General features: G+C 44.2%; 1 long non-coding RNA gene and 2 pseudogenes across 1 annotated transcript; 2 read left to right on the forward strand and 1 right to left on the reverse strand.

Annotated features, from left to right (window-relative positions):
- Positions 1-21,805: 21,805 nt before the first annotated feature.
- Positions 21,806-21,958, forward strand: LOC111759613 (U1 spliceosomal RNA; annotated as a pseudogene).
- Positions 21,959-41,454: 19,496 nt separating this feature from the next.
- Positions 41,455-42,495, forward strand: LOC131279269 (nucleophosmin pseudogene; annotated as a pseudogene).
- Positions 42,496-50,436: 7,941 nt separating this feature from the next.
- LOC131279311 (uncharacterized) lies at positions 50,437-52,983 on the reverse strand. The gene is made up of 3 exons (XR_009186698.1): positions 52,836-52,983; positions 52,100-52,210; positions 50,437-50,720 (listed from the first exon to the last, which is right to left on the reverse strand). It is a non-coding gene; the product is annotated as an uncharacterized lncRNA (long non-coding RNA).
- Positions 52,984-72,089: the final 19,106 nt, after the last annotated feature.

Raw genomic sequence — 72,089 nt, forward strand, 5'->3', positions numbered from 1 at the left:
ATTTCATATCAGTAAGAACCTACAATATTTGTCCTTTTGTGTCTAGCTGTTTCACTCAATGAGATGTATTCAAGGTTCATCCATGCTATTGCATGTGTCAGAACTTCATTTTTTAAAAAATTAATTTAATATATTGAACTATATCATTCATACATAAACATAGATAAACAATAAGTATATAATAATAGTTGTGAACTTACAAAACAAATATACATAACATCATACAGGGCTCTCATAACTCATCCTACCACCAATAACTTGCATTGTTGTTAAACCTTTTAAACTAATGATTAAAGAGCATTGTCAAAATATTACTATTAAACAAAGTATTTTCCCCAACCAATCCTATTATTATCTTTATATAATTTATTATGAACATACATAAACAATTAAGTGTATAGTAAAAGTTGTGACCCCACAAAGTAAACATGCATAACACCATACATGGGTTGCATACATCGACCTTCCATCAACACCTTGCATTGTCATGGGACATTTGTTATAAATTATGAAAGAATATTGTCAAAATCTTACTATTAACCATAGTTCTTATCTTACATTTGGTGTATTTTCCCCCCAACCCACCCTATATATTTTTAAAATATATTTTTATGACAGAAGTTGTAAACTTATAAAACAATCATGCACATGTGAATTCCCAAACAACACCCCTCCATCAACACACCACAATGTGGTGTGTCATTTGCCTCAGATGAAATAATATCATCTGATTGTTACCATGTCTATAGGGTACATTTGGCTCACATTTTCCTTACTGCCTCAGTATCAATACAGTACATCTTTCATATAGCTGCAAGAATATTATATTATTACTACTAACCACAGTCCACAGGTCACTCCAGCTGTATTTTTCCCAGACTTCTCCACATTCCCAACACCCTGCAGTAGTGATATACATTTCCTCTAGCTAACACAGGACACTCTTGCATCTGTAACATCAATCACAATTCTAGACTACCATTTTCAGTCACATCCCCATTTATAAACTAGCTGTTACTCATTCTGTGTTACTATCCACTCTATACATTTCCACACTTTTACAGTAAAGCTAATTAAAACTTCTACATACACTAAATATCAGTAGTCTACTCAGTCCTCCTCTTATCTCCTTTAAGAATCTACCACCTACCACCAGGTCTTGAAGATACTTTCCAATAATTTCTTCTAGAAGTTTTATGGTTCTTGCTTTTTAGTTTTTTTATTCATTTTGAGTTAATTTTTGGATAAGGTGTGAGATGGGAGTTCTCTACTTCTTTCAGCTGTGGATAGCCGATTCTTTCAGCATCATTTCTTGAATGGATTGTTCTGCCTGAGCTGTGTAAGTTTGACAGGCTAGTCAAAAATCACTTGACATACCTGTGAAGGTCTGTGTCTGAACCATAAATTTGATTCCTTCAGTCTAATGTGTTTGTCTTTAGGCCAATACCATACAGGTATTATGATTTAAAGTCTGGAGATGAGGTTCACTTTTCCTTTATTTGATGTTTCTGGCTATTCAGGACTCCTTACCCTTCCAAATAAATTTAATGATCATGTTTTCCATTTTTTTTCTTTAATGCTGGTGGAATTTTTATAGGGATTGCATTAAATCTGTGTATCAATTTGAGTAGAATTGACATCTTAATGATATTTTTTCTTCCAATCCATAAGCATGGAATGTTCTTCCAGTTATTTAGACCATTTTGATTTTTTTAACATTGAGTTGCAGTTTTCTGAATACAAATGCTTTACATCATTGGATAAGTTTATTCCTGATTATTTGAGTTTTATCTGTCATATTTTATTTTTACCACTCTTTTGACACTTTTAGTTACTTTTATTGATATAATCTTCATTTCTAGACTCTCTTCCAGGCCCCTCTCTCCTGTCTTTTCTTTTCAGGCTCTAGCACACCCTTTAGTATTTCCTGAAAATCTGGTCTCTTGCTTAGAAATTCTCTCAGTTTCTGTTTATCTGTGAATATTCTAATTTCACCCTCATTTTTAAAAGACAGTCTTGCTGGATATAAGATTCTTGGCTAGAAGTTTTTCTCTTGTAGTATTTTAAATATATCAGACCACTGTCTTATTGCCTCCCTGGCTTCTGGTGAGAAATCAGCACTTAATCTTATTGGATAATCCTTACATGTTATGCATTGCTATTCTCTTGCTGCTCTCAAAATTCTCTCTTTGTCTTTGGCATTTGACATTCTGATGCGTATGTGTCTTGGAGTTGGTCTATTTGGATTTTTTCAGATGGGAGTACATTGTGCTTCTGGACAGGGGTATATATGTCCTTCAGTAGGGTTGGGAAATTTTCTACCATTATTTTTTCAAATATTCCTTCTGCCCATTTTCCCTTCTCTTCACCTTCTGGAACACCCACAACATGTATATTTGCATGCCTTTTGCTGTCATTTAGTTCCCTGAGACCTTGTTCAATTTTTTCCATTCTTTATCTGTCCTTTTGTATGTTCACTTTCAGAGGTCATTTCTTCAAGCTCTCCAGTCTTTTCTTCTGACTCCTCAAATCTGCTATTATATGATTCCAATGTTTTTTATTTTCATTTATTGCACCTTTCATTCCCATAAGATCTGCTATTTTTCTATGTATGCTTTCAAATTCTTCTTTGTGCTCATCCAATGTTTTCTTAATATCCTTAATCTCTTTAGCCATCTCATTGAATTTATTAAGGAGATTTGTTTGAACATCTATGATTAGTTGTCTCAACTCCTTTATGTCACCTGGAGTCTTATCTTGTTCCTTTAATTGGGCCATATCTTCCTGTTTCTTGGTGTGGATTGTAATTTTTTGTTGGTGTCTTTTCATCTGGCTTACTAGAATATTTACTCTGGGTGCTTCTTTTTAGTTTAGGGCTTCCTATCCTTTCTCCCTTCTGGTTGTGCAGTAGGAGCCAAGCATGTAGTTGGTGCTGTAAGCTGTGGAGGCTCAAGCTGCCCTCATTGCTCCAGGGAACTTCACAAAGCTTCTTCCAACAGTCTCCTTTGCCAGGAGTAGGGATAGAGTACAGCTTGGCAGAATAATCCAAATGCAGGCCTAGACTCCAGTTGCCTAGAGAGACTGATGAAGCTTCACATTCCTTTCTTGCCTGCCTCAGGTGGGAATGGAGCTGCAGGTGTGGGCAGCAATCTATGCAGTGCAGGTCCAAGATGACTACAGTTGCCCTGGTTGATTTCTGATTTTCAGTCTATGCCAGCCAAAGTTCCCTGCAGTTACCTGTACAGGCTGGTGCAGGGCTCCTCATCTTCCTCCCCACCAGAGGCGGGGCTGAAGCCTAGGCTAGGGCTGCAGGCCAAGCTGCATGAAAGAAACTGGTTCCTGCTGTCATTGAGAGTTTTAGTCAGCCCGGCCTCCCCTCAGGCTGGGGCAGAGTCATAATGGTGGCTACTGGCCTCTTTCTGACTTGGGCTGGTTCACACCCCCCTGTTCCCAGGGTTATCTCTTAGCCAGTCAAGTCTCCCAAACAGTAGCCAAAATTGACAGCCAACCACCTCTTTCTCCCCTGTTTCTGGGAAATGGAGCCTCCAATTCCCATCGCAGAGCAGCTCCTGGGGCAGCTCGTGCTGCCAGAGTAGGATAGTCACCCACCTCTGCGACTTGGCCAGCAATTTCCCAGAGAGGCTGGTGCAGGTCCCTGCATCGTCCTCCCTGCTGGAGGTGGTGCTGGGATCTAGGCTAGACCTGCAATATCATCTGGATGGGAAGAAACCGGCCCCCCCCCACCCCCAGGATTTTCAGTCTGCCCCACTTCCCCTCGTGCCAGACATGGAGTTAAGATGGTGGCTCCCGGCCTCTTTCTGACTTGGACAGGCTCAAACTTCAGCTGTTCTCAGGATCATACTGTAGCCCACCGAATTTACTCATCATAGCTGAAATTGGTGCCCAACCATCTCTTCCTCTCCCAATTTGGGGAAGTAGAGCTTTTAATTCCAGCCACAGAACAGCTCCCAAGGCAACTTGTGCCACCAGTAGAGGATGGGCACTGGCCTCCAGGGCATGAGATGCTCTACTTCGGAATCTTCTCTGAAGATGGGCAGTCTCCTCATTCTAGTCCTTCAAGGATGTGGTGGGATGCTCTTCTGGTCTGGAGCCCCCAAACAGGTGCTTCAGATAACTCCAGGTGTTGACTCTAGGAGTTCCTTACTCTGCAGCCATCTTGCTAGTTCTCTCAACTTCAATCATTTTTACAACTTAAATCTATTCCATTGTAGGGAAGTGGATGTGGCTCAAGTGATTGGGTTCCCATCTATATATGGGAGGTCCTGGGTTCAGTTCCCAGATCCTCCTGGTGAATGTAAGCTGTGCTGCATGGCGGAACTGGCCTGTGTGGAGAGATGACACAACAAGATGACACAACAAAAACAACAGCAACAAAAAAAGGAGACACAGAGGAAAATACAATGAGAGACACAACAAAACCAGGGAACTGGGGTGGCTCAAGTGATTGGGTGCCTCTCTCCCATGTCAGAGGGTCCAGGGATTGGTACCCAGTGCCTCCAAAAGAGAAGACAACAAGACAGAACAAGAAGAGAAGACAGACACAGTAGAACATGCAGCTAATGTATGCAGAGAGCTGACAGTGAGCAAAAGCAGCAAAGGGCGGCATAAAAAATAATAAATCTTGAAGAAATGATCCATTGTATGTATATATTTTGTTTATGCATATCAGTTGATGTACACTGTTGCTTCCATCTTTTGGCAATTGAGAATAATGCTGCTATGAATAACAGTGTGCAAAAATCTCTTCGAGTCCCTGCTTTCCAATATTTTGGGTATTTCCTTAGTGAGATTGAGGGATTCTATATGTAACTTTATGAGGAACTGTCAAACTATCTCCCGCACTGACTGCACCATTTTATAATCCCATCATCAATGAATGAGTATTCCTATTTCTCTACAACCTCTCAAATTTGTTTTTTTTTAATAGCAGCCATTCTAATAGGTGTGAGATGATGTATCTCACTGTAGTTTTCATTTGCATGTTCCTATATTTAATGATGTTGAGGATCTTTTTATGTGCTTTGTAGCCATTTTTATATGTTCTTTCAAAAGATGTCAATTCTTTTCCCCATTTTATAATTTTGTTGGTGTCTTTTGTTGTTAAGTTGAAGGATTTGTGTATAAATTCTAAATATTAAAACTTAGTCAAATATGTTGTTTCCAAATATTTTTTCCCATTGTTTAAGTTGTAGTCATTTCACTTCCATGATAAAATCCTTTGTGAACTAAAAATTTAAATGTTTATGAGGCCCAATTTATCTATTTTTTTCTTTTGTTGCTTATGCTTTACATGTAAAGTCTAAGAAACCATTGCTTAACACAAGGTGCTTCTCTGCATTTCCTTTCACGAATTTGATATACCTGAGTCTTACATTTAGGTCTTTCAACCATTTTGAGTTGATTTTTGTATAAGGTATGAGGTAGCAGTCATCTTCTTTTTTTTTTTTTTTTGCAAATGGTGATGCAATTTTCCAGCACCATTTGTTGAAGAAACTATAGTTTCATAATTGAGTAATTGAGTGGTCTTTGCCCCCTTGTCAAATAGGTTGGCCATAAATATGAGGGTTTCTTTCTGACATCTCAATTTGATTAATTGATCTGTATGTCTGTCCTTTGGGAATGCCATGCTCTTTTCTGTTTGTTTGTTTGTTTGTTTTAAACAAATCAATTTTATTGACACATATTAATAAAACATATAATTCACCCAAGATGTATAATCAGTGGTATTTGGTATAAGCACATGGTTGTTCATTCATCACCTCAATCATCATTAGAACATTTTCATTATTTCAATAATAATAATAACACACAAAAAACAGACAAGTAAAGAAGAAAATTCTTCACCTCTTGATCTCTCTATGCTTCCTCTGCTGTACATAGCTGCTATTTCTGGCTATTCTTGCACAATTATTTATTAAGCAGTTTTACTGAAATATATTCATATATCATAGGGTCTATTCAAAGTGTATAATCAATGAATTCTAGTATAATTGGTATGTTGTGTACTCATCACCAGAAAAATCTTTAGAAATGTTTCATTACTTCAAAAAAAAAAACTCCCATTTTAAAAAGAAGGTTGTTGGTGCTGATAGGGATTGTATTGATTCTATAAATTACTCTATGACTGACACCCTAACAATATTTTGTCTTCTAATGCATAAACACAGAATGTCTATCAATTTATTTAGTTCTTCTTTGATTTCTTCTTAGCAATGCTTTGTGTTTTTCTGTGTGCAAATCCTTTATTCCCTGGTTAGATTTATTCTTAGATATTTCCTCAGTGAGTAAAAGGTTTTCTGTTGTGTCTGTCCTGAGGAGGGGGCTTTGCCATGTGTTCTCTGAGAAGATGGTTCATAGGCAGCACAAAACATTTCATTTTCTGCAGTTCCCATGGGGTTTAATCTTAACTTTCTCATGAAATGTTTAAGCAAGACTTAAGCAACTTTCCAATCAAGGCATGCTGTAGTATCTTTTCTGATTCAGGGTTGTTTTCATGTAAAATTCTGATAAGTTCAGAGAGAGTGGGAAAGCTATATAATTGTGACGCAAATATACAAAAGGTTGGGATCTTCCAGTTGGGAAAGTTGGGGACAGGCTGGTGCCAGATGAGCCATATTGAAGCCCAAGGAGAAAGGGACCATGGGTGGTCCTGTTTACATGTTTTCATTAATTTTTAATGTGCAATATTCCTTGAACATTAATATAGTGAAAAGTACTTAAAATTGAGAAGTATGTGGAATTTAAAATAAAACAATATTTTAAGTGTAAAATTTTATATTTAACAAATCCAGGATTTATTTTAATACTTATTTCTTGAATTTAGGAAAATGAACATTTCAAAAGTATTTTCTAATTTTGCTATATGTTGTTCATCTCATTTTCAATTGGCATAATTGCTCCATTTAATAATTTCTCATGAACCAGTAATAGTGTTAAATAAGCTTGTTTTTGTTTTTGTTTTTGTTTTTTACTTCTAATACATGTTTATGTATTAAATTTTCATTCATGTTAACTTCTGTGATGGTTAGGCTATTGTGTCAACTCGGCCAGGTAATTGTGCCCAGTTGTTTGGTCAAGCAAGCACTGGGTTGAGTGTAATACAAGGGCATTTATGGACTTTACTCACCATTGACTTTACTGCCGTGGTAAATCATAGATAGCTGGTTATAATTTCATCAATCAGGGAGACTGCCATCAGCAACGAATGATGTTTAACCCAGTCAGCTGAATGCCTTAAAAGGGGAAGTGATTCCAGCATTGAGAGAGAATTTCCCAGCTCATCTTTGGACAGCCAGTGTCTCCCAGAACTTATCAAGAACCTTCACTGGACTTTCATTGGAGCCCCTGGTTGCAGCCTGACTGTAGAACCTGACTTGTGCATCCCATGGCTGCATGGAGAGACTCTTATAGAATCCCATACTATTGACAGATATCTCTTGTTGATTCTGTTTCCCTAGAGAACCCTAATATACACCTTCCTAAAATGTCTTCCCTAGTTCCCCCTTCTTTAATATGTTTCAGCAATGGTTTGTTTTTTCAAGTTACAAATCTTCCACCTCCTTGGTTAAATTTCTTCCCTAAGTATTTTGTTCTTTTTGATGCTGTTGTTAAATAAATTGCTTTTCAAATTTCCTTTTCATATTATTTGTTGTTGTGATATAGAAATACAAGAAATTTTGTGCAACTTTGCTGAAAATACGTATTAGCTCTAACAGTATCTTTGGTGAATTCTAGAGGATTTTTTATATATAAATCATGTCATCTGCAAGTAGCATCCTGTTTGGATGCCTATTCTATTTTCTTGCCTAATTGCTGTGGCTATTATATCCAGGGCAATGATCAATAGCAGTGATGAAAGATAACATCTTTGGTTTGTTTTTTATCCAATTGGGAAAACTTTTAGTCTTTCCCAATGAGTAGAAAGCTAAATATGTATTCCTGATTTTGTTTGCTTATTTGTTTGTTTTTAAGCACAAATTGTTATTGGATTTTGTCAAATAGTTTTTCTGTGGCAATAGACATGACCAGCTTTTTTGTTTTGTTTTCTTTGAATTAATGGTGTATGTTATTTTGTATTTTAATAGACTTTAATTATTTTATAAGAGAAGTTTTTTTTTTACAAATAAATCATGTATAATTACAGAATTCCCATGTACCTACCTCTCACAGACACACAGATTTCCCTATACTTAACATTTTGCATTAATGCGGTAATTTTGTTAAAATTGATGAAACCCTGTCATGAGATTTATGTTTAGTTGTAATTCATAGTTTGTGTTAGGATTCAGTTTTTGTTGTACAATTTTATGATTTTTAATCCTTTTCTTCCAGTAGCATAAATACAACCTAACATGTTCCATTTTAACCACTTTCCAATATACAATTCAATGCCGTTATTTACATTCACAATATTGTCACTACATCTGCCACCCAAATTTCCTCATCACCCCAAATAGAAACTCTACACCAATTTATAATTACCCGCTTGCCTACACTTACTTCTTTGGCAGAAAGCCTGGCGCGCAGGCATCTCGGTTGGGCTCGGCTCAGTCAGGTTCGGCTCAGTCGGGTTCAGTTCAGCTCGGCTGGACTCGGCTGGACAGGTATGGTCTCTTCTCGCTCGGCTGGGCTGGGCCGGGCTCGGCAGGGCTCGGCTCGGCTGATTTCGGCTCGGCTGATTTCGGCTCGGCTCGGCTGATTTCGGCTCGGCTGATTTCGGCTCGGCTCGGCTGATTTCGGCTCGGCTGATTTCGGCTCAGCCAGGCTCGGCTGATTTCGGTTCGGCCGGGCTCGGCCCTGTGGGCTTCGCTCGGTCGGACTTGGCTCCTCCAGGCTCGGCAGGGCTCGGCTGGGCTCGGCAGGGCTCGGCTGGGTTCCACTCGGGCTCCCGCGGGCCTGGCCCCGGGCGCAGTGGGCGGGGCCCTGGAGCTCGGGCGCGGGAGCCGGGACCCTCCTCCTGGCTGCGGGCTCGGCGGGCGGGCGGCAGGCTCCAGCTGGGCCCCCGCAGCCCCGCCCCCTACCACGGGCGCTGTGACCGCGAGCGGACAGCGCCCCCCACGGACCTTCCCATCCCGCCCACGCCACCCCGTCCCCCGTCAACCTCATGTAGGTTCTGAACAATAATCCGATTGAGATTTACAGAGTGCTTTGAACTAAGCTTGGCAAACTGTTGATTTCATTTTTATTACTATTATGTCTTCAGGTCAAGAAGTTCTTTCTGAGTCCAGGATGTGAAATTAATGTTCCTAATATGAGAAGGAGGAAGATTCTTTATTCAGTACATTTTAAAAATCCATATAAAAATTAATCAGGTTTGTATTATTTTAAATAGGATAACATTTTACCAGACACAGATAAGGGCACAATCCAGGAAAGACTGAGAATTGCTGAAAATATTTAAATTTTATGAAGAGTGCCAAAGTTTTGCAAGTTATTTAATACCAGAAAGAATAATCCCAATAAAAGAAAAAGCCTCACAAAATAAATTAAGGAATTGCTAATATTTAATTGATAAATTTCAATCTTCAGAAATCTGAATTTTATTAAAATATTTATAAGATACTTCTCAAAAGAATAGGTGCCCTCATTTAAAATAGATGCTCCACAAAGTGTTATCATGATTTACATTTAAAGAATGAAAATAATTTTGATAAAATATAAAATATACTCAAAATCAATGTAATGCCCCACGAATGAGCATAGAAAAAGAATAGAATATATACTGTTCTCTAGAGAAAATGCCTTCCTGATGAAAACTCCCTGTGATTGGTGTTTGTTAAGTTCTGTTATGAGTGCTATTTGATCTGAGAAAAGAAACCTCTTGGTGCTCTCAGATTTGGCTGTTGTGGTCAGCCTTTCCCTCTCACTGTCCAGGCCTCAGCAATCTTTGCTCAGTGATCTCTGAAATGGTTTGGCTCAGTCAGCCTGGATGGCTATGAGTGCATCGGCTTTGAAACTGACTCATTAAGCCAAACCTGCACCCAAATACTTTTTTTCCCAGCAGTGACCGCTTTATGACTTCTTCAGCACAGAGTGCCCAAAGGGCCCGGGAAGAGATGCCCTCCTCGCCAGTCCCCTGGGGAGGTCCATGCTCAGTTCAGGGCTCTGCACGGCCGCTCCCTGCACGCAGCCTTGCTATGGAGAGGCAGGGCAGTCCAGTGGGGAGCGGGCCCTGCCCCTGAGGAGGAAGCAGGTACCACGCAACCTCTGTGCAGTTCTCACCCTGAGAAGCTGCTGGGGCTTTCCAGGCCCAGTCTGGGTCTCAGGGCCTGCTCAGGTTGCTTCATCAGACCTACTGCCTCCCAGGGTTCTGGAATGGAGACCTGAAGCCTCTGCACACAAAGGAAAGGAGGGGAGGCAAGGCTGAGAAATGCCCCCACCCCAGCACGTCGCTGACTTGCCTGCACAGCTAGAAACGAAAACAGCTGTTTAAGCTCTCCTCCCCTGGAATTAATTAACAGTCTCATTCACCAAATTATAAACACCTTGTTATTTATGGGAAAGAAAATTCTTAAATCAGTGTGTGGCAGTTTGAGATGATTTATAAATCCCCAAAAAGGAAAGACTATGTTTGTAAACTAATCTATTCCTCTGGGTGTGATACACTTTGATTTTCTTAAATTCAGCTGAAATGTACTTAATCAGTTAGATTATTGATTAAAATTAGTTTTTTTTAACAAATCAATTTTTGATACATAATAATAAATCATAAATCCATCCAAAGTTTATGATCAGTGGTAGTTAGGGTAATCACATAGTTTGCTTTTATCACTTCAGTTGTTATAGAGCATTTTCATTACTCCAAGAATAACCCAAAAAATAAACCAACAAACAAAAAACATCTCCCAGTCTCTCTATACTTCCCTGGACATACATAGCTGCTATTCTGTTTATATCTCTGTCTCTAATTATTTATATTTATATTTTGTTAGTTTAAAATATGAAATATCCCCCATATTCATACTTCACATAAAGTTTCACTATGTTATAAAGTCCTGTGTTACATTTTTTAGCTTTCCTACTAGTAATATACATGACCTTGGACTTACCCTTCCAACCACTGTGATACGTGTATAATAGCTCAACTGGTTACAAACACTATGATGTGCTTTCACAATTTCTATTCACTTAATTTACAACCTTACTACCAATTCTGCACTGTTTAACCCTTAACTTTTATATTCTCTACCCTCTTTCTATTTTTTGGTGACCTATATTCTAACTGTTAACTCCAAAACTTTATGTCTAGTTCTTTTGTGTGTGTCTTCTCATTTTTTTTTTATTTTTTAAAAGATACTTAGATTACATAAATGTTACAGAGCATATATAAGGGATTCCCTTATGCCCTGCTCCCCATACCTCCCACATTTTCCCACATTAGCAACATCTTTCATTAGTGTGATACATTCATTGCAAATGAAAACACATTTTGGATCATTGCCACTAAGCATGGGTTACAGTCTGAATTATAGTTTACATTTTCTCCCACTCAATTCTGTAGCTCCTGGCAAGATACATAATGGCCTGTGCCTGTCATTGTAATGTCATTCAGGCTGATTCCCAAGTCCTGAAGATGCCCTCATATTACACCTGTTTTTCCCTCTCCCTACCCTTGGAACCTGCAGTGGCCACTGCCTCCACATCAATATTTCCTCCACTGCTGGAATCACAAGAAGTCTAGAGTAGAATACTAGTAAGTCTACTTTAGTCCATAGTTCATTCCCAGTCCTGAGGATTCTGGGATGGTGATGCCCACTCCACTTTTATTGAGGGGGTGCTTCAATCCCATACAGCCAGTGGATGGAACTCTCTTGCTTGCAGTTATAGACACTCTTGGTTCCTTGGTATGTTGCTTCTCCTTCATCTCCTCCTTGTTACTTGTCCTGGGTCAGTCCAATGAACTGGAGAGGAGGTGTTGCAACTCCATTAAGATTCAGGGTCCAGCTGGCACATAGACAGCCCAGAGATTTATGTCCTTAAAAGTACACTTACCAACTTTAGTACTAATTTTAAGTTCAAACAGGACAGAAGAGCCATTTGCAGGGAAACCACAACTGAGTCCAACTCTGTTGCACTGGGGAGCATAAATTCCAAAGTAGGGCCCACTGGAAGGGCACCAAATTCCTGAGCTATCAGCCCTGACTATAGTGTCTGGATGCCTCCAGAGCACTCAGGAGCCCTGCTGTTTGGGGTAGTATCTACTTTGGCAGTCAATGAGATCCTGCTGAGACATACTCAAAGGTTACTCTGAATTCCCTTCCATCTCACTTTGAAGTCTCTTAGCCATATAAACTCATTTATCTTTACTATTTCCTCCATTTGGTCAAGGCCTTTTTTATTTTTTAATTTCAGTTTTTTTATTGAATTGTCTTTTTTTTAAAGGTACATAGATCACCAAAAAATGTTACATTAAAAAATGTAGGCGGCAGACTTGGCCCAGTGGTTAGGGCGTCCATCTACCACATGGGAGGTCCGCGGTTTAAACCCTGGGCCTCCTTGACCCGTGTGGAGCTGGCCCACAAACAGTGCTGATGTGCACAAGGAGTGCTGTCCCTGCATAGGGGAGCCCCATGCACAAGGAGTGCACCCCATAATGAGAGCCACCCAGCACCAAAGAGGGTGCAGCCTGCCCAGGAATGGTGCCATGCACACAGTGAGCTGACGCAGCAGGATGATGCAACAAAGGGAAACACAGATTCCCATGCCGCTGACAACAACAGAAGCGGACAGGGAAGAAGATGCAGTGGGTGGACACAGAGAGCAGACAACCAGGGGGAAGGGGAGAGAATTAAATAAATAAATCTTTTTTAAAAAATGTAAGAGGTTCCCACATAACCCATACCCCACCCCACCCCCACCCCCCACTCCTCCCACAACAACAGCCTCTTTCATCATTGTGACTCATTCACTGCTTGTTGGGACTTGGTAGCAATCCCTTGATGCCAGGGAGTCTCTTCCCCAGAAGTCATTTCCCTTGGGGGAATTAATTGCATTTATATGCTGAGTTTTGGCTTAGAGAGGGGCTGCACTGGAGCAACAAGGAGGCTCCCAGTAGGTAACTCTTAGGCATCCTACAACACTAGGCCAAATTTCAATTTAGGAGCAAAGGTTCATAATCACAGTCATCAGTATCAGTGGCCCATCAATGGCCCATCCTCCTCCACTAGTCATTGCCCCTATACTTGGGAGATTATTCCTGCTCCATTAGAGAATGTGGCAGAGCTCCCCAGGATGGGCATTTGATATTCTTTTGGTTACTGTGTGAATCTCCACCCACTGGGCAATGCCACATGAACCTTTGAACACATTTATATGCCTTATATTTATGCCCAGTGAAGCTCCTCCCATGTATCCCCCATGACTGACACCCTGCCCCACTGATCCTCCCCTGCCATGGTTGTAACACTTCTGTGATCCAAAACTTCTCTAAAATGAAGCCAGTAAAGTAGCCAAATACAATTAATAAGAAAATGAAATAATAATGATAGTTTTAAACATAAGAAATAAAATATAGACTTTTTTTAAAACTAAAAATAAAATAAAATTTTGGGATTTAACAAATAATGAAAAACATTTAAGAAAAAGATGTTTTTGACATTTTGCCTTTCATCACTTTAAGATGTGTTGTCTATATGTACACTGACATTTTCTTCCATTTGTTCCCCCAGTGTCTTACTTTTTCTCATTTTGTCTTCAAAGAATTTTTAGGCCACAGTAAAGTCACATAAAAAATACAGGGATCTCATTTACCCAACATCCTCCCTGTTTTCCCCTTTCCCATATTTATAACTTTTTAATATGTGGATGATACATTTCTTACAACTGATGAACACAGCTACTAGCCATGGCCAATAGTTTACATTATGGTTTACATTTTTGACCACTTTCATAAATTTTGATGATATTTAACATGGCCTGTATCCATCATTGCACCATCATTTAGAACACTTTCATCACCCCTAAAATACCCCCTGTTCCATCTATTCTATTCTTCCATCCCCCTCCCCTTGAAGGACAAGATTCATAATTGTTTGCAGCAACACCGAGGACTTGACACACTGGTCTGTCCTCCCCTATTAGGCACCACCCATGCTCTCAAGAGACTCCCATCCCTCTATCTGAGAACATAGTGTGACTCCCTAGGATGGGAGTCCAACTCCTTCCTGCTCTTTATGTGAGTGTCCACCCACTGATACAACACAGTATGGCAAAATGATCTCGCACATTCCCTAGAAGCCTACCCCAGGTGCACCCTGACCTGAATGCCTCCCCATCGAAGACCCTAAACCAGTAACCCTTCCTTGTATATCGCCAAAAGAGCTTTCCCAACATTGTAGTCTCAACTATGTACCCACAGATCCCCAGTGTTCACCAGCTCCCTCCCCCAACACTCTCCCCAGTTCCATGGACCATTCAACACACCCTCCCCACCCTACCCCCTGTCAAACTTGCACCACCCAACCCATTAGTGTCACTACACCCCTGTCATATCCCTTCACTGCACAAGTACACACTTCTACCTTATTGTAGATTTTATCCTTATAAACTTCTTCTCTCTTTCTATTTCCTGTAAACCTATTTACCAGACTCTAATTCTGTGAGACTGCTCAATTTGCTTTATTCTTATCAGTGAGGTCCTTCAAATATGTGACTTCCTTCAATCAACATAAGGCAGCCTACCAAATGAGAGAAAATATTTAGTAAACATGTATCTGATAGGAGCCTAATATCCAGCATCTATAAAGAAGTCCTACAACTTGAAAAGAAAAAGACAACCCATTTTAAAAATGGGCAAGTGATTTGCATAGACACTTCTCCAAATAAGAAATACAAATGGCTAAAAACAACATAAAAAGATGCTCAATATCACTAGCTATTAGGGAAATGTAAATCAAAACTGCATTAAGATATCATTTTATACCCATTAGACTGGCAGCTATTAAATAACAGTGGACTACAAGGGGTGGAGAAGGTGTAGAAGAATGGGAAACCTGGTGCACTGCTGATGGGAATGTAGAATGTTGCAGTGATGTGGAGGACAGTTTGGCAGTTGCTCACAAAACTTACTATAGATCTGGCATATGATCCAGCAATTCCATTTAAAAGCAAGGACATTAACAGATAAATTGCACACCAATGTACCTAACAGCATTGCTCATTATTGCCAAAAGTTGGAATCAGCCCAAACGCCCATCAACAGATGAATGGATAAACAAAATGTGGAATATACATACAATGGAATACTACTCAGCTACAGGAAGGAATACAATACTAAGGAATACAGTACTAACACATGGGATAACATGGATGAATCTTGAGGACCTTATATTTCTTAATAGTACAATGATACACTATTTGTCCCTTTGTGTGGGTCTTGCTTCACTCAAAATAATGTCTTTTATGTTCATCCATGTTGTCATGTGCTTCATGACTTCATTTTTTCTTACTGCTGCATAATATTCCATCGTGTATATACACCACAGTTTATCCTTTCATCAGTTAATTGACACCTAAATTGTTTCCAACTTGTGGCAATCATGAATAAAGCCACTAAGAACATCAGCAGGTAGATGTCTCTTGGTGTCTCTGCTCTCAGTCCTTCTGGGTATGTAGCTAGTAATGGTATTGCCAGGTCCCACCACAAGTCTATGTTCAACTTCCTTAGGAACTGTCAGGCAGTCCTCCTCAGTTGTAGTACCATTCTATGTTCCACCAACAGTGAATAAGGTTCCTATCTCTCCACATCCTCTCCAACACTTACAGATTTCTGATTTTTTAATAGAATCCATTCTAATTGGTGTGAAATGATCCCCCACTGTGGTTTTTTTAAACAAATCAATTTTATTGATACATATTACTAAAGCATAAATTGATCCAAAGTATTCAATCAGTAGTACTTGGTGTAAACACATAGTTGTGCATTCACCACTTCAGTCATTTTTAGAGCAGTTTCATCATTTCAATAATAATAAGAAGAATAATAAAAAGAAAACAAAAATCTCAGCACCTCTCAACTCTTTATGCTTCTCCTGCCATGCATAGCTGCTATTCTTTTGCATTTTTTCTAGGTTATTTTTATTTATATTTTGTAAAAAGTTTTATATATACAATATCACCCATATTTGTGTTTTACATGAAGTTTTACTATGTTATACAGTCCCATGTTACAGTTTTTCACTTTCCTTCTAGTAATGTACATGACCTTGGACTTACCCATTCAACGACTGTCAAACCCTATATTATATATAGCTCTGCTAGTTACAAACACTATGATGTGCTCTCACTGTTTCTATTCATTTCCTAAAATTTCCAAACAACCTTTTTACCAATTTGCCACAGATTAACCCTCAGCTTTCCATTCTTTCTCTTCATTCTGTTTTCTGGTAACATGTATTCTCATTATTATTATTATTTTTTTAAAGATTTATTTATTTATTTAATTTCCCCCCCTCCCCTGGTTGTCTGTTCTTGGTGTCTATTTGCTGCATCTTGTTTCTTTGTCCGCTTCTGTTGTCGTCAGCGGCATGGGAAGTGTGGGCGGCGCCATTCCTCAGCAGGCTGCACTTTCTTTCACGCTGGGCAGCTTTCCTCATGGGCGCACTCCTTGCGCGTGGGGCTCCCCTACGCGGGGGACACCCCTGCGTGGCAGGGCACTCCTTGTGCGCATCAGCACTGCGCATGGCCAGCTCCACACGGGTCAAGGAGGCCCGGGGTTTGAACCGCGGGCCTCCCATGTGGTAGACGGATGCCCTAACCACTGGGCCAAAGTCCGTTTCCCTGTATTCTCATTATTAACTCCTTGAGTTTACACAATATATTTAGTTCATAATAGTGTAACCATACAATATTTATCCTTTCATGTCTGGCATGCTTTACTCAAAATAATGTCCTCCACATTCATCCATGTTGTCATATGCTTCATTTCATTTCTTCTTACAGCTGCTTAGCATTCCATCATGTGCACACACTATGATTGTTTGTCCATTCATCAGGTGATGGGTACATGGGTTGTTTCCAGCTTCTGGCAATTGTGCATAGTTCCAGTATGAACCTTGGTGTGCAGACATCTCTGTCTCGGCTCTCAGTCCTTCTGGGTGTACAGCTAGTAATGATATTGTCAGGTCACTTTGCAAATCTATTTACAACTTCCTTAGGAACTGCCAAACAGTCCTCCACAGTAGCCTTACCATTATACATTACCACCAACAGTGAATAAGCATCACTGTCTCTCCACATCCTCTCCAACATTTACAGTTTCTGACATTTTTTTGGCAGCCAATCCAATAGGTGTGAAATGAGATCTCATTGTAGTTTTAACTTGCATTTCCCTAATTGCTAGTGATGTTGAACATGTTTTCATGTGTTTACTTGTCATTTGTATTTCTTCCTCAGACAATTATCTTTTCAAGTCATTTGCCCATTTTTTAATTGTTTAGTTTGTCTTTTTATAGCACATATTGAATAACAGTGGTGTCAGTAGGCCTCCTAGTCTTGTTCTAGAACAAGTAGGAAGGCTTTGTCCTTCCATTGAGTTCAATGGTAGCTGTAGGTTTTTCATATATGCACTTTACCATATTGAGAAAGCTTCCTTCTATTCCTATCTTTGGAGTGCTTTTATCAAGAAAGGGTGCTATATTTTGTGGAATATCTTTTCTGCATCAATCAAGAGGATCATATGATTTTTCTTCTTCAACTTATTAATATGGCTTATTACACCAATTGATTTTATTCTGTTGAAGCACCCTTCCATACCTGGGGTAACACTCACTTGATCATGGTGTATAATTCTTTAATGTGCTTTTGGATTCTCTTTGCAAGTATTTTGTTCAGGATTTTTAAATTTCTATTCTTTAGAGATATTGATCTGGAATTTCTTCATTTTTTTTTAAAGATTTATTTATTTATTTGTTTCTCTCCCCTTCCCCCCCCACCCCCACCCCAGATGTCTGTTCTCTGTGTCCATTTGCTGCATCTTCTTTGTCCGCTTCTATTGTTGTCAGCAGCACGGGAATCTTTGTTTCTTTTTGTTGCATCATCTTGTGTCAGCTCTCCGTGTGTGTGGCACCATTCCTGGGCAGGCTGCACTTTCTTTCATGCTGGGTGGCTCTCCTTACGGGGCGCACTCCTTGCATGTGGGGCTCCCCTATGCGTGGGACACCCCTGTGTGGCAGGGCACTCCTTGCATGCACCAGCACTGTGCATGGGCCAGCTCTACATGGATAAAGGAGGCGGCGGGCCTCCCATGTGGTAAACAGATGCCTTAACCACTGGGCCAAGTCCACGGCCATGGAATTTCTTCACTTTTTTAGCATCTTTATCTAGTTTTGGTATTATGGTGATGGTGGTTTCATGGAATGAGTCTGGTAGTATTCTTTCTTTCTCAAGTTTTTTTTGAAGAGCTTGAGCAAAATTGGTATTAGATCATCTTTGAATGGTTGGTAGAATTCACCCGTTAAGGCATCTGGTCCTGGGCTTTTCATTCTTTGGAGGTTTTTGATGACTGTTTCTATCTCTTACAATATGTTGTGCTCTTCTACTTCTTCCAGTGTCCATGTAGGTGACTTATATGTTTCTAGGAATTTATCCATCTCCTCAACATTGTCTGTTTTTTTCATATACAGTTGTTCATAGTATCCTCTTATGACCTCTCTTATTTCTGCAGGATCAGTAGTAATGTCCCCTCTTTCCATTTCTGGTTATATTTATTTGTGTCTTCTCTCTTATTATTTGTCAGTCTAGCTAAGGGTTTGTTGATTTTGTTGATCTAAAAAAACCAACTTTTGCTTTTGTTATTTCTCTGTATTGTTTCTTTGTTCTTGATTTCATTTATTTCTGCTCTGATCTTTACTATTTCTTTCCTTTGACTTGGTTTGGCATTAGTTTGCTGGGGTTTTTTTTTTTTCCTATTTCTTCTAGACATGCAGTTAGATCTTCAATTTTAGGTCTTCTTTTTTAATCTAACACCATCTTTGCAGTGTCCTATAACCTTTGATATGTTGCGTTCTCATTTCATTCATCTCAAAATGTTTGCTGAATTCTCTTGCAATTTCTTTGAAATTGTTGTTTAATCTCCATATATTTATGAATTTTGCTTTTTCCATCCATTATTGATTTTCACTTCATTCTGTTATGATCATAGAAAGTATATTGTATAATTTCACTCTTTGTAAATGTATTGAGACTTGTCTTGTGACCCAGCAAACGTTCTCTCTTGGAGAAGAATTAACGAGCACTTGAAAAGTAAAGTATACCCTGCTGTTTGGGGATGCAGTGTTCCATGGGTGTTTGTTAAGTCTAGTTCATTTATCATATTATTCTAATTCTCTTTATTTACACTCTGTCCTGATGTTCTATCCAATACTGAGAGGAGTATATTGAAGTCTTCAACTATTATTATAGAGGCATCTATTTCTCCCTTCCCTTTTACCAGTGTGTTCCTCATGTATCTTTGGTCACTCATGTTAGGTGCATAAATATTTAGTATAGCTATTTCTTCTTGGGGAATTACCTCTTTTAAAATATATATAAAAAACAAAATAAATAAAATATAATGACCATCTTCATCCTTAATAGCAGTTTTGCACTTGAAATCTATTTGTCCAATACTAATATGACTACCCCAGTCTCTTTTGGTTACTATTTGCATGAAATATCTTTTTCCAACTTTTTACATTTAACCTGGTTGTGACCTTATATCTGAAGTGAGTCTTTTTAGAAAACATATAGATGGCTCATTTTTTAAAATTCATTCTATCAGTCTCTGTCTTTTGATTGTGGAGTTTAAGCCATTAACATTTAATGTTCTTACTACAATGGCATTACTTACTTCATCCCTTTTGTCCTTCACTTCTCTCATATCATTCTATTTTCTTTTTCCCCTTCAACTTACCCTTCCTAATAATCTTCTCTTCTATATGCTTCTCCAGTTCTCACCCATGTTTTTCCTTGCAGGCTTTAGCACTCCCTTTAGTATCTCCTGTAATTCTGGTCTTTTGGTAACATATTTCATCAATTTTTATTTGTCTGTGAAAACATTGAACTCACCCTCATTTTTGAAGTACAGTTTCGCCAGATATAGAACTCATCTCTCCTCCATGGTTTCTGATGAGGGTTTGGAACTTAAGCTTATTGAGTATTCTTTCTATGTATTGCTTTGTTTTTCTCTTGATACTTTCAGAATCCTCTATCTCTGATATTTGTCATCCTGAATAATAGGTATCTCAAGGTAGGCCTGTTCAGATTTATTGTGTTTGGGGTGCATTGTCCTTCTTGGATATTGAAATTTATGTCTTTCATAAGGGTTGGGTAATTTCCAATCATTATTTCCTCAAATATTCTTTCTCTCCCATTCCCAGTCTCTTCTTCTGGAGCACTGATAGTGTGCATAAACATTACCAATTTTTTTTTTTTATTGTATTTATTTCTCTCCCCTTCCCCCCCCACCCCAGTTGTGTGTTCTCTGTGTCCATTTGCTGTGTGTTCTTGTTTTTGTCCACTTCTGTTGTTGTCAGTGGCATGGGAATCTGTGTTTCTTTTTGTTGCATCATCTTGTTATGTCAGCTCTCCGTGTGTGTGGTGCCATTCTTGGGCAGGCTGCACTTTCTTTCACGCTGGGTGGCTCTCCTTACAGAGCGTACTCCTTGCGCGTGGGGCTCCCCTATGCAGGGACACCACTGCATGGCAGGGCACTCCTTGTGTGCATCAGCACTGCACATGGGCCAGCTCCACACAGGGCAAGGAGGCCCGGGGTTTGAACCATGGACCTCCCGTGTGGTAGACAGAGGCTCTATCCACTGGGCCCAGTCTGCTTCCCATCCAATTTTTATTCATTTTGCTGAGTCTCAGTTTCATTTTTTCCATTCTCTTCCTTTCTGTTCTCCTAACTTTTCCAGTTCAGATGTTGTGACTTTGAAAACATGAATTCTGTCTTAGAGCAATTAAAACCTGCTCATATTTGTCACTAATGTATTTTTTAAAAGATTTGTTTATTTATTTATTTCTCTTCCCTTCACACACACCCCCACCCCAGTTGTCTGTTCTCTGTGTCTATTTGTTGTGTCTTCTTTGTCTGCTTCTGTTGTTGTCAGTGGCACGGGAATCTGTGTTTCTTTTTGTTGCATCACCTTGCTGTGTCAGCTCTCTGTGTGTGTGGTGCCATTCTTGGGCAGGCTGCACTTTCTTTTGTGCTGGGTGGCTCTCCTTACGGGGTACACTCCTTGTGCATGGGGATACCCCTGCGTGGCATGGCACTGCTTGCGCGCATCAGCACTGCACATGGGCCAGCCCCACATGGGTCAAGGAGGCCCGGGGTTTGAACTGTGGACCACCCATGTGGTAGGCAGATGCCCTAACCACTGGGCCAAGTCCGCTGCCTACTATTATATTTTTAATCTCATTCATCATGTCTTTCATTCCCATAAGGTCTGTTACTTTTCTTTGCAGGCTTTCAAATTGTTCTTTATGCTCAGTCAGTATCTTCTTAATATCCTGTATTTCTTTTGTCATATTTTCTTTATATTATTTGGATTGATTTAGGAGAGCAGTGTGATTATCACTTATGAATTGTCTTAAATCCTATATCTCTTTAGGTCATTTCATTTGTTTCTTTGGCTGAGCCATCTCTTCCTGTGTCCTAGTATGACTTTTCATTATTTGCTGATGTCTAGCCATCTGAATATGTTGGTGAATTTACTCTGATGACCAAATTCTCTTTTGCTTTTTATTTTTTTCCACAGCTCTTCTTTGGTATTTGTTTCAACTTGTTCTACATTCTTAAAATTTCTCTCTACTTACCTAGCAGGAGAGAAACAAAGATCCTGAAGGTGGTTTTCCCCAGGGTAAGTCCTATCCATTGCACTCTGGATGTGCAATTTCTCCAAGTATGGGGAAATCTCCTGCCTAATTTGTGGTAGTGGGAGACTACATTTGTGTTCTCCCATTAAAAAAAAAACAAAAACAAATTGCCCATCTTAGGTTATCAAAATCGGACCAGGAACTCACTAGTGGGATACAGATTTTCTCCCAGGGGTTAGGATATATAGGATACAGAGAGAACGAGAAACTTCTTTTCCCATGCAATTTTCAGATGTGTCAGCAGATGGCGCTGAACAGCACACATTTCCATGGAGGTTTCAGTCTTGGCTTTCCTGTGTCTAGGTCTGTTCAGAGTTGAGATTCTTATTGGGCTCTGCTGGCCAAAATCACTGATGAAAAGCCTCCCCACCACCCCTCCATTTTGCCTTGAAAGAGCTGAAAGGAAGGAAGATATCTGTTCCCCTTTTAGTTAGCTGCAGTGAGCCAGGGATTTTATCCGAGCTTAATATCTTTGGGATGAGGGAGGGGACCCAGCCCAGACACTGTAGGCCTTTGGGAACTGACATAGGTTGTTTTGGGTTTTTCCTCCTTCTGTACCTTGCCCTCCTGGGATTTGTGTAACACTGTACTGCTGACCCCCAAAGCAGTTCCCTCAGATAGCTTTTGGCCCCTTCTCCATTGTTTTTGTGAGATATTTGAGTCTTGCCTACCTAGTCTAATACCATCTTTCCACACTTCACCTCTCACTTTAGTTGTTTTTTTAATCTCCCCTCTTGTGACTTTTTTTTTTTTTTGCATGCTGTCTGGTCTCTGTCCATTCATTGTGTCTTCTTCTGTGTCTGTATTTATTTTTATTTATTACCCCTCCCCTTTGTGGCTTGCTTGCTGTCTACTCTCTGTGTCCATTAGCTGCATGTTTTTCATGTTTTTGTTTGTCTCCTTTTTTTTTTTCTTGCATCACCTTACCGAATCAGGTCTCCACAGTGCTTGCAGACTGGGCAGCACTCTGCAGCATTTGCAGGCTGGGTGGCACTCAGTGTTGCTTGCAGGCCAGGTGGCACTTCACAGCAGGTGGGCCAGCCTCCTTTCACAAGGAGGCCCCAGGATGTGAACCCAGGGCCTCCCAAATGTAGACAGGAGCCCAAGTGATTGAGCCAAAGGCGCTTCCCTTTCATTTTAGTTTTGATTTGAATTTCCCTAATTTCTAATTATGTTGAGCAATATTTCATGTGTTTTTTTCTCCATTTGTATTTCCTCTTTGAACAATTGTCTTTTTCAAGTCTTTTGCCCATTTTTTTAAATCCAGTAGTTTGTCTTTTTATTATTGAGCTATATAATCTCTATATATCATGGATATTAAATAGCTATTTGATATGTGATTGTCAAATATTTTCTCCCATTGACTTGTCTGCCTTTTCACCCTTATGACAAAATCCTTTGAGGTACAAAAGTGTTTAGTTGTGAGAGTTCCCATTTATCTATATTTTCCTTTGTTGCTTGTGCTTTGCATGTAAGGTTTTTTTTTTTTTTTTTTTTTGCATGTAAGGTTTAAGAAACCACCACCCACCACAAGATCTTGAAGATGTTTCTCTACATCTTCTAGGATTTTTATGATTGTTGGTTTTATATTTAGACCCTGATACATTTTGAGTTAATTTTTGTGTAAGGTGTGAGGTAGGGGTCATCTTTCTTTCTTTTGGATATGGCTATTGTTTTCCCAGCACCATTTGTTGAATAGACTGTTCTGATCCAGCTGGGGGGACTTGACAGCCTTGTCAAAAATCACTTGACTGTAGCTGTGAGAGTTTATTTCTGGGTTCTTTATTAAGCTCCATTGGTCAATCTGCCTGTCTTTATGCCGACACTTAACTTCTTAATAAATCTTGCAATACTACTTCATGGATGTTTTCTTTCTTAAACGTCACAAAATGCCTGAAGGAAAGAATCTGTAATTCCATCAATACAACTCTTGAGCTGCTCTTTTTCCAAGAACTAGGATAGAAGAAGACATTGACATACATGATTTCTACTCCACATGAGTCAACAACTGGGAGAGTAGCTGTCAATAAAAATAGGTTATAATATATAAGTAGACCATACTTGGATGTTAGAAAAATAAATGTTTGTGAGCCCAGTGTAGGCACCAGTGTTGGATTTGAATATTCAAGAAAATCTTCCAAATTATTAACACCTAAGCCAGGAATTGAATGACATTCATGCTAGGTTTTTTTCTTTTTAAAAATTTTATTATTTGCGCTCCACACATCCATCCATAACATACACTCCATGGCTCTCAGCCTAATTACATAGTTTTGCATTCATCAACTCTGGCAAAACCGAAGGGAGAAATAGACATCTTTACAATAATCATTGGATACTTCAATACACCACTCACATCACTGGATAGAACAAATAGAGAGAAAATCAACAAGGAAACAGAGAGCTCGAACAATACGATAAATGAGCTAGACCTAACAGACATATACAGAACATTGCACCCAAACTCAGTAGATTATACTTTCTTCTCAAGTACCCATGGATCTTTCTCCAGGATAGACCACATGTTAGGGCACAATGCAGATCTCAATAAATATAAAAAGTTTGAAATTATACAAAGCACCTTCTCAGATCATAATGGAATGAAACTGGAAATCAATAATGGACATGAAGAAAGAAAATTCACAAATGTGTGGAGCCTGAAGAATACACTCCTAAATAATCAGTAGTCAAAGAAGAAATTGCAAGTGAAATCAGTAAATATATTGAGGCAAATTAAATGAGAACACAACTTATTAAAACTTATGGGATAAGTGAAGGCAGTCTTGATAGAGAAATTTATAGCCTTATATGACTATATTAAAAAAGAAGATAGAGGTAAAATTCAAAGATTTAACTGAACAACTAGAGAAACAAGAAAAAGAAAAGCAAACCAATCCTAAAGCAAGCAGAAAGGAAGAAATAATAAAGATTGGAACAGAAATAAATGAAATTGAGAACAAAACCAAAAGATGGTTCTTTGAGAAGACCAATAAAATTGACAAACCCTTAGCTACACTAACAAAGAAAAAAAAGAGAAAAGATGCAAATAAATACAATCAGAAATGAAAGGGGGAAATTTACACCTGACCCCTCCAAAATAAAAAGGACCATAAGAGGATATTATGAGAAACTGTTTGTCAACAAAAGAAACAACTGAGATGAAATGTACACATTCTTAGAAATGCGCATGCAACCTACACTGACACTACAAAAAAATACAAGAACTTAACAAACCAATCACATTTAAGATTGAATTTGTCATCAAAAATCTTCCAGCAAAGAAAAGTCCAGGACCAGATGGCTTCACAGATCAATTCTACCAAGTACTTCAAATAGAATTAACACCAATCCTATATAAACTCTTCCAAAAAATTGAGGAGGGAAAATTACCTAACACATTTTATGAAGCCAACATCACCCTAATAAGAAAGCCATATAAAGCTACTACAAGAAAAGAAAATTAGAGACAAATCTTTCTAATGAACATAGATGTAAAAATTCTCAGCAAAATACTTGCAAAGAGAATCCAGTAGCCTATCAAAAGACATATATATCACAACCAAGTGGGATTTATTCCTGGTATGCAAGGCTGGTTCAACATAAGAAAATCAATCAGCATAATACACCACATTAACAAATTGAAGGGGAAAATGCCCACAGTCATGGCAATTGATGCAGAAAAGGCATACAACAAAATTCAACATCCTTTTTTGATAAAAACACTTCAAAAGATAGGAGTAGAAGAGAAGTTCCCAATATGATAAAAAAGCATATATGAAAAACCCAGACCCAGCATCACACTCAATGGGGAAAAGTTGAAAGCTTTCGCTCTAAGATTGGGAACAAGACAAGGATGCCCACTGTCACCATTGTTATTTAGTATTGTACAAGAAGTTCTAGCTAGGGCAATTAGGCAAGAAAAAAATAATTAAAGACATCTAATAGGATTGGAGGAAGTAAAACTCTCACTGTTTGCAGATGACGTGATCCTATATTTAGAAAATTCTGAAGTACCAATGACAAAGCTTCTTGAGCTAATAAATTAGTTCAGCAAAGTGGCAGGATACAACGTCAACATGCAAAAATTAGTAATGTATTTGTACATGAGTACTGAACAGTCTGAGGAGGAATTCAGGTGAAAAATTCCATTTACAATAGCAATGAAATGACTCAAATACCTATGAATTCATTTAACTGAAGAAGTACAGGACCTATATGCAGAAAAATACAAAACAATGCTAAAAGAAATTTTAAAAGACCTAAACAAATGGAAAACCTTTCCAAGTTCAAGGGTTGGAAGAATATGTATCATGACAATATCAGTCTTACCTAAACTGATCTACAGTTTGCATGCAATAGCTATCAAAATCCCAACAGTGTACTTTACAGAATGAGAAAAGGCAATTGATAAATTCATTCGGAAGGGAAAGTGAACATGAATGGCCAAAAGCATTCTAAAAAAGAAGAGCAACATGGGAGGAATTACACTACCTGACCTCGAAACATATTACAGAGCTACAATGGTCAAAACAGAATGGTCCTGGCATAAAGACAGACACATCTATCAGTGGAATAGATTTGAGAATCCAGAAATAAACCCTGTTTTTGACAACCCTACCAAGTTCATGTTAATGGACAAAAGAGTCTTTTCAACAAATGGTGCTGAGACAACAGGATATCCGTAACCAAAAGAATGAAAGAGGACCCCTATCTCACTCCCTGTACAAGAGTCAACTCAAAATGAACCAAAGTCCTAAATATAAAACCTAAGACCCTAAAACTCCTAGAAGAAAGCGTAGGGAAACATCTTCAAGATCTTGTAGTGTTTGATGGTTTCTTTCCCTTTCACCCAAAGCATATGCAACGAAAGACAGTAAAGAAATGGGACCTCCTCAAATTAAACACTTTTGCACCTCACCAGACTTTGTCAAAAGGGTAAAAGGTAGCCAATTCAATGGGAGAAAATATTTGGAAATCACATGTCCCATAAGATTTTAATATCCAGGATATATAAAGGGATGTTACAACTCAACAATAAAAAGATGAACAACCCAATTAAAAAATGGGCAAAAGTCTTGAATAGACATTTGTCCAAAGAAAAAATACCAATAGCAAAAAAACATGAGGAAAAGCTCATAATCACTATGATTAGGAAATGCAAGTCAAAACTACGAGATATCATTTCACACCTATCAGAATGTCCACTATTAAAAAGACAGAGAAGTACAAGTGTTGGAGAGGATGTGGAGAGATAAGAATACTATTCCCTGTTTTAGAGAATATGGAATGGTACAGTCAGTGTGGACTGTTTGGCAGTTCCTAAAGAAGTTGAACATAGACTTGCCACTTGACCCTGCAATACCACTACTGGATATATATCCAGAAGAATTGAGAGCAGTGACATGAACAGAAATCTGCACACAGATGTTCATAGTGCCATTATTAACAATTGCGGCGGCTTGCTCGGTCGGTAGAGGTGGGGTCTGGCTGCGGACGAGGGGTGGGTCCAGCTCTGGACGAGGAGTCGGTCCCGCTTGGGACGAGGGGTCGGTCCGGCAGCAGACGAGGGATCGGTCTCACAGGGGTTGCGCGGTTCGGCTGACGGGGTCGCCCAGCGAAGCCGGCGACGAAGGGGTCGCCCGGAGAAGCAGGCGACAAAGGGGTCGCCCGGAGAAGCAGGCGACGAACTGGGGACAAGGGAGGCCAGGCCCTTGTCGGGGGCTCTCAGGACTGGAGGGCGCACGGCAGAAGAACCACCGCGGAGACAAGGTAAACACGCAAGTCCACTTTACTGAGGGAGAGGCAACAGTTTTATAGGGGCTGGGGAAGGCTGATTGGTTGAAGCCACGCCCTGTTCTGATTGGTTGCCGGCGAAAGGTCAGTGGGCGGTACTGGACAGGGGAGGGGTGGTGGTTAGGGATTGGCTGTCGCTGTTGCTGGGGGAAGGGGCAGGGTTTAGGGATTGGTGGCTGCTGTTGCTGGGGTGGAGGGCAGATTTGAGTTTCCCGCCCACGCCTGGCTGTTGCTGCTGTCGGGGGAGGGGAAAAGGGCGGGCTGGATTTTTCCGCCCACACCTGGCTGTTGCTGCTGTCGGGGGAGGGGAAAAGGGCAGACTGGAATTTTCTGCCCTGCGCCTGCGCAGGGAGAAGGAAGAAGAAGGGTGCCGCCCCACAAGGCATCGGGTGGCGCCATCTGGGAGGAGGGGCGGCCGCAGAAGCATGGCTGCCGAGAAGGGGAGACCCGAGGGCACTCTGCGCCCATGCCGAGCTTCCTTCAGGGGTGGCGGTGAGTCCGACCAGCCACCCTATTATGGGGGCAGCGGAATTAGGCCTACCGCGGCCGCTCCCCTGCCAGGCCAGCAAACCACACTTCAGCCCGAGGGGTGACCGCAAACAATTGCCAAAATTTGGAAACAATCCAGGTGTCCATCATCTGAGGAATGGATAAACAACCTGTGGTGTATTCACATGAAGGAATGTTATGTAGCTGTAAGAAGAAATGAAGTAGTAAAGCATATGTCGACATGGATAAACGTGGAGAATATTATGTTGAGCAAAGGAAGCCATCTGGCTATATTTGCTTTATTATGAACCAAATATATTGTGCAACATATTATATGATTCAAAAAAATTCTGTATGTATCCTGCACATTTGAGAAATGTATGTTTTTATTCAATTGTGAAAAGAATAGCATGAGAAAAATGAGTCTTTGGTGAATTGAATCAATTACTTATATTTTTTTAAGACTTGTATTTCCAGTACCATCAAAACACATGTTTTCTGCTGTCTTCCACAATATTTAAACAATTATAAACAAACAAACTCAAAATAAAAAATATACAGAGGAAATGCCTGTAGTTAAAATATATGGAAATTTTATATTTGTGACCATCTTCATATTGTAGAGGTAGATGTTTCCCATGTGGCCTCTCATCTGTGAGTCAGTAGATATCAGTTCTCTCTGCAGTTTGAAATAATTTTGGGATTTTAAAATTCTGGTGCCTGTCTCCCATCCCCAGAAATTTACACTCAAATTGCATGCAACAAAAGAAAAAAGGGATGAATGGGACCTCCTCAAGATAAAAAAAAAAAATGTCTGCACTTCAAAAGAGTTTGTTGAGAAAGTGGAAAGTCAACCTATGGCATGGGTGAAAATATTGGGGACAATTTCTCCAATAAGGGCTTAATATCAAGCATAAATAAAAAATCCTATAACTCAAGAATTAAAAGGCAACCTGTTTTTTAAAAATGGGCAAGAAACTTAAATAGACACTTTTCCAAAGAGGAGATACATACAAATGGCTAAAAAGCACATGAAAAGATGCTCAACATCATTAGCTATTAGGGAAATGCTAATCAAGAGTACAGTGAGATACCATATTGTACCTATTAGTGTTGTACTATCAAAAAAACAGAAAACTAAAACAAAATGTAATGATTTAAAAAAATAGGAAAAAAATCAGAAAACTATGAGTATTGGAGAGGAGGCAGAGGAAAGGTAACCATCATACCTGCTGGTGGGATTGTAGAGTGGAGCAGCCTCCATGGAGGATGGTGTTGCAGTTCCTAAGGAAGGTAACTGTACAATTGCCATAGGATCAGCATTCTCACTTCTGGCATATACCCAGAAGAAGAAAAGCAGGGACAGGAACAGATTTATGCACACCAGTGTTCATAGCGGTATTATTCACTATTGCCAAACTTGGACTCAACCCAAGAGGCCATCAACAATGGATATGTGAAATGTGGTATTTCCATACAACGGTTTTACTCAACTTTAAGAGGGAATGAAATACTGACATGTGACAACATGGTTGAGTCCTGAAAACCTTATTTTTTTAAACTTTATTTTGTACATTTAATAATTGAAAATATAAAGAATAATTAAAAATTAAAAAATACACTTGAATGAAAACATAAACACTTGGTTGTGTCGTGTAAGCCTGTCACTAACCTCACTGATATGACCTAAGCATATAGAGCCGAGGTTATCAGGAGACAGAAGGGAGGGTCCTGGGTGAGTGGATGCTCACCCTGGGCAGAGCCTGTGATGAAAAAGATGGGGTGAAGGTGGAGCCCAGATGGGTGGGTGGACAGTGCTGGAGTGTGAGGCCGATCAGGATGTGGGCCGGGCAGAACTGTCTGTGCAACTGCAGGGAGGACTGGAGGAAGGAACAGATGAACTCTGGGGATGTGTAGGTCTGTGCTTGAAACTAAAGTGGTGGGACTGTTCTTTTGCAAATATGGCAGGGGAGGGTCATTGGTTCTGGTTATCAGTGGTGGGGGATACATGGGAAAGGGTGTGCCTGAGTGGGTGAAGATTCACACAGATTCACACAGTAAACAAGAAATAATAAACTCCTATCCCAGGGAGTCCTGCTACATTCTCAAATAGAGGGGCAATAATCTCTCCATAGGCAGTGCCTAATAAAAGAAAACAGACCAATATATGAGGCCCTCAATATTAATGCATGTAACTCTGAACCTTGTTTTAAATAACTGAAGCTTAGTGGTTACTGTAAGTTCCGAGTAGAGGGGGAAGGAAGAATAGGTGGAACATAGGGCATTTTTAGGGCATTGGAATTGTTCTGCAGGATTTTGCAGTGAGATACAGGCCATTATACACTTTGTCAAAACCTATAAAATTGTACAGTGCAAAGTGTAAACCATAATGTATACAGTGGAAATGCTTAGTAGCAATGCTTCAATATTTGTTCATCAAATGTAACAAATGTACCATACTCATCAAAGATGTTACTAATGGGATAATATATGAAGAGAAGGGGATGGGGTATATGGTATTTCCCTGTATGTATGTAACTTTTATGTAATTTAAAATTTCTTTAAATATAAAGGGAACAATCAGAAAAAGAGTAAATGATATATTCCACCTATAATTAAAATTAAAAATACATCACCTATCTACAATGGTAAAAAGAACATGATGCTGGCATAAAGATATTCATATAGACCAATGGAACCGAATGGATGGCTCAGAAACAGACCCTCTCATCACAGGTCAGGGGATTTTTGACAAGGCAGTCAAGCCCCCCAGCTGGGGCAGAGCAGTTTATTAAAAAATGGTGTTGGGAGAACTTGATAGTCATATCCAAAAGAAAGAAAGTTGATCCCTATCTCAATCCTTATACAAAAACTAACTCAAAATGGATCAAAGACCTAAATATAAGAGTAGAGCCATAAAATTCATACAAGAAAACACAGGCATGCCTTCAAGACTTGGTGGAGGTGGTGGTTTCTTAAATGTTCCACTGAAAGCAGGAGCAATGAAGGGGAAAAGGAGAAGTGGGACTTCCTCAGCCTGCAACACCTTTGCGCTTCAAAGGGCTTAGTCAGGTGGTGAAAGGGCCGTCCCCTCAGCGGGAGAAAACAGACGGAGCCAGGAGCCACGCGTCCTGGAAGGACTGATATCCACGCGACCTCAGACATATCTATGCAGCTAACCGGAAAGCCTCAGAATCCATAAGAAAAACGGTGGCAAGTTTCCAGATGATGATTGGAACCCGCATTGGGGGTGCCCGAGTCCCCGTGGAGTGTGGGGCGAGGGGCCCCCGCCCGGTGCCCGCAGTGCAGGGCCCGCTGAGCGCCGCCTCGGCCGCCCTCCCCTCGGGCTGGCCGCGGGAGGCTGGCGGGACGCGGGCGCGGGCCCTGCAGGATCCTCGGCCTCGGAGGGGACCCCTCAGCTGCCGGGTCTGCTCCTATGGGGGAGCTGAGCTGGTCGGGCCTGGGCAGTGGTGGAGGGGGCCGGGGTGACACGCTGGCCTGGCTCTCTAGTTCGCTACTCCCTCTCTCTCCCTTCCTCTGTCCCTCTCTCTCCCCGTTCTCCTTCCCTTTCTTTCCCTCTCTCCTTCTCTCTCTCCCCGTCTCCCTCTCTCCCTCCTTCTTCTCCCCCCTCTCTGCCCCCTCTGTCTCTCTCTCCCCCTCTCTATCTCCCTCCTCTCCCTATCCCTCCCTCTCCCCCTCTCCCTCTCCCCTTCTCCTTCTCTCTATCCATCGCCCTCTCTCCCTCTTTCCCCCTCTCCCTCTCTTCCCCTCTGTACCTCTCTCCCTCTCCCCGTCTCTCTCCCCCTCCCTCTCCACCTTTCTCCCCCTCTCCCTCTCTCCCCCTCCCCCCTCTCCCCTCCCTCTTCAAGTCCCCCTCATTCCTGTCTTCCTCTCTTCCTCTCCGTCTCCCCCTCTCCCTCCCTCCCTCTTTCCGTCTCTCTTCCTCTCCCTCCTCTCTCCCCCTCCCTCTCCCCTCCCCCTCATCCCTGTCTTCCTCTCCCCCTCTTTCCCCCTCTCTCCCCCCTCTCTCTCCCCTCCCTCTTCCCCTGTCCCCTTCCTCCCTGTCTTCGTCTCTTCCTCTCTCCCCCACTTCCTCTCTCCCCCTCTCCCTCCCTCCCTCTCTCCGCGGCCCGCCCTCCGCCCTGCCCCCTGGTGGGCATCAGTCTTGAATGTGGCGCGTCCTGGGCTGTGGGTATGAATTTGGGAATTCCTGGCGCAGAGACGGTTTTAGGCGGAATTTACATTCCTGGGTGTGGGGTTCACAGCTGGAGAAGAGAGGAGGTCTGGAGCCCTTCAGCATAAAGACTTCGGGGAAACAGGAAGACTCAGCGCAGGAGACGGAGGAGGGCTGGCGGCGAGGCCGGGGGACCCCGAGTCCCGGAGCTCCCGCGGGAAAGTGGGTTCAAGATGAGGGGATTGTCAGACCCCTGAGGGCGCTGGGTTTTCACACCCCTCTGTCTCCCTGCACCGACGTTGTTGGTCCACATCGACACGTCCTACAATTCCTCCAGAGGGGACAGTCGAGGGCGGGGAAAGGACCCCGCGCTGTGCGCTGGCCCCTTCAGTCGCTGTCGCGCACGGTCCCGTGTCACCACTACCGCTGACACCGAACCTGTCAGAGGCAGGGGCCGCTCCTGAGGGCCTGGCCCAGCGGCGGCTCAGGGGAGCGGAGGCCCCGCCACTGCCCCTGGGAGGGGGCGCCGCCGCCCCCAGGGCTCCGACTCCCGGGCACCCCGGAGCCCCGCTGTGCCCCAGACCCGGGGCTGCGGCCCCAGGCCCCCAGTTCCCGCCCCCAGGCCTCTCCTCTCAGGGCGCCGCCGCCTGCCCCCCAGCCCCGGACCTGTCCAGCCCCTCGGCCCTCGGGGCTCTGGGCGCTGCAGCCCCCGGGCGCGGGGCGGGAGACGAGGGGGCGGGCCCGGGGCGCGGGGCGGGGAGACGAGGGGGCGGGCCCGGGGCGCGGGGCGGGAGACGAGGGGGCGGGCCCGGGGCGCGGGGCGGGGAGACGAGGGGGCGGGCCCGGGGCGCGGGGCGGGAGACGAGGGGGCGGGCCCGGGGCGCGGGGCGGGAGACGAGGGGGGCGGGCCCGGGGCGCGGGGCGGGAGACGAGGGGGCGGGCCCGGGGCGCGGGGCGGGGAGACGAGGGGGGCGGGCCCGGGGCGCGGGGCGGGAGACGAGGGGGCGGGCCCGGGGCGCGGGGCGGGAGACGAGGGGGCGGAGGCGCGGTGCTGGCCGCAGCCTGCCTCGGGGCGCCCCCTGCCTCTGGCCGGGTGAGTCCGGTCTGCAGGGTGGGCGGCGCCCCGGGGGTCGGGCCCCCGGGCTGGGGAGGAGGCGCCGCAGGGGACGCCGGGGGGGCGCGGTTGGTGGAGGGTAGGAAAGCTGGGTCCCGCGGGGCGGGCGGGGTGGGAGTGGGGCTGTGCGTGGTGGTGGGGTGGGCGCGGGGCCGTCCAGGGACTGAGCAGGCGGGGGCTGCGCCGAGGTCCTGAGGGCACAGCCCTGGGTGTCCCCGCACATGTGGGGTGTCGGGAGCCGGGCGGAGGCCTTCTGGGTGGGATCCGCGTGGCAGGGTCCCCGGGACCCCGTGGGCGCCCTAGACTTCTGGGCCTCCGCGGGGTTCCGGCAGTGCCGGGCCAGCTGGGGCTCCGCAGCGGGGCGCCAAGTCAGGGCACTCAGCGCGGGGTCTGCACGGTTCTGCCGCCGCGGGGTCTCCTCTCCTCCCCCCCCCCTCCCCCCCCCCCCACTCCTTTGCCTGCCCAAAGCCCCCCGGAGCTGGGCTCCCTGCAGCCGACAATTGCGGACACTCCCGCCCCGCCTGGCCCTTGCGCCAGTTCCCTGAGCATTTGTTTCTCACTCTGTAAGATTCTTAAATTGCGTTGCTCTGGTCTACTGAAGCTCTTCTTTGGTTACTATTTGCATGAAATTGCCTTCTTCCAACCTTTCGCTTTTAACCTGGTGGTGTCCTTACACTTGAGCTGGGTCTCTTGTAGACAACATATACAGAGTTCAAGTGTTTTTTTAATCCCTTCTATCAGTCTATGTCTTGCTAGGAGAGTTCAGTCATTAACGTTCAGTGTTATTCCTGTACAGGCATGTGACTTGATGCGTCCTCTTGTCCTTTGTCTCTCTGCTGTCATATCGTTCTGTTGTCTGTCTTCTCATACTTTAGTTTAGCCTTCCTAATAATCTTCATTTATAAACACTTCTGCAGATCTCTGGCCCTTTTATTTTTACTTTTCAGGCTGCAGCACCCCCGTTAGTATCTTTTGGAAATCTGGTCTTTTGGTAACATATTCTATGAGTTTTTGTTTGTCTTTGAAGACTGAACCAACCCTCATTTTTGAAGGACAGCTTTGCTGGATACAGTGTTCTTGGCTGGCAGTTTTTCTCCTTCAGTACCTTAATACATCGTACTCCTTTCTTCTCGCCTCCCTGGTTTCTGATGAGAGGTCCGCTCTTAATCTTCTCAAGTTTCCCTTGTATGGGATGCTTTGCTTTTCTCTTGCTGCTTTCAGAATCCTCTCTTTAGCTTTGATATTTGTCTTTCTGAATAGTGGGTGTCTCGGGGTAGGTCTCTTCAGATTTATTCCCTTGGGGATGTGTTGTCCTTCTTGGATAATGATATTTATGTCCTTCATAGGGCTTGGCAAGTTTTTGGACATTATTTCTTCAGATATTCTTTCTGCCCCTTTTCCAATCACTTCTCCTTCTGGGACTCCAATAATGACAAATGTTTGAGTGTTTCCTGTTGTCGTTCAATTCCCTGAGACTCTGTTTCATTTTTTTCCCCTTTTTTGACTCAGTTCTCTTTCTGTTCTCCTGTGTTTTCCAGTACAGATGTTCTGTCCTTAAAATCATGAAATCTGTCTTCAGGCAATTCAAATCTGCTTTTATATGCCTGTATTGTATTTTTAATCTATATCTATCATGTCTTTCATTCCCATCAGGTCTGTTACTTTTCTTTGCAGGCTTTGAAATTATTCTTTATGCTTTCCCAGTGTCTTCTTTTTTTAAAAAAATATTTTATTTCTCCCTCTCCCCTTTTCGTTTGCACTTAATGTCTGCTCATTGTGTGCTCTCTGTGTCTCTTCATTTTTTTTTTTTTTTTTAGGGATCTGAACCTGAGACTTCCCATATGGCAGAGAGGCACCAAATCACTTGAGCCACCTCCACTCCTCCAGGGTCTTCTTAATATTCTTTATTTCTTTAGTCATATTTTCCTTAAATTCTTTGAATTGATTTAGAAGAGTTGTGTGATTATGACTGATTTATTGTCTTAAATCCTGTATGTCTTCAGGATAACCGGCTTGTCCTTTTGGCTGGGCCATCTCCTCCTGGTTCCTAGTATGGCTTGTAATGTTTTAGCTGATGTCTAGTCATCTGAATATGTTGGTGAATTTATTCCAATGGCCGATTTCTCTGTCTTGCCTATTGTTTTTATGGGGTTTTTTTTTTTTTACAACACTTCTTAGACATTTGGTTCAACTTATACACAGTCTTTAAAATTGCCCAGCTTAAGTTTTCAAAATCAGTCCAAAGACTCACTAGTGGGGCAAAGATTCTTTCCCAGGGGTTGGATACAGACTGTGTGAGCAGTGTTTATCCATGCAATCTCCAGACGGCCAAGAGATGGCGCTAATCCTCACACCTTTCCAGTGTCAGTCTCAACTTGCCTATGTTCCTGTGTTGAATTCCAGATTGGAGATTCAAAGCGGGCTCTGCAGGCAGAATTCACTGAAGAAAAGCACCCCACCTCCTCTCCCTTTTTCCTTGAAACACCTGACAGGAAGGAAGATATCTGTTCCCTCTCAGCTGACTGTAGTGAGCTAGGGGTTTTAACAAAGCTCAATATCTTGTGCATGGGGGTAGGAGCCCTTCCTGGCCACCACAGGGCTCGGTGTCTCATGTTTGTCTTTGCAGCTTCTTCATCCCTGTCCCTCACCCTCCTTGGTGTTGCACTTGTGTAGCACTGTCTTGGTCTGCTGATTCCCCAAAGCAGGTCCCTCAGCCAGCTTTTGGCTCTTTCTCCGTTGTTTTTGTGAGAGAGTTCAGCTCTGCCTGTTAGTCCATCACCCTCTATCAATTTAATTTTTGTCATTATTTCAGGCAAGGAAGAAGGCCTTGATAAACAAGAGATGATATCCATGCAGCATGTCTACAAGAACACACCCACCATGACATCAATGAAAAGCTTCATACATATGAGAGCTGGTCATCCAAATAGGGGTAAGTCATGAATTCAACACATTCATCTGAATGTGAGAATATAGAAGACCACAGAGTTACAGGAATCACTTGTCTCCCTAAAAATGGTGAGAGGACAGGCAGCAACTGTCTGGAAGAACAGTTCTAGGGATCTGGAGATCAGAAGAGGGCTAGGCAGCCCCCAGAAAAGAGAGGGGTGAGGAGAAGGAGACTTTGCGGAGAGGATCCTTGAGTAACTCAGGCCACTGCCACTGGAGGCACCCGACCCCACTCACAGAGCACACAGCTCTGGGTCATCCTGTCCCTGGTGGATGGCTATGGAGAGAGGGCTGCCAGGTCCTTGTCCCCAGGAAAGGGGAGGGGCAGGCACAAGCCTACTGCCAGTCCAGCTTCTGGCTGACAAATCTGGTCTGCTGGGTGCCACACTTTCCACCTGTCCAGACTGGGCACGGCTGTGCCACTGGTGCTGGTGGAGAGCTAAAGATAGCCTAACTTCTCAAAGCCCCTCCTTATTGACCAGGACTGGCTGCTGTTGATACAGAGGAGAGAGATTTGTTTCCTCCCTGGGAAAGCTGAGGGGGCAGCTGAGAGGTAATGAGTGTATTGGTACTGTGAGGCTTGGCCCACCCAGAGGGGACCTTTCGCAGACATTGGTTGGGCACCACCTGACAGCTTATGGTTTCATTGAATGCATTCTCCACTGGGCTTGAGCAGAGTTTGTTTGAGCAGAGAGGTTTGCTTGTCAAAGATCGCCATCTGCTGTCAGGCCAGGAAAGTGCATACCAGGAAAAAATAAGAGGGTTCTTGGTGTCTTCCCAGTCCTCCTCTCCAAGCCCTTGGGAACTGGTCTGCACCACATAAGTGGGTCCCTGGCCAGGGTTTTTTCTCATACACTGTTTCTATTTATGTCAAATTCAAAAGAGACAAAACTCTACTAAGTCTTTATCCCAGTTTCCTCTGGGGAGACACAGGGGCCTCGTGCTTGGGAGAGTCTTGGGGTGCTGACCATGTTCTCACTGTTGATTGGGGAGTGATTTCATGGGGGCTCTTCTCTTTGTGGAAATTCCTGGATCAGTAGACTTATGATTTATGCACATTTGTTTATAGGTCATAACCCCAGTTAAGTTTATTGAACAAGTTATATAATAAATAATAAAAAATAATCAGTTGGTTGATAACTAGGGTTTGTTTCCCAGTGTCAAAAAAATGTTGTGCTTCCTTTCCCTTGGCAGAACCAGCATAACTATGCCTTCTTCCAACATTCAGCTACTTATGTGTTCTTTCCTTGGTGTTATATTTTTCTCAAATACTCTGGTCAAAGATCTGATGCCAACCAACCAGAGCACTAACTCAAAAAATTAGGAGATTTCCATTTCTGATGCCTTTAGTTCTTCCTCAAAGCATGGAAACTCCTCATCTTTAGCTCTTTCTTCTTATTATTTTAAACTTTAACTCTTTACATTTTTGGATTATGCCATTTTATCTGGGGCTGAAACTCAGTTATCAAGAGGAAACATTGTATATTCTACTTGGGCACTTATTTTCAGAGGGCTATTTTGTGCAGGTTGCAGGCACCTTTTAATTCTTCACAGTTCTTTTGAAATCATTTTTATTGATACATATTCATAAATCATAAAATGCATTCAAAGTGTACAATCAGTGGTATTTGGTATGATCACATAGTTGTGCATTTATCACTTCATTTCTTATTAAAGCATTATTCCAATAATAAAATAATAATAAACAGGCAAATAAACAAAAAACTCCACCCCTTAATAAACACTTCTCAATCTATCCTTCATCTGCCATCCATAGTTGATATTCTGTTTCTGTCTCTCTATTTGTATATATATTTCATTTTGATGGAGTCAAACAATATATTGTACCTTTCTCTAGTTTCTTTCACTTAGTACAGTTCATGTTTTCATAATTAGTGAAAGATTATTCATGTATTACTGTAGACTACTGCCCATAGTTTGTTTCTATTTTTGCATGATAGTTAAATATTTTAACATTAACATACCTGTATTCAGTTTAAAAAAATAGTTTAATATATGCAAAATTACACATACTCATATTTCACATGATCTTGCTTCACTATGATATTCATTACCATGTTACATTAGTTAGCTTTCCTTCTGGCCATATATATTCCCTAGGACTTTTCAACTACTATCGTACCCATAGATTAGCACTATAGTTACAGGAAGACATGCTTTTACCATTTCTATTCATTTCCAAAGATTTACAATGTTTTTACTAATTCTTCCCAGACTAAACCTCAGCTTTCCATTCTCTAACCTCATTCTATTTTCTAGTGATCTATATTCTATTAAATCCATGAGTTCATACAATATATTTAGCTCATAATAGCACAATCATACAATATTTGTCCTTCTGTGTCTGGCTTGCTTCACTCAACTTAATTTTCTCCAGGTTAATCATGTTCTCCTATGATTTATGACTTCATTTATTCTTAACAGCTGTATAATATTCCACCATATGTATGCACCATAGTTTGTTTATTCATTTATCAGTTTTTGGACACCTGTGTTTCTTCATTATTTTGGCAATATGAATAAGGCTGCTCTGAACATCAGTTTGCAGAAGTCTGTTTTTGTCACTGCTGTCATCTTCCATTTATATACCTAGTAGTTGTATTGCTTGGTCGTATGGCAAATGTATATTCAACTTCCTTGGGAACTGTCAAACAGTCCTCCGTAGTGACTGTACCATTCTACATTCCCACCAACAATGAATAAGCATTCCTACCTCTGCACATTCTTTCCAACACTTATAGTTTTCTGTCTTGTTAATAGTGGTCATTCTAATAGGTGTGAAGTAATATCTCATTGTAGTTTGGATTTGATTTTCCCTAATTGCCAGTGATGTTGAACACTTTTTTGCCACTTGTGTTTCTTCTTTATACAAATGCATACTCAAGTGTTTTGCCCATTTTTAAAATCAGGCCATTTGTCTTTTTATTGTTGAGTAGTAGAACCTCCCTATGTATCAGGCATATTAAATCCTTATCAGATATATGATTTCCAAATATTTCCTCACATTGATTTGGCTGCCTTTTCACTCTTTTACAAAGCCCTTTGAGGTGCTACAATAAGTTGAATCAAGAGTCAAAGAGGAGCCATCACACAAAGACTGGAAACAATTATATCCTAGGCAAGATAAAGAAACTGGACATCAGAGTAAACTCTCCATCATAATTAGATGCCTAGACATCAGCAAAGAACTATGAGCCATACTAAGAAACAGGAAAATTTGGCCCAGTCAAAGGAATAAATCAAAACACCAGATTACACTCTAGATTTGAAACAACTAATAAATGATGTTCAAACCAACCTAAATCAATTCAAGGCACTGAAAGAAAATGTGGGTAAAGAGATAAATGACATTAAGAAGACACTGGGCCATCTTCCATAACCATAGGACCTGTGGGTCTCTGGAGCCCTCAGGAGAACCAGCACCTGGGTTTCCATCTACCTTGGCTGTCTCTGGTACCCTGCTGAGGGGTGCATAAGCATCACCCCTCTGATGACCTCCCAACTCTTTTTTGGAGTCTCATAGCTATATAAACTCATTTGTCCTCATATGTTTTAAATGTAATATTTAAAAGAAAATAAAGAAGAAAAAAAGGAAAAAAAAAAGAACACACTGGGTATGCTCAAAGAATTTGAAAGCTTGAATAAAAACATAAGTGTGTTTATGGGAATGAAAGGCACAATGGAGACTTAAAATACATTAGAGGCGTACAGCAATGTGTTTTAAATGCCAGAAGAAAGAATAAATGAATTGGAAGGCAGAATAGCTGAAATTGAAAAGAACAGAAGAACAGAGAGAACACGATGGCAAAAAAATTTGAGTGGGGGCTCAGGGAATTGAATAATAGCACAAAGTGCACCAATGTATGTGTCATGTGAATTTCAGAAATAGAAGAGTAGGGAAAAGGGAAAGAAAGAATATTTGAGGTCATAATGAATGATCATTTCCCAAGTCTTATGAGATATAAATATATGTATCCAAGAGGCACAATGTACTCAAAACAGATCTACTTAGAGATTCATACATTAAGTATATAAAAATGCAAGAGATAGAGAATTCTGAAAGCAAGAGAAAATGATCCATCAAATACAAGGGAGATTCCAAAAGACTTAGTACAGATTTGTCATCAGAAACCATGGAGGCAAAAAGACAGTGGTGCAATGTATTTAAGATGCTGAAAAACTGCCAGCCAAGAATTCTTTATCCAGCCAAATTGTACTGCTATAATGAGGGTGAGTTTAAAATATTCCCAGATAAAAAGAAACTAAAAGAGTTATTAAACAAGAGGATGACTCTAAAAGAAATAATAAAGGGAGTTCTGCTGGCTGAAAGAAAAAGGCATGAGATAGAGGCTTGGTGGAGAGTGTAGAAATGAAGACTATCAGAAAAGGAAATCAAAAGAGTAAAATTATTAAAATAAGATATGACATATGAAAGTCAAAGGACAAAATGGTCAAGATAAGTGATGCCTTTAAAGAAATAATATTAAATGTTAGTGGATTAAACTTCCCAATCAAAAGAATACTGCCTGATAGCATGGATTAAAAAAATAATTCATCCAAATGCTATCTAGAAGAGACTCATCTTAGACCCAAGGATTCAAATAAGATGAAAGTGAAAGGTTGGGAGAAGATACTTCATGAAAGCAGAAAGTCAAAAAGAGCAGGGATAGCTGTACTAATATTAGACAAAACACACTTTAAATGCAAATGTTATAAAATATGCTGAAGGTCATTACCTATTACCAAAAGGAATAATCCACCAGGAAGAAATAGTAAACATAAATATCTGTGCACTTAACAAGGGTGCTACAAGACACCTGAGGCAAACCCTTGCAAAACTGAAGGGAGAAATGGATGTATCTACAATAATGGTACCCACTCACATCAACAGATAGAACAACCAGACAGAGGATCAACTAGACCTAACAACATTTATATCCCTAGTGTGATTCCATCCTGTAGGATGGACCTCCCAACTCTGGAACAGCAGTTGGCTATCTCCATCTGACTTCTCTCCCACCTAAGTGCATGCTAGCACCCCATGGAAGATTTGATGGACATGGACATGAGCTCCCTGAGGCCCCAAAACTATTTTTTTTTTTTTGTTTGGAAACTAAAGGCTGACCAAGATTATCACTTTAGGGTGGATAATGATGAAAATGAGCACCAGTTGTCTTTAAGAGAGGTCAGTTTAGGGGCTGGTACAAAGGATGAATTGCATGTTGTTGAAGCAGAGACAATGAATTATGAAGGCAGTCCAATTAAAGTAACAATTCTGTACAACCGATGGTTTCCCTTGGAGGCATGAAAATAAAACCTGTTGTCTTTTGTTTGAAGCGTGGTTCTAGGCCAGTGCATATTAGTGAACAGCACTTAGTAGCTGTGGAGGAAGATGCAGAGAAAGAAGATGAAGAGGAGGATGTAAAACTCTTAAGCATACCTTGAAAGCAATCTGCCTCTGGAAGTGGTAGCAAGGTTCCACAAAAATAGGTAAAACTTGCTGATAAAGATGATGACAATGATGATGAAGATGAAGATGATGATTAACATGATGATGATGATTTTGATGAGGAGGAAATAGAAGGACATCTTCAGTGAAAAGAAACCCCAGCCAAAAATGCACAAAAGTCAAACCACAATGGACAAGAATCAAAACAATCAATATCAAAATCAAAAGGACACAGCAAATGGACACAGAGAGCAGACAACTGAGTGGGGGGGGGTGGCAGGGAAGGGAAGATAAATAAATAATAAAAAATTTAAAAAATTTTTAAAAAAGGTCAAGAATCCTTCAAAAACAGGAAAAAGTTTCTAAATCACTGAACGGATCTAGTTCTGTAGAAGATATTAAAGCAAAAATACAAGCAAGGATAGGAAAAGTGTTTCTCTTACCAAAGTGGAAGTCAAATTCATCAATTACATGAAGAACTGCTTCTGGATGACTGACCAGGAAGCTATTCAAGATCACTGGCAGTGGAGGAAGTCTCTTTCAGAAAATAGCTTAAACAGTTGGTTAAAATTTTCTCTTATTTCATTTCTGAAACAGTTGATATCTGGCTGTCCTTTCTATGATGCAGAGTGAGCACTTTCCCTAATGTGTCTGATAAATGTTGTCCAGATTACTTTCCAAGAATGTGTTATCCAAAATGCCTACTTAGTTTTTAAATATGGAACTGCACCCTTTTCTTGGTTTTAAGTATGTATGGAGGGTTATAATAGGACATGGTAGTAGTAGTGGTCAGTCAAATGGAAATGGTGGGGACACAAAATATATGTATGATATAAACTCAGTATTTTAGCAATGTTTAAAAATAAAAGAAATATACAGGGCATTGTTTCACAAATCAGCAAGATGTAAATTGTTGGATCTCTCCACAGAGCAGAGGGGGTGCTTTGATGACACCTTGATTGGGACTTTCCCTAGCCTCAATGCTAAGAGCCAACAACGTCCAATTGTTGAAGCCAACCCAATGCATGGTATTTGCTTGAGCAATGAAGAAATCCAAAACAGATTTTGGTACCAGGAAAGTGGAGTCCTGCTGAAGCAAATACCAAAATGTAGAAACAGCTTTGGAACTGGGTAATAACTAGATGCTGGAAGAATTATAAGGTGCTTGATAGAAAAAGGCTAGACTGCTTTCAAATGACTGTTGGTAAAAATCAGAATGCTAAAGGCACTTCCAAAGAGCCTTAGAAGGAAATGATGAATGCGTTATTGGAATCTGAAGGAAAGGTATTCCTTGTTTTAAAATGGAGAGAACTTGGATAAATTGAGTTCTGATGTCAGTCAGAAGGCAGAACTTGGAAGCAGTGAGCTTGACTATTTAGCTGAAGACATTGTCAAGCTAAGTATGGAAAGTACAGCCTGGATTTTCATTGTAGCTTATAGTAAAATGTGAGAGGAAAGCAATAAGCTGAAATTGATTCATAAGAACAAAGAAACCAGAAATTGATGTTTTGGAAATTTCTGAGCCTATCCACATTGTATACTCCATGATTAGGGCCAAAAGTAGTTTATGAGAGGTCTTCTTGAGCGTTCAGAAAACACGTTCTCAGAGAAGATGGCTCCATGTGATGGTTTCACTGAACATAGAACCAGTCAGCCATTTCAATGGAAGTCAAGATTGGAAATGTAGTTATGCATGAAAAATCTGTGGAAAGTTCTGTTGTCTGATGTTTTGGATCCATTGAACTATATGCAAAGCTGACAAGTAATTTTTGTGAAATTTCTTTCAGTGAAATACTGCCAGCAAGAACAGAAAAGCACAAAGAATGAACAAATTGAAGGAAGAATGGGTAGAAACATGGGAGCCAAGTCTGGACCAAAGATATATCCTCTGGACAAGAGAGGGGACCTACACATGTGTTCAAAAAGGGTGCATAAACCCCATCACTTGGAGAGGGCAGTTGACCCTCCCATGCACTCAGAGGTGGCATGACTTCTGCCCCATTGATTGGGTAGAGTGCTGCCACCCCAATGCTCAGAGATTGTGGGGACTGTGACACAGGATTTGTAGAGAGCCTCGCCAATATCTGATGTTCATAAAGGGTGGAGATTTCACCCTAGTTTTGGGGGATACTGTGGCCATCATACAAGCACTTAAATGGGGTGAGACTCCACCAGGCCTGGAGAAAAGAACATGGATACACAGAAAACTCTCAGACTGTGAAATCTAATGGAGGTTGCCCTGCTGGATTGCAGATTGTTTAGGAGCAGTGATGTCTGTTTCCTTCCAATTTCTCCCTGTTAAAATGGTTATATCTATCCTATGCTCATCTTTCCATTGAATATTGGAAGAAAACTTGTTTTCTAGATTTCACAGGTTAACAGACCAAGGGGAATTTTGCTCCAGGACAGACCATACTTATACCCGGTTTTCATGTAACTGTACTTTCCATTGATTCTGAAACGACTTAAAGTCTTTGGTATGTTATGGTGGAATGAATGTATTTTGCATATGGTGGAGAGAAAACATGTCTTTTGGTCCAAAGGGTGAAGTGTGGTGGTTTTCAGCTGTGTATCCCAATCACGCATGTTCTTAAACTGAATCCATTTCTGTGAGTGTGAACCAATTAGCAGGATATTTTGATGCAGTTACTACAGGTAAGATGTGGCCCAAAGTAATCAGGATGGGCCTTATCCTATTACTGGAGTCCTTTATACTCAGAGTGAGATTCAGTAGATAGAAAGCCACAGGAACCAAGAAGTTGAAGGTCTCTGGAACCTGGAAGGAACTGGAGAGTCCAGGTGAGGTGTCCATGCTCATTGCCATGTGACAGAGAAGCCCAGGACCAAGAGTCATCGCAGCAAGCCATGGAATTCCCATCGTTAAAAAGGAAGGATCACCTTGATGACACCTTGATTTGGATTATTTTGTAGCCTCAATATGGAAGCTAACAAATTCCCATTGCTTAAGCCAATCCATTGAATGGTATTTGCTTGAGCAGCCAAGGAAACTAAAACAGGGTTTAATATCTGGAATTTAAAACAAAAACCTGGGAAGCAGACTTGGCCCAATGGATAGGGCATCCACCTACCACATGGGAGGTCCAAGGTTCAAACCCCGGGCCTCCTTGACCCATGTGGAGTTGGTCCATGCACATTGCTTGTGCACAAGGAGTGCCCTGCCACACAGGGGTGTCCCCCATATAGGGGAGCCCCGCATGCAAGGATTGTGCCCCATAAGGAGGAGCAAAAGAAAGTGCAGCCTGCCCAAGAATGGCACTGCACACATGGAGAGCTGACACAAGATTGCACAACAAAAAGAAACACAGATTCCCGGTGCCACTGATAAGGATAGAAGCAGTCACAGAAGAACACACAGTGAATGGACACAGAAAGCAGACAATGGGGGGGGGGGGGAATGGGGAGAGAAAAAAATAAAACAAAAACCTACAACTCAGCAACAAAAAGACAAACAATCCAATAAAAAACAGGGCAAAATGTAAATAGTTCTCCAAAGACGGTATCCAAATAGCCAATAAACACATGAGCAGATGGCTACCATCATTTACCTATTTGTGTGATGCAAAGCAAAACTCAGTGAGATACCAATTCAAAACCACTAGAACAGCCACAATTGGGGAAAAAAGAAAACAGCAGATGTTAGAATGTGGGGAAATAGGAGCATTCATTCATTGTTGGTGGAACTATATAAAGGTACAGCTGCTGTTGAAAACAGTTTGGTGGTTTCCCAGAAAGTAAAGTATAGAATTACTGGATTACCTGAAGTCCTGGTTTGAGTCTTTTGTGGACCCTAGGAAATGATGCTCTGAAGCTAACCCACTCTTGTGCATAGAATGGGGCCTTTCCTATTAGATTTAGTTAAGGGACCTTGATTGAACATTCTTTGGGGTCTTTGGACTCTACCAGTGAGGCATTACTCAAGTAAGGTCTCTGCCCTCTTGCTGGGTCTTATATAAACTGAGAACTGCAAACAGAAACAGAAAAACACAGAGAAAGACAGGATTTTGCCCCTGCCATGTGAGAGAAAGGACTCCAGAATTGCCTACAGCTGCAGAAAGACAGAGAAGCCCAGAGCAGCAGAGAGAGGCTCCAGAGGCTGGAATCAGTAGAGAAGCTGGAAAATGGAACACCCAAGAGTTGAGGCTGATGGATCAGCTCAAAGCTGAAGATAAGCTGGGCCTGGAGAAGAAGGCAGACAGAGACTGGCAGAGCAGCCATTGTGCAGGTGGCATGATTCCAGGACCTGCATTGACTTGAACATTTTCACAGCTGCAGAACTGTAAGCTTTTACCCTAATAAATCCCCACTAACAAAGCCAACCTGTTTCTGGTACTTTTGCATTGGCAGCTTTGGCAAACTAAAACACCTGGCAGGAAGCAGACTTGGCCCAGTGGATAGGGTGTCCGTCTACCACATGGGAGGTCCACAGTTCAAACCCCGGGCTTCCATGACCCATGTGGAGCTGGCTCATGTGCAGTGTTGATGCACACAAGGAGTGTCCTTCCACTCACAGGTGTCCCCCGCATAGGGGAGCCCCATGCACAAGGAGTGCACCCTGTAAGGAGAGCTGCCCAGTGTGAAAGAAAGTGCAGCCTGCCCAAGAATGGCGCCACACACATGGAGAGCTGACACACAAAATGATGCAACAAAAAGAAACACAGATTCCTGTGCTGCTGACAACAACAGAAGTGGACAAAAACAAGAACATGCAGCAAATGGACACAGAAAACAGACAACTGGGAGGAGAGGAGAGAAAATAAATATTAAAAAACAAAAACAAAACACCTGGCAATCCCACTTCTAGGTATATTCCATAAAGAATTGAAAGCAGGAACTCAAATAGTTATTTGGACACCAATCTTCATAGCACCATGATTTACAATTGCTAAAAGATGGAAGCAACCCACATGTCCATCCACTGATGAAAGGGTAAATAAAATGTGATTTGTACATATAATGGAATATTACTCAGCCAGTAAAATGAATGGAGTTCTCATTCATGCAACAAAATGGATGAACCTTAAAGATATCATGTTGAGTGAAATAAGCCAGACACAAAAGGACAAATACCATATGAGCCCATGAATATGAACTAATTCTGTAATAATTCTAAACTGGAGTATATATTAGCAGGGGCCAGGTTGGGGATAGGGAATGGGGAGTTAAAGATTAACAGAATTTCTCTAGTGGCAAATGGGAATGCCTTGTATTTTCTATATAACATTTATGTAATCTAATCTTTAAAAATAAATAAATCAATAAAATAATGGGATTTGATCAAGAGGTCAGTCACTGGTCCATCTGTTTAATTTGTGTGCATAACTCTTTAATATGCCTACCTGTTTTTATTTTCAATGCATGTGATATTTTTATCTACGGTGCTTAGTACCAGGGAACTATTATGACAGCTCATTTGGGACATTGGAGAGTTGTATGAATTGTGGGGGGTGGTTCTATATCTGAGAAAATACCTTTTGCGATTTTGAACAAACCAAACTATAGAAAATATAGTCCAGTGTGGGACCAGGCAGAGATTGTGATAAAGTCATTCACAACCTCTCCTTCTTGTCCTCCTTCACTCCTTGACCTTGTCCCTGGGGTATTCCCTCCAAGGCCCTGCCTCCTTGGGCCTGCATTGTGGGTCTCTTGTCTGCCCCTGCACCATTTTGGTTCCTGCACTTCTGACCTGTGCTCAGAACTGCACTCTCCCTTCCCTGCACACCTCCTGCTGTTTTCCTCCAGCACTGCCATTCATGTGCTCAGTTTGGCCCAGACCCTCTGCCCTTGCCCATCTCTTCCCACCTGCCAAATCTATCCCCTCTCATACACACCATGGCACACACACATACACATATGTGTATATACATACACACAGATATGTGCATTATATTATATATCATAGGTATTGTTCTTCCACACATTTTATTAACTTGTAAGGTTTTACAGATATCTTCAGGTAGGTAAATGTACATACATCTCATTATTATATTTTCCCATTATTTTTCATTATCACATAATATTCCATATAATGTATGCCTGTCCTTTATTAAAATGTTCCTTATTGGCATGTACATAGTTATCTTCTCTTTTGCTAATACGAGCCATTTACCCTTGCATAACTACATGCTTCCTTGTAGATGTGCAGTTATTTTTCACCAGTCAGGGGACACAAATGCATAATAAAATAGTTGGTTCTCATAACAATGTAATTTTTCCAATTGGTGCATATAGTCATCAAATAGTCATAGATAATGCATTATGATTCCACTGAAAAATGTCTTACAGGTTGCTATCCAACTGTAGCTGGCTAGTAAGATAGGGAATCAATAGATGGATCTGGAACCTGGCAAGAAGTCCATGGGGACATCAATAACCCCCAATATGGCTGCTGGCAGACCCTCCCCAAGATTCTGCCATCCAGAACAAGACTTCATCTGGAAGTCAAGAGAAGCCCTGGATATTCCCCAAGGTGATCATTGGACCCTCATGGGGGACTGATGGGGAGTAATCAATCAAACAGCAAACAGCTGGAACTCCTCCCCTGCCATTAGCCAAGGGGTGGAATAATTAATGGCTCAAAAAGCAAGCACAAAGCCTGAGCTCATGCTTGCCTTCGTTGCCCTGTTCCTGCCTCTGTGCCCTACTCTTGCCCTTTTTCCTCTGCCATGATGGCCATGCAAGTAAACCTAGTACTTATAATCTATAATGGAGAATTGTAGTCTGTAAATCAGCCCTCTTTATCACTTTTCAACCCCCTCCTCTCTACCTGGGACCCATGATCTATTATTTTCTCCCATTTCTCATCCTTCCCTCCCTGAATAAATGACTGACATAACTCACCCGACATGCTCTTGAAATTCATTTCTGCAGCATAGCCAAGAACCTAGACAAAATCCAATAACACAACTAACACAGAATCTTGGGACTCTGGCCTTCTGTCAAGGACTCTGAAATTTATTGAAGATTTTCTTGACTCTAATTGTTTCTCTGACACTGATGGAGACTTGACCTTGGGCACAAATGTTCTCTTAGGTAAAAAATGATTGTTTTTTCAACCTGACAAAAGATCCTTTTTTTCAATGACAGCAGTTAATATAAGAAGAAAAAAAATGTGAGCAGAGAAGAAAACACCATTTCAATCCACATGGGAAACACACCCCCTCTTTCCTTATCCTTACTCTACAATGAACTCAGAGAAAGGAATTCAGGTCTCCTTAACTTAAGCCTTGTCTTTTCCTGTGTATCTTCCTCCCACTACCTATTACCTTGGAAGAATGTTCCAAAAGGGTGATGGAAACTCTGGTTTCCTTAAATCTTCCTCTTTCTCCAGGGCCTCCAGTCCACAGGACCTGGTAGGAATCCTGCAGGCTGCCATTCTCCTGTACCCTACTTTCCACCCCCCATCCCCCACCAGCCCCTGCCCCAACCTGCCAGTCTCCATACTCTTTCCCATGGGGTCTACACTCGCTGCCACCTGGAAGCTCACACTTACATATTCTGCTGCCAAGAATCTCCCACCTGCTTCCTTACCATCACCAACACTTCAGAACCATTTTTAAACATTTCCCCAAAACCAGATGTTGTTTGAAAACAGCGTTACTTTTCTATATACTTCTGTATACAGGCAGCCAATGTACTGGGTCAGGAAATGGCCCTTTCCAATGTAATTTGGAATGACACCCACATTCCTGAGATGGCTGCTGTGCCTTAAGGAAGGTCCTGTGGCTCTAATGCCAGAGGTCAGCTGGTCAGCCTCAGTTCCTGGCCATGCTGCCACTGCTGAAGTGCACATTTGCCCTGTGCAGTGCTCACACTCAGGTGTCAAATGGGCCTGGGAATGGTGCTTGTGAGTTTGGTCACACACACACTGGCTTGTTACTGTGAGGACAATTTGTGCACTTAAATCATTAATAAATTGATTGCATTTATGGCTGTTTCCATTTACAGTTGAGCAAGGAGATTTTCTTGAGTCATGAGAGATGTCTTACCCAATCAGATGAAAGCATTACTTGGAGAAGTGATGATTTCCGCAGTCAAAAGAGGGAATTATAATCACTAGTTCAGCCCGCCAGTGCCCCCAGGGGAATTCATCCTGGCCATCACGGGAGTTCCTGTTTTGCAGCCTGCCCTGTGGAATTTGGACTTGTGCAACTCCATAGTTATGTGAGACAATCTTATAAAAATTTCATAATACTTATACATGTTTCCTGTCAGTTCTTTTTCCTTAGCAAACACTGACTAAATCACTCTGGGAAGGTGGCTTATGTGTTTGCTTCAGTAAAACAGGAAAGGTTCCCTGGCCCTGCTCACTTCTCCTGTGTACAAGGCACTGCCTCCCTGCAGGATTTCTCACTTGAAGGACCACGTGAGAGCAGATAGTGCATTCAGACCACCACAGTACAAGAAAAACCAAAACTCAACTCCCTGGCTGCATTAGAAAAAAGGATTTAATAATGGTATTCAATTATAGAATTTGCTATTTCAAAAAATAAATATTATATCCATAAGATAGGTAATTTTTGGATTTATACACATAAAACTTCAATTATCCTCTCATTCCTTCAAATATACCCTCCCATGAACCAGGTCTCACCTCGCTTGACATATTCAGGTTTGGGATGACTAACCTTCCTGACCAAGGTTGACCCTGATGTTGGTAGCCTGTTAGTACTTGCTCTTTGGTAACTTGAGTCTCTTCTCCATCCTTTGAAGTACGGTTAAGCAGCCTCCTTTATTGGTGTTTGTCCCCATGGGAAAGTTCTGCTTGGTCAGGAGGAAATGATAGTTTCCTGATGAGCCCATTGCATAAAAGACGTTGGCATCATCAGGGATCCGCAGCTCTGGTGGAGATGGGCAGAGGGGTGGTCAGCTGTGCTACTAGGAGCCACAGACCACCCCACCCCTTCTGGTCCCCATGAGGGCCAGTCCAAGCCAGATTCATGAGTCACCCTGTCCAGATCCAGGACCACCAAGGACCCCTCTGATTGACACCTGCCCAAAGGCAATACTCAAGGAGTTTTTATCACAAGCTATGTTTTTCAAAAGTATCCAGGCTCTATCCCTGGTAACCTCGACCTAGGGCTGTCAGAGGACCCCCCATTCTGGGTGCCCCATGCCCCAAGGCCTTCACTGAAGGTGACCTTGGAGTTGGAGGAAGCCTTACAGAAGGCAGACACAGCCCCCGAGTCCCACGCTCCGTGGTCCAAGGTTAGTGGAGCCCAGGAAATGGTGGCCAAGTCCAGGCCTCTTGAGCAGGGAGTCAGTGAGGCCTCCCCACCTGGTCACCTCACAGCAAGAAAGGACTTCCTCCCTGATCCTATTTTCACCTGCTTCCTCTGACCTAAAGCCTGCTGTGAGGCCATACTGGACTGGAATTCCTGCTCCTGCTTGAATGTGGGCCTCTTTTCCTACCTCCTTACCCCTCTAACCTCAATCTTCCTTTTCTGAAGGACATGGTCCTACCCACCCTGGCCATCTCACCATGATGGTGATGGAAGGAAAGAGAAAATTTTAGAAACAACTTGCAGGGAGTAAGGAATGTTACCCAAGGTCAATGCTTGAGAAAGAATGATCAACTCACCAAAGATAAATGAAGTTACTCTTTAGGCACAGAGCATACTTTGTTCCCACACTGCCTGCTGTCCTCTCCCATTGGGACTGAAACCCAGGCAGAGAGGTCCTCAGTGACCTCCCCATGGGCCCAGACCCCAGCCTGCCTGGCTCTGTGTGTCCTGGGAACACTGACTTGGCTCTGCAGAGGCTCCAAAGGGGATTAAGGTGGTTTTGCTTTGTTTTTAGTGTCAGCCATGCATGGATTTTAATATCTGTGCCCACAGCAGTAATGACTAACAGATGCACAACACATCATATCCTGGCCGGAGGACGTCCTGCAAGGGGAGCCTGTGTGCTTGGCCTCATGGCCAATGACCAAGTGGAGAGGATCTTATTCTTGGCTCCTGAAATGACAGTTCTCTCATAGGTTCCTCACTGCCTGGGTCATGTCCAGGGAGGGTACAAGACTGGGAGATGGTGTCTGAAAGGGGAGTTCACTGCGGGCACTAAGGGCTTCCTAGGACAGGTGGAGGTGTGTGCAGGATGCTGGCCACCACCCTTCTGGCAGGTTAACTGTGGCAGAAGGCCTCGGTCCTGGGGGCTGGGATATAGTGTGGGGTTGTCCCCCACCCCCCAGCTGCCCTCTCCAATGATCCCCCTGACGTACTTTGATCCTGTGAAATCAGCTGCACCAGCTTGTAGTCCTCTGGGTGTCCTTCAGGTTTTGCTTCTCCATGGCCTGGCAGATCACAGCTGGAGCCCTATCTTGACAGGTCAGCTGGGGAGTGTCAGAGGACAGACCATCAGGACTTGGCCCTGGAGCTGGCTCCCTCAAGAGCAGCCACCAAAAGGCCTTTGGGGCAGTCAGCACTGAGCACAGGGCTCTGAGCCTCCAGGCGGGGCTGGGCAAAGGGGGGATGCACTGACTTCTCATGCTCCCCTGGGAGACTGCCATGGAATGAGGGGTTCTCCTCAAGTCCTTTGAGCCCCCATCTCCAATAAGAATTCCCCCCATCTCACAGCTCCTTCCCTGAGGATGGGCCCTCTCCCTCTTCCTTGGCCTGCACAGCTCCTATGGCCATCCAGGGCCCCAAGGACACAGGGCCCCGTAAAGGAGAGCGTTGGAGGTGGGTGTGGACAGCCTGCTCACCTCGCTGCCCCTCCTCCCAGCACACCTAGGCTGCTCACTGCCCCTGGGATCTGCACCCTGGAAAAGCTCCTCAAGGACAATATGAGTGAATCCAGGAGTAGAAGTCTAGACCAAGCAGGTGACAGACCTCACCTGCCTGGCCGCGATGCCTGGGCACAGGCAGGTCTCACATGAAGTGTCATTCAAGTCACAATTTACCACCCCTGAGCTCCAGGTGGCCAGAGAAGTGCAGCCCCAGGCAGATGTGCCTCACCTTGGTCAGCATGTGCACAGGTCGGGGTGGATGGCGGGATCTGCCATCTATTCAGGACCAGGTTCCCTCACCACTGTTGGGGGCAGTAAAAATGAGCACACACCGAATTTAGCAGAGCCAGTAGCACGGCCGCCGGAGCGGAGCCAACTTTCCTATTTGAGTAAGCTATAATTAGTTCACCACAACATGGCGGGTCCCAAATCATGGCAGAACTCAAATCTGCCCTGTTACTTCCTCATTCTTCTTCCCCCTCAGTTCTTTGTTCTCTATCTTCCCGCCACTGCCCAGGCTGATAAGATAGTGTGCAGGCGCAAGGCGTGAAACTAAGGTCTGCCTCCCACCCCAGCGACAGCAACAACCAATCCTTAGCCTCTACTACCTCACTCCCCGCTCCTCCCCCACCCGAGGGTATATGTACTTTGCCCCCTTTAATAAAGTTGCAGTTTGATCAGAACCCTGTCTTGCTGTCTTTCTTTGTGTCTCTTGTCCCACCATTCTTTCTCGGCAGGTTTCGGGTCTCCGTTGCCGTCCCGCGGGCCGGGGCACACCACCACCACCCTGGGGCAGCTGCTTCACTGCACAGCCGGATGCCACCTGACTTCCCTGGTCTGTCCCCACAAGGCCTGTGGCTGGGCCGTATCTCCTCTCTGACCTCATTCACCCCTAACCTCTGCACCTTCACCTCTGTGCTCCTCACTGCTCCTCAGACAGTCCAGGCACATGCTGTGCTTGGGGCTCTCTGGGCTGACCCCTCCAATCTTTCCCCTCAAAAGCTGCCTCAGTGAGGTCATCCCAGGCTGTGTGACCTCAGAATGGAAGCTTCAAGTCTCCACCCACCATGCTCAGCCCTGACTGCCTTTGCACCCACAGTCTTTGCTCCTTTTGCATCTGATTGTCTGACCTTCCCAACCTGCTGATATAGCAGTTCCAAGGGGGCAGGAAGGGCACATTAACTCATCCCCATCCACTGCCTGACCCAGTGACTGGACCTGGGGACTGCACCTGCCCAGCTCACCAGCAGGCTCTTGTAATTGTTGCCGTTGAACACGTCCAGGCTGATGCGGATGATGCAGGAGTCGCCCACCTGCTTGTTGTAGAGCGGCCCTGGGCACGAGGCTCTGGAGGTGCAGAGTGTGGCCCCAGGCACGGGGCAGACTGAAGAGGAGGAGGCTTTGATGGAGGCTGAGGTGACTCCTGGCACGTCCAGGCATGAAGTGGGGGTCGAGTGCCCAAACTGTGGGAGACAGCAAGATCAGGAGAAGCCCTGGAGCCTGGAGGAACCCCAGGCTGCTGATAGTCTCCAGGGGGCTTTAAGAATCTCTCTCTCAAGGAGGGACCCCCGCCCCTTTTGTGGGTGTGGAGAAGGGAGCACGGGCACTGGCAGGACCAGAGAGGAGCCTTTAGGGAGGAGCTGTGGGCAGGCACCTTCTTCTCCTGGCCATCAGGGGACTCAGGTTCAAGGCCCATGTGGATTTCCTGATCATGGCTGGAGGCCTTGGCCACATATATGGGGTGGGAGGCAGCTGCATCCCTGCTGCTCAGGTCGGATCCATGCTGGAGCTGGACACTGGAGTGGGAGGTCTCACTGCTGCTGGGCTCAGTGCTGGAGGAAGTGTGGCACAGCTGAATCTTCCAAGACCCCATCCCCACCCTCATGCTCCACTGCCCTCTGGGCCCCCTGCCATGTGCTGCTTAAGTCAACAGGGCCATGGACACCAGCCACTGGTGAGAGCACCCAGTATCACCCATTTTATTCAAGGGAAAACAAGGCCCAGAATGATGAGGGCTTGACCCTGTCACAGAGCTGGTCAAGAGTGGAGCAAGGACCATGACACTAAACTGTCCATTTCCCGAGCCCTCTCTTAGCCTGTAGCGATACTGAGCACCAAGGCAGTCACACTTGTCTGCCCTGGATTGGGAACACATCTGGGAGGTTTTTGGTCTGGAATGTGCTGCTGCTTGATGGGGTGGGGACACAATTCACAAATCAGCTGTAGCTACAGGGGTGATGTCTGCTGTGAGACTACTAGAAGACACACCTCAGGGCTCCCAGAGCTTCATCTGAGGGAGAAGTCCTGGAACCCAGACATCTCCTGTCCACGGTTCTGATGGTGACCAAGAGCCCTGGCTGCAGATCTTCTGGAACTGGGTGAAGGGGTGGGTGTGCCCTCCTGTTGCCCCTTTGGGGCCTGCCCTTACCTCTCAGTCTCACTGAGGTGCCCCAGTGCCCCAAACCAGGAATAAAATTGCTCATCAGACACCAGGTAGTCATAGGTGCAGCTTGACTGTGGGAGCTGGATCTGGGAAAGGACCTGATATTCCTGGGATGAGAGGGAAAGAGCAGATGGAGAGGAGGCCGTGGTGGGTCTGCTTGGTAGGACAGGGGCTCCTCTTCAGTGACAGGGACTTTGCTCCCATGGGCTCCCTCTTCACCTGGACTCTCCGCCAAGACCTACCTGTTCTCAGATCAGGAGTCACACAGCTCCTTCTCCAGGAAAGGGTCCCAGATACCTCCTCCTGCCCCACCCCAATGTGGCAGGTTTACCTCATCTCGTTGAATTAAATGCTCCCCTTTAATAAGTGGAAGGCTGATGGAGCAATGGAATGTCCTGACCAGGTGGGTCGCTATACCCACAAACCACACCCTACCCTTGCAGTGATGCCCACAGCTACTCACCTTCCTCCTTTTTTCATAGTAGATCATTCTCTCCTGGAAGACAGACATCCCAGCTCCATCAGAAGAGGCTCCTCATGCCATTACCAGCTCCCCTCATCTCTTCTCATGTGCACTTCTGGGAGGACCCACCAGGGTACAAGCCAGCACTCCCAGGACCTGGAGCTCTTCAGGTTTGGGGTAATAAAGGAGGGGGACCTGGAGCAGAGGCTAAGGGATCATCCATTCACCCCTCTCTGATGATGGAGAGACGGTGTGTCAGGGTGAAGAGGCTGCTCAGACTCTCCCATAATTCCCATCCATTTAGGGGACCAACCTCACTCTTCCACCAAGACCATGCCTGATGCAGAGGCCATGCCCAGCTCAGCCAGAGCCTTATTCATTGTGCAGTCAGAGGGGATGTGTCTGCTTCCTCATCTGGAAAATGGACCTGACAGCTCCAACTCACAGGGGTGCAGTGGGGCCCCCATGGAGCAGGTGTGCCCAGTGCTGATAACTGGAAGCGCCTCTCTCCCCAAAACCTCTGCATCCTAGCTTCCCCCCACCATGACCCCAAGCCCACTTACATCCAGATGGTCCTGGAGAGATGAGTCCAGCATGGCCAGTTCCCTGAGGAATGTCCCAGGTAGGGGACAGTGCCCTATGTGACAATATGTGGCATCAGGTGGGGAAAATCCCCAGGCTCAGACTCGTACCCCCACTGACAGTTCTCACTGGGAGAATCTGGGAATCTTCACCACCTCCTTCCTAGTACCCCTCCAAGCACCCCGAATCCAAATGTCTCTTCTAGTTACCCAGAAAAGAGGCACCCTTGATGTCTTGAAGGCCAGAACCCCCTGGCACACCATGGCCTCACAGGCACTCACCCTCTCTTGTGGCTGCATCTGCTGGGCTTTCTTTGGCTTCATCATTCCAAGGGTGGAATCCTTGGAGGTCCCCTCCTTTCAGGGGTGAGAATGATGTCAGTGAGGCCATCCTCCCCTCTCCCAATTGACCCTAGAGCCTGACCTGGGGACTTAGCAGGCTGCCTGCTTTGACTGGCAGAAATGCTGCTGCCACCAGCTGTGAGCTCTGGTTGGAGATGTGAATCCCACCTCCAGCTCGTTCTGGGTGTGTGGCTTGGATGAGCTGTCTGGCTTCCCTGAGCCTCCTGGCTTATATATAAAGTGCAGGTGAGAACTCTACCCATGAACACTAAGGGTTACATTCTGTTATTGCAGTGCTCTCTGTGGCACCTTCTCCAAATTGGACTAAGAGAATGCTCCCTGACATTCCTGTCCTCCCTTGAACCTCGCCCCTCTCCATGAAGCAGGTCCTACACTTTGTCATGACTTCATTCCCAGATGAGGAGACACAGGCCTAAGAATGCAGTGACTTCCCCTGGCCACACGGGGACTTGGAGGAGTCCTGGGCTCTACCTCCCAGTGTGAGGTGGGGCTGTCCCAGCTGAAGTCACCTCACATGCACTGCCACTAACCAGGGTTCAGCTAATCCACCTTCAGAGTGTGTAGCCAGGAATGCTGTCAGAAGAAACATGGAGGGAGAGGAAAGCAGTGTGTCTGGAAGCCTGGTTGAACAGGAAGTGATTTCCTGATGTATCAGCTCTGACTGGCAATGTAAGCCACAGGCTGCCAGCAGCACTGGACATCAATATCATGCTTCTTGCTTTCCTATTTTACATGAGCCACCATGCTTCATGAGATTCCCAAATAATTCTTATAACTGTCTGGCATGGATTTCAAATCCAGAGGTGGCAGTGGAGGTGACATCAGGTGTACCTCCAGCACTGGCCCTAATACTACTGGTAGTGAAGCAACTGGCTCCAGCTCTGTTTGGCAATGGCACAACTTCTGGAGGTGACAGTGAAGGTGGTGATGGACCTGCCTACAGCCCTGAACATGATGCTTCTGCTGGTGGAGTGGGTCCCTCCAGATTAGCAGCCATCAATAATTGAATTGAACATCTGGAGGTGGCAGGTGAGGTGGCATCAGAGCTTCTGCCAGTTCTGTGTAAGATATTGTAGCTGCTGATGTCACAGGCTCCAGCTCTGGAGCCAGCGATGAGGCAAGCTCTGGAGAAGCCCTGGAGGTGGGGCCAGAGGTGCCTGCAGTTCTAGAGTAGGCCTGATGTCTGGTGCCAGTGATGGAAGTGGCTCTGGAGGAGGCACTGCAGTGGTTTGTAACTCTGGGTCTGACATAGAGCAGGAAAAGGAAGAAGATGCAACAGCAGGACTGCCTCTCTATAAACCCTCCCAAATATGGGGATGATAGCATTTCTGTACCAGCAGCCCCCAGGAAGTCTTCCCAAATTGCAAGCCCTCAGGTCAGTGGTCCAAATTACTCTTTTCTCTGGGCAGTAATACCCCCTCTGGAGGTTCTTCCATGTGTGACCCCATCCCCTTCCCACAGGCTAATGTGTACTCAGCCCCAGGGCTCCTCACCCTCTGTGTCTGTCTCCCTGAGCTCCATGGGCTCCAGCTGAGCAAGGAGGGCTGGCCTGCACGAAGGCCACCAGCTGCTGGAGGCAGGGGAAGTCCGGGGGCTGGAAGAAATCCCCTGGGTATCTAACCAGCCAGGTGCACAGGATGCAGGAGATGGTGCTGGGGGAGGCCAAGCAGCAGAGTGAGTGGAGAGGCCATTGCTGCCACATGGCCCCCGATGGCCACCTCCCACGGCAGGGCCCTAGGCCAGAGAAGCCAGACCTCCTTCTCTTCTGCCTCCCTGAGCCCTCCCACTGGAACGTGACCTCCATGAGGACAGGGAGGGATTCTGTCTGCTCTGCTCCTTGCACAGCACTGGCACACGGTGTGAGCTTCATACACATCTGACCCATGAGGTACAAGGCCTCTCCTCCGGCCACGGCCAGCCTGGTTCCTCATGACCCCTCAGTCTTTTTGGTGCACAACGGTCTTGCCTCTTCCTCTCCAGTCCATGTTTGGGGTCTTCTTGCCCCTGACACTGGCCTCCCAAAGGGCATGGGCATAGCCCAACCCAGCCCCCCAGCAGCTCGGTTCCCAGGACTGCATATCGAGGCAGATGTGTGAGCTGCTTTCTCACCACACCTCCAGATCGGGGTGCTCACATGTGGTGGGGTGGAGGGCCAGCAGATCTGGGACAGGGCCTGGGCAGGCTCAGAGCCTCCAGGGCACCCTCTGCACCCTGCACACCAGAACCCTTGCACAGTTCTCCATGCAGGGCATTGACCCCTGGCCTCTTCTCCAGCAGGGATCATGGGAGCCAGGTTTCTCTCTGATCCTCCACCACCAGCCCTGCTCTCCCTATCCTACCTGGGAAGGAGGAGGCCCTTGTCCACACCAGAGCTCACTCACTTTTTCAGACATTCCTGGCATTGTCTGGACCCATCACCAAAAGTGTGGTCCTCTCCACATCTGGAAGAGACACAAAGGTGCCACCTGTAAGTTCCCAGGTGCACCCCTGTTGCTATTGTTTAGTGTTGCTGCCCGACTCTCTGCCTAGAAGGGAAGCCCAGGAGTGCAGGAACTTTTCCAGCTTTGTCCAGTGAGGTCAGCAAAGGGCCTTAGAAAGTGCCCGCTCCGAGGAGACCCTTCCCAGTATTTGCTGAATGGAGACCTGAGCTGCACCATCCCCAAAAAGTAACAGGGCTCCTCTGCCAGCTGCCAGGACCACTCAGGCTGCAGAAGTACAGGACCCACAGAGATGGGTGCTCAAGGCTCCATTCAATGGCAATCAGGACTCCAAAGTCACGTTGAGGCACAGCCTCTTCAGGTGGAGAGGGAATTACTCTCAGGGACAAGCCCCCTCCCCCTTAACCACCCTTTCTGCAGAGCAGGCTCAGGGAAGCACCTTCAGTGGCTCAGCCCATTTTAGTCTTGACTAGGACCCCAGAAAATTGTTGCTGCCACCCCACTCTTCAGAGGAGCAAACTGAGGCCAGAGGCTGCTGTGACATTCCCGAGGCACAGCCAGTGGGTGGCAGAGCACCCACTGTGGAGGAGGGCAGGGATCACCTGATAAACAGCTGCTCCAGCACCTGTGTGATGGAGGCGAAGGCCCGGTAATTGGTCAGGAAGATGTTCAGGAAGGCTCGGTCACCCTCCAGGATGGCGGCACCAGGGGCTGCATGAGCGTCTCCCATGCGCCTGCCTTGGGGGTGTGCACCTGGCTGTGCTGGGCCCTCCTCAGTGCTAACTTGTTTCCACACTGGGAAGAGGAAGAGCAGGAGCACAGGGTCAGCATTTGTCCCTGAACCCCAGGAGCACGGGGCATCCTCTGCATCTTAAGGCAAGAAATGGGGCAGGAGTTCTGTGGCACAAGAAGGCCCCAGCCTCAAAAACAGAATTATTTGATTATTAGCCCCTTCCTGTCACCCCCTTAGCTGAGGAGGAGGACTCCCTGCTTCACTGCCTGGAAAGACTCTGATCCCCATGCGTCCTCTCAAATCATCCCCTTCCTGACTTTAGGAGCCCTCAGCCTCATGCAGGTCAGAAATTGGAGCCATTCCCACTGGGGCCACGTGATCTCCCTCAGTCCTTGGGCGGCATGGCCTGCTGCAGGTGTGGAGGGAAAGGGTCTGTTCACATCTCATCCCCCACTTTGAGAAGTGTGAGGAGAAGTCAGAGATTATGAGAACAACTTTGAATCTTGAGCAATACACTGATGTTTCTGTCTTGAATTAAAGGGCCATGATGTGGACCATTGACCATGAGGTGCAGAAGTGCCCAAAGATGTACTTACCAAATGCAATGGATGTGTCATTATGATGGGAATGAGTGTTGCTGGAGGGGGGAGGGAGAGGTGGGGTGGGGGTGGTGGGGTTGAATGGGACCTCATATATATATATATTTTTAATGTAATATTATTACAAAGTCAATAAAAAATAAATAAATAAATAAATAAATAAATAAATAAATAAAAAGGGAACTCTGAGAAGTTGCAGTCATGGTGACCCCAGCTCCAGGAAACAGGTAAATGCTAGGAGTTTTCAGGTGGCAGCAAGACACCTGCAGGCCCAGGCTCTGAACAGAAGCCTCAGAGAAAAGCAAACCCCAATGGCTGGTTGGTGGGCTCCACCATTTACTGGACAGAGCACCCAATGTGCCATTTCCCCTGAAGCCAGATTGACCAGAATTAAAGGGAATGTTACAGCCAGGCAGGGGGAAGCAGGAACTGAACTGCTGCAGTCTTGTGGAGGGCCGAGGGCTGCAGCTGTGGAATTTCCCTGTGCATGTGTGTGACCAGCCATCGCTCTCCTGAAGTCTCTGCTGGCAGGCAGGGAGGGAGAGCAGGTCATAGGGCACATTCAAGATGTTCCCTCCAGCACTGAGGAAATGGCCCCAGAAAGGAATCCCTCAAGAACTGAGAGCAGGGAGAGCCTGGACCCCTGCTACATGCAACCTCCCTTCTGGAATGTTATTCAGCTGAATGAAGCCACTGTTCCTGGCCTGGAAAGTTCAAGGGCATGTGTTATAAGAGTGTGCATTTTGCACATGCACTTGTCATAAAGTGAGCCCCTTTATAGCATAAAATGAGCCCTTTCCCTCAGAGGCAAATCCATTCTTGGGACATGAATTTCTGAAAATGTGAAGGACAGTCCAGTCAACTGCTCCAGGGGACACCTGGGATCAGGATGTGACTATAAAAAAATAACAAAATGCAAATATAACTTTGGCTTCAGTGACACAGAAAACAATATCTGCATCTCTTTTCAGATGCTCCTGCAAATGTGTGGAAAGTGACTTTCCACCTGGCTGAGAGCAGCTCTTCCCAGAGTGGTAGGGCAGAGCCCTGGGAAGAGGGACTATGGGCCACACAGATGGCATATCCATGGGAGGGCTCCAGAGGGAAGTGACAAGTAAGAATCAGACCCTCTGGTCTTCCCCAGTTGTCTCAGGACCTGGTGTGGAGCTGCCACCCACATGCTCTCACCTGAATGCAGCCCAGGCAGGCTCCCTTGGGCTGCTTCTTGCCAACCTTCTGTGTGGAGCTCTGTAAACACAGTGCCCGGTAGCCAGGCAGGTGTCAAGAGGCTGCCTTGCAGTTGTCACAGGGTGATTTCCTACTACCTCTGTGACCCAGATGAGGCACAGAAGGGTGTCTGAATGCAACTCCAGCCCATTTGGAATGGGCCCCAGGTCTAATATTTATAATGGTCATTATTTCCCACACACACTTGCCTACCCACCAGTCAGCCATGACTGTAGATGTGAACCTGAAGGGCCCACCAGATTTCCAAACGCTGACAACCTGCTCCTGTCCAAGATTGTCCTGTTCCTCAAGTCTCCCACACAGTGAAAGGAGGGGGGTTTGGGGTGTCCAGGTAGGAGGAAAGTAGTGGGTTGACTTGAGTTGGATGACCTTGAGCCACACTATGTTACCTTTGGTAACCTGCTGGTCGATGGTCAGATCGAGGTTGAGGATTAATCCAATGTCTACATCGATGAAAAAATGTCTTATTCCCAGTATTCCTGAAGCCAGGACTTCTGGAATTACACACAAAGCAGGAGAACATCTTGCTCTCTCTAGCGTCTCCTGCTAAGTGAGGTGGGTAGGGGGTTGTCTGTGAATTCTCAGTGCCTGGTTACCAGGCTTTCAAATTCTGTTGTGTTCCATCTCCAAGGAAGTGATGTCATTCCAAGGAAGTGAGGTCACTACACTTAACTGACAGCTCTCAATGGATAAGACTTCCATGAAGGTCCCTCAGGACTGCTGGCTACTCATCCTCCTCAACCATGTCATCCTGTAAACTGGACAGAGTTTCACCATGTATCCCTTCCCACAGCTACCTGAAAAGGGCTGGGTGCAGACAGGGCTCCTGGCATGAAGAGATAGAGCTGCCTTCAAACGTTGATACTACTAATTATCAGTTTTCTGACCCTGGTCTTTTCATTTCACCTTTCAGCCCCTCCCCAGTCTTCTCACCTATACAATGGGAAACATTCTAGCTTCTTATTCCTGGGTCATCAAATGTATGTGAGGTAATTGTAAAAGTCATGGGCTGGTATCTCAATAGGTAAAAGAATCTTAGAGATGGATGAATTCTAAGAGGGGCTATTTCATAACATGCACTGTAACACCCCACAGCACGAGATACTGTCTGTGCAGTTTTGAGAAAGATAATTTCCCTCTTGATCTCATTACTCAGTTTGCACCTTGAAGAGGTTGAAATTAAATGAAAGTCAGATATGATTACTCTCTGGCAGGAAACCTTTCAATTACAATTAGACTTCCCATTACAATTAGAATCAGAACCAAGTGGCTCAAGTTAACTGATGCTGTGTATAGTCTTGGTGAAGCTCCGTCCCACCGATCCCATGAAACAAGGAGCAATACCACCAATATTGGTCCTGCCCTAAGCAATGATGGTCCCTAAATATATATATGCAGTTTTAATGCACACAAATGGAAGGAGGAGACAATACAATCAAGGTAATACCAGTGGGGTAATTACACAAGAGATGTTGAAGTTCCTCACTTTCACTGATGGGAACATGTTCATCTACTGATGTCTTCATGGCTCATTTCAAAAAATTAATCTTATGAAGGTGTATTTCTTCTTTGCCTTGCACTGTGAACCATGTGTCCTTTGGGGGATTTTCCTCAAAATCTGCAAGAGTTTTTTTCTAAAGCAAGATCTAATTAGGGATTGGCACCTAAGAACAATGTAGGAGATTCATTCTTGGCTGGGAGCCTCAGAAAGTAATCTCTCCCTTTTGAGAAGATGTAAGATAGACATTTCCATCTCAGCCCTGGATGTGGACAGCCCCCTGCAGGTGATGAGTGAAGCACAGGCAGGCAGCAGGGAATAAGGAGAGTCAGTGTCACAGGAAAAACCAATGCACCTCAAAGGTGAAAGTCAGAAGACCTAGAGGAAATCATGCAGACTACCCTAGGGCAGCTCTATTGCTACCAGATGCTTTTTAGAAGAATGCTGGAAAGCGGGCTTGGCTCAATGGTTAGATTGTCCACCTACCACATGGGAGGTCCAAGGTTCAAACCCAGGACCTCCTGACCCATGTGATGACCTGGCTCACACACAGTGCTGATGCACGCAAGGAGTGCCATGCCACACTGGAGTGTCCCCCACATAGGGAAGCCCCACGTGCAAGAAGCATGTCCTGTAAGGAGAGCACATGTAGTTTTCTGTTCTTCTTAATGATGACCACTCTATATGGTGTGAAATAATATATTATTGTAGTTTTGAGCTGCATTTTCCCTAATAGCTAGTGATGTTGAGCATCTTTTCATGTGTCTTTTGGCCATTAGTATTTCCTCTTTGGAAAAATGTATTTTCTAGTCTTTTGGCCTTTTAAAAATTGGGTTGTTTGTCATTTTGTCAAGTTGTGTGATCTCTTTATATAACATGGAAATCAACCCATGTCAAATATGTGGTTTCTAAAGATATTTTCTCATTGAGTTGGCTACCTTTCACCATAACAAAAAAATTTTAAGCACAAAAGTGTTTAATTTCAAGGGAGTCCTGTTTACCTACTTTTTCTTTCATTGCCTGTGCTTTGGGTGTAATGTCCCAAGAACCACCACCTACCACAAGGTATTGAAGATGTTGACCTATTTTTGTTGTAGGAATTTTATTGCCATTGGTTTTATATTTAGGTCTTTGATTCATTTTGAGTTCATTTTTGAGTAAGGTGTAGGATAGGGATCCTTTTTCTTTCTTTTAGCTAAGGATATCTGGTTTTCCCAGGGCCATTTGTTGAATAGGCTGTACTGACCTAACCAATTGGATTTGACAGCCTTGTGAAAAATCCCTTAATCATAGATTTGAGGGTCTTGTTTTGAACACTTGATTTGATTCCATTTGGCAATCTGTCTATCTTTATTCAAGTACCAAGCTATTTATAACTCTGTACCTAGATACTATCTTTTAAAGCCTGGAAGTGAGAGTCTTCTGTCTTTATTCTTCTTTAAAGATATTTTTGGCTATTTGGGGCCCTTATTCTTTTGGAAATATTTGAAAATTGGTTTTTCCAAATCCACAAAGATGACTGTTGGAATTTTTATTGGGATTGTGTTAAACTGTAGTTCAGGTTGCATAGAATTGACATCTTTATGATATTTAGTCTTCCAACTTATGCATCCAGAATGTTCTTCCATTTCTTTATATCATCTTTCTTTCTTTTAGCTATGTTTTATAGTTTTCTAGTATAGGTGATTTATGGTCTTGGTTAAATTTATTCCTAAATATTTGAATATTTTAGTTGCTATTGTAAATGAAATTTTTTCTCTGACTTCCTCCTCAGATTTATCATTAATGATGTATATAAACACTATTGATTTTTGTGAATTAGCCTTGTATCCAGTTACTTAGGTGAAATTGTCTATTAGTTCTAGTAGTGTAGTTGTGGATTTTTTGGAATTTACTAGTTATATGATTATATCCTCAGTGAATAGTGAAAGTTTTACATCTTCCTTTCCTATTTGGGTGCCTTTTATTTTATGATCTTGTCTAATTGCTCTAGCTAGAACTTGTAGCACAACATTGAATAACAGTGGACAGAATGGACACCCTTCTCTTATTCCTCATCCTAGCAGGAAAGTTTCAGTTATTCATATATGTTCTTTTTTTTTTTTAAGATTTATTTATTTATTTCTCTCCCCTTCTCCCCCACCCCGGTTGTCTGTTCTCTGTGTCTATTTGCTGCTTCTTCTTTGTCAGCTTCTGTTGTCATCAGCAGCATGGGAATCTGTGTTTCTTTTTGCTGTGTCATCTGGTTGTGTCATTTCTCTTTGTGGGTGGTGCCATTCTTAGGCAGGCTGCACTTTCTTTCATGCTGGGCGGCTCTCCTTAGGGATGCACTCCTTGCACATGGGCCTTCCCTATGCGGGGGACACCCCTGTGTGGCATGGCACTCCTTGCGCTCATCAGCACTGTGCATGGGCCAGCTCCACACAGGTCAAGGAGACCCGGGGTTTGAACTGCGGACCTCCCATGTGGTAGACAGATGCCCTAACCACCGGGGCAAGTCCGCTGCCTATTGTTCTTTGTTGCATTAAGAATGTTTCCTATTCCTATCTTTTGGAAGGTTTTTATCAGGAAATGATGTCAAATTTTGTCAAATGCCCTATTTTGCATGTTTTGAGATGATCACATGTTGTCCCAAGACAAATAATTTCTCCGTTTTGTTCTCCCAGGACAATGTGTAAACACATGATACAACCAGATACTATTTTTACTTAGCTTTGTGTGTTCTGTTTATATTACTGATAATCCTATTGAGAACTGAGACTGTGGCTTGGTTTTGAATATGAAATACAGAGAATATTCAGCAAAAAGTAGATAGCAAACAATTTCAATTTAATTTGATAATATGAAGTCAGTCTGGGTTCTTTCATTTTTCACCATCCTTGTCTGCTTTTTTGTTTATTATTATCATTATTGAAATAATGAAAATGCTTTAATAATGATTGAAGTGATGAACACACTGCTATATGACTATAGCAAATACCATTGATTGTACACTTTGGATAGGTTGCATGCTTCATTAATATGTATCAATATAATTGATTAAAAAATTAAATTTGTAGAATGTTATTAGGAGAGTGAAAATGTAGAAAAAGAACCAAGTGTAATTATTTTTAAAATATTGGCCATTGCAATGGTTAATTACATGTATCAGTTTTGCAAGGTTATGTTTTCCAAGTGTTGGTTCAAGCAAGCACTAGCCTGATGGTTACTGTGAGGGTATTTCATAAATGAATTTGCATCTATAATAAATCGATTCTATCTTTGACTTATTCCATCTAAGCTAATAAAGGAGATTGTCTTCATCAATGTAAGGAGCCTCCTTATCCAGTCAGTTGGAAGTTTTAAAAAGCAAACAGGATTTCAGGAGTCAGAAAGAATTTATGCCTCTACTACAGTTTCCACTGGGGTATTCACACTCAGAGTGATCAGAGCTATGAGTTTGCAGCCTGCCACACAGAGTTCAGGCTTACTTGGCCCACCTTCTGATGAGCCAATTCATGTAATAAATCTCTCTCTCTCTCTTTTTATTTCTTTGGAGAAATATAATGAATATATCCTTTAAATGGCAAAAGAATGAGAAAATGGTATAATAAGCAGGCTAGTGGAAACACCTTTCAGGACATTGACAATTAGGAAGTATTTCCTAGATCAAGATAAGAGAAAGATAAAAATGAAGATGGGATGTTAGGGAGGTAAAGAAAGGGAAATTGATCACTATAGAGGACCAAGTCGAAGGCAATTATGTAATAGTAATCATACACAAACACACACACACAGACACACATATGTATATTCCTCTCCTGAGGCCCAGGTAAATAAAAAAGGTACATATAAATAAAGAGTAAGTGAAAATATGACACCATCTTTAGAATTTCCCCTAAAGTTCTTGGAGAGATTTCAGAAAATGTCATTCACTCAAGGAGGTTGGGTTTGACACTTCCAAGTTCCTGTGTTCCCACCGGTAAGGCTCTTTCTCATCTTGAAGCACAGGTTCCAGGATCTCACCTATACTCTAGCCTTGGAGAAATCTGTCTTCACTCCACAGCTCATCTTTTACTCCAATGGAAAATCACACCCTATTTACAGGACTGATCTACCTGTGTTACTGCCTTCCTTCACCCCTCCTCCTAGCCCCTGTTATCTCCCTTTTCCAGCCGTTGCTATCCCTCCCGCCAGTCCCACCCACTTAGCCAACTCATAATCTGCCCCCTTCCTTAGTCACCGCTTACCTCATAGCTGCCTGCACGGCTCCGCCTATCCACTACCGCCCCGTAGTTAACCCGCCCCAGCTCCTACCCCTCCCTTAACCCAACCCTATATAATCAAGTGTATTTCCGCAATAAAGTGGACTAGCTCACTCTCACAGGCTGTCTCCGTGGTTTTTACCGCGCGTCCCCCACACCTGGAGAACCTAGGCCCGTGTGTTGGCCTAGGGGCTCACCGCCGAGCTGTGGAAGCCCGTCCGGTCCTCTTGGGTTGCTAACTCAAAATAGCAGCCCACAGTTGGGGGCTCGTCCGGGATCCTTTCCTTCCACCGTCCTCCGGCCCCTCTTTGCTGCTGCTGCTGCTGTCTACAGGCGACCATTTCAGCTCTCCAGGTAGGGACCCCATCGCCGCCTTTTCTTCTCCCACTATTGGCGCCTCTCTCTCCTCACACCATACCCCTCAGGTTCGGCTTTTAGCTGCCTTGCTTGATACCAATGGAGTCCGCTTTTCCCTGAAACAGCTCCAAAAATACTGGGACCTGCTACTCCCTTTTAATCTGTGGCTCGCCACCTGCCAGCTCTGGAGCCCGGACACATACTCTCGACTCATAGATCGAGTCACCTCTGCCATAGAGTATGAGAGGCGGTCTTTTCCGCCCGGCCTGCTGCCTGCTCTAGTAGCCATACGCGCCTGTCTCCTTGGTGCGCCGTCAGAAGCCATCCGAGACAAATCAGTTAAGCAACCCAGTGACTATGAGCCCGACGATCCTGGTGACACAAATTCTCTGTCTGACCAGCTCGCCGCCGCTCTCGAGCGCGAACCTCCCCGCCCGCGCTCCCCACGGCCCGCAGAAGCCGCTCCAGCAGCTCCTCAAAATGGCAGACTTTCTCCTTCTTCTTCCACCTCTGCCCAAAATGGCGCACTTCCGGCTTCTTCTTCACCTATATCCGAGCCCGCCCGCGGGAACAAAGGCGCCTCCTCTCGCCTTTACCCGCCCCTCCCTGTCCCGTCATCTTCCGGCCCTGCCCCGGAAATGATGCAGACACCCTCTTCCGTTAAACCGGAAAAGCCTCCTGCGCCATTTTGTCCCTCGCCGGACGTGACTTCGCCGCCATCTTGGCCGGCACCCGGAAATGACGTGACTTCGCCGCCATCTTGGCCAGCGCCCGGAAATGACGTGACTTCGCCGCCATCTTGGCCGGCGCCCAGAAATGACGTGACTTCGCCGCCATCTTGGCCGGCGCCCGGAAATGACGTGACTTCGCCGCCATCTTGGCCGGCGCCCGGAAATGACGTGACTTCGTCGCCATCTTGGCGGACGCCCAGAAGTGATGTAGCCGCTCCGCCATCTTGTCAAGCGCCCAAAAATATCCCGCCACCAGCTTGTTGCCGCCTTGATGCTGCTAAGCCATCATTCTCTCATCTGTTCCCCGCTGCTGTTCATCCCTCGCCACCACCGTATGGCAGCAGCCCCCCACCTGCTTCTAGCGAAGTGCATTCTCCTGCCCCCCAGCTATACCCGCTCAACCCGCTGCCCATGCAGCAACGCCCTCAGACTTGGCTTCCCTTCACAGCAGAAGAAGTTAAAACTCTTCGCAAAGCCGTTAAAGAAGACGGCATTGATAGCCCATATGCTCAACAACTAATAGAAGAGTTAGGGGTTCAGCTTGTTCTTCCTTATGATTGGATTTCTCTAGCTCGTTCCATCCTTCAGCCAGGCCAGTTCCTTGAATGGCGCGCTCACTATCAAGTGGCTGTTGATCAACAAGTAGTGGAAAATGTTCGAGCAGGTGTCCAAGATCCAGCTGATGCCTACACAGGGGTTAACAACTATGCTGACCCTCGTTCCTATGTAGACATAGACCCAGGGTTTTGGCACCGAGTGAAAGTTCTCGTTCAGCGGTCATTTTCTTTGATTTCCACCAAACAATCCACCAAGTTCACGCAAATGCTTCAGGACTCGCAAGAAACCTTTCCGGCATTTGTTGCCCGCGTTATCGAAGCATGCCAACGTAAAATTACTAACGAAGACGCTCAGTTTGCGTTAGCAAAAGAACTTATTCTTGATGGGTGCCTCGCACCCTTCCGAGCTGTCATCCTTCCTATCCGCGATAAGCCGATGCACGAATGGGTCCTAGCTTGTCGAGATATTGACCCACAGACTAAAGCACTTACTGCTGCCTTTGCTTCCGCCATGGCTGTCTCATCTGCCTCCAATTCTGCCTGTTTTCGATGCAGTCAACCCGGTCATTTTGTTCGCGAGTGCCCTCAACCGGCAACTCCCCGCCCTGCCGTAGCACTGCACAGACCAAGAGGTCCCCCCACACCATGCCCGCGCTGTGGCAAAGGGTATCACTGAGCCCGTGACTGCCGCTCAGCGCAACGTTTTTCTCAGCCTTTAAACTTCCAGTGGGGCAGGCCTCAGCCCCTCCCCCAAGAGGCCCTTCACAAAGCTCCAAAACCCTAATGTGGACCATGCCTATCAAACGTCACCAAAGACCTTCACTAGAACTTAAAGTAGAGGGACAATGGCTTGACGGACTCTTGGACTCGGGTGCTGAAATCTCTTGTATTCCCTTCGAAATCGCCGCTTTTAATCACTGGCCCCTCGAAACTGGCCCTCAAGTTATCGGCGCCACGGGAGCTGCTACCTCTTGGAAAACATCTCAGCCTCTGCATTGGAGTGACCGAGAGGGTCACGAAGGCCAAATTCGTCCACTTGTCCTCTCCTCAGTCCAAACCATCCTGTGGGGAAGAGATGTACTCAGCCAGCTAAAAGCTCGAATCAATTAGCTGCGCTGCCCCCCCCCTTATAGGGGCCACTGCTCCCGTTTCAAGACCTGACCCTATCCCTCTGGAATGGGACACAGAGGAGCCCATCTGGGTCGAGCAGTGGCCCTTGCCAACCCACAAACTACAAGCTCTCTCTGCCCTCGTTGAAGAGCAACTACAGGCAGGGCACATTGAGCCGTCTACCAGTCCCTATAACTCGCCAGTTTTTGTCATCAACAAAAAGAACACAAGCAAGTTTTGCCTCCTCCACGACCTTCGAGAAATTAACAAGCATATTAAACCAATGGGGTCACCCCAGCCTGGTTGCCCGCATCCCACTGCAGTCCCCCAGCATTTCTATGCTGCCACTATTGACATCAAAGATTGCTTTTTCTCCATTCCCCTTCACCCGCGAGATTGTCCACGATTTGCGTTTACAGTCCCGCGTACCAACAATCAAGGAGCAGCACTCGATTCCAATGGTGAGTACTACCACAAGGCATGCGGAACAGTCCGACTATATGTCAGCTCTACGTCAATCATGCCATTGAGCCGCTACGCTCTAAGTTCCATCCAGAGCACACATACATCATCCACTATATGGATGACCTTCTTTTAGCAGCAAGTTCTAACACACTTCTCAATGATCTACTCTCTGCAGTTATGACGAACCTCTCAAGTCTTGGATTAACAGTGCAACCTGACAAAGTTAACCCCCAGCCACCTTTCCAGTTCTTAGGCTTTCATTTTCATCAATATATTCGGCCCACCAGCCCGCAAATCCATGTTTCTGATCACATGACGCTGACTGAGCTCCAACGGCTTTGTGGACAGATCAATTGGCTTCGATCAGCACTCCCCATCACAACAGTGCAGATGCAACCCCTTTTCGAGCTCCTGCAGACTAAATGCAGTCCATCCGCTGCAGTTGTTCGCCCCATCACCATCACCCCAGCTGCCAAAGAAGCCATCCGACAAGTAAATGCTGCACTCCAGCAATGCCGCCTAGAGCGATTCTCTCACCGATCTCCCAATCCTTGCCTTAGTTTTGCCAACACCAGTCACCCCAACGGGTCTCCTATGGCAAGATGGTCCTCTTCTTTTTCTACACACGTCAAAAAGTAAACTCCCAAAAATCTGCCCATTTACAAGGGCTTGGATCACATTAGCCACTGACTTAGTACTTCTCTCCATACAAATGTATGGCGTCCCGCCACACACCATTGTTTGGCCCCTTTGATGCAAGAGAAGTTACTTCCCTTATCATGAATAATGCTCAAATGCAGAGCCTGATAGAGTTCTTTCGTGGCTCCTTCAACAACCACTATCCTCATCATCCACTGTTGCAAGGTGTATCTCAATTAGCATTTTTCAACCCGTTCCGTCCGCTGCCCGCAAGAAAGCCAATTCCCTTCGCCATCACTGCTTTCACTGATGCCTCAAAAAGGCCTTCGCTGCTGTCATATATGCGCCAGGATGGCTTGAGCCACGACAAGTAATGTTTGCCAATCACCTTTCTGTTCAAGTGGGTGAACTTTTAGCTGTCACTGCAGTCCTCAATCTTTACCCAGACCAGCCTCTCAACATCTTTACAGACAGCTTATACACCTTGCAGGTATGTCGCAGCCTCCCACTTGCTACCTTTCTACCCAGCAACTCATCTATAGATCAAGCACTCGCCTTTGTACAGCGACTGCTTGAAGAAAGGCAACAACCCTGGTTCATCGCTCATATCAGAAGTCATTCTGGCCTGCCAGGACCACTGACCCAAGGAAATGCTCTTGCTGACGCCTTAGCGTCCGGCCGCCATGTATACCCAGCTGCCATTCGAGAAGATTCCATTGACAAAACAAGACTAGGGGACTTCGTCAACCAAGCCAAACTTTTACACTCTCAATTCCACTTCTCTGCGCGATCTATCCAGAAGCTCTTTCCAGACCTCCCCATCGAAACATGCAAACATCTTGTGCGTTCCTGTCGTACATGCACACCTCTGCTACCCCTTGGTCCCTTGCAGCCACGCGGAGCTAATCCCCGCGGCCTACGGCCTAACTCCCGCTGGCAACTAGACGTCACCCATGTTAATGCTTTTGGGCGCCTTAAATATCTTCATGTTGCAGTTGATACCTTCTTGCACCT

Source organism: Dasypus novemcinctus, chromosome 7 (assembly GCF_030445035.2).
Source record: "Dasypus novemcinctus isolate mDasNov1 chromosome 7, mDasNov1.1.hap2, whole genome shotgun sequence".
NCBI lineage: Eukaryota > Metazoa > Chordata > Mammalia > Cingulata > Dasypodidae > Dasypus > Dasypus novemcinctus.